Source organism: Mauremys reevesii, linkage group 1, assembly GCF_016161935.1.
Source record: "Mauremys reevesii isolate NIE-2019 linkage group 1, ASM1616193v1, whole genome shotgun sequence".
In the NCBI taxonomy this organism is placed as follows: domain Eukaryota; kingdom Metazoa; phylum Chordata; order Testudines; family Geoemydidae; genus Mauremys; species Mauremys reevesii.
Genome location: NC_052623.1, coordinates 143,506,666 through 143,578,754, shown reverse-complemented (window position 1 = coordinate 143,578,754; position 72,089 = coordinate 143,506,666). Strand labels below are relative to the sequence as shown.

At 44.8% G+C, this 72,089-nt stretch overlaps 2 long non-coding RNA genes across 3 annotated transcripts; one reads left to right on the top strand and one right to left on the bottom strand.

Annotated features, from left to right (window-relative positions):
- The first annotated feature begins 33,732 nt into the window (after positions 1-33,732).
- Positions 33,733-38,122, top strand: LOC120397565. The gene is made up of 3 exons (XR_005593865.1): positions 33,733-33,794; positions 36,900-36,991; positions 37,104-38,122. It is a non-coding gene; the product is annotated as an uncharacterized LOC120397565 (long non-coding RNA).
- A 109-nt stretch (positions 38,123-38,231) lies between these two features.
- LOC120397568 lies at positions 38,232-63,911 on the bottom strand. Of its 2 annotated transcripts, XR_005593868.1 has the most exons (5): positions 63,858-63,911; positions 59,827-59,936; positions 44,115-44,237; positions 39,399-39,638; positions 38,232-38,327 (listed from the first exon to the last, which is right to left on the bottom strand). It is a non-coding gene; the product is annotated as an uncharacterized LOC120397568 (long non-coding RNA). The 2 variants fall into 2 exon arrangements; XR_005593867.1 differs by lacking the exon at positions 38,232-38,327 and having other exon boundaries at positions 39,135-39,638.
- Positions 63,912-72,089: the final 8,178 nt, after the last annotated feature.

Sequence of the window (72,089 nt, the reverse complement as noted above, 5' to 3'; positions counted from 1 at the left end):
AACTCTTTCTGGTTTCCAGTTGTTATTATCTATACTCAGGTGGACTGGTTACTCAGCAGTCAATCTGACCAGTGTCTGTTGCAATAAAATGTGTTTCTTCTTCATGTATTGGCAAGTCTGGTACTTACTTAGGTTTGAATAACTGAGGTCACAGAGGAATGAAATTCTTGTTCACCTGTGAAATTAGTGCCTGACAAACAACACAGCTTGAGGAAGTCAGTCAAGTGGCTGGTATATTTCTAAGACCTGACAAGGCTAGAAACTGAATCTTATTGTCATGTTTAACTTAGTGAATTTTTCCATTTCCTGACCTGCTCTTTCTTCCTTCCCACTGGAAGTTCTTAGCAAATTCCTGGCATTCTGCCCTGAAACCTGTGGCCTGTAATCAGTAATTGGAACTTCTCAGCTGTGTTTTTTCTTCCATCCTGGTGCGCTCTCTCCCTGAGGACTCATCTGCACTAGCCAAACTACTGTGTTGGAAGACAGTGTTATAACAGTGATAGTCCCAAGACCATAACATGGCATTATTTGGTCTGCCTGGGCTCAGTCCTGCAAAGATCAGAACTGTAACACATTTTGGAAACATGGTTATAAAAATACTTTCTGGTCCCACCTATTCAAGCAAGCCAAAGTCATTTTATAGCACGGTCAGGTTATAGCACCTTCTCCCTGGCAAAGTGGATTGCTGGTATACGTGGGCTCCTTTGTGACTCATCCTCACTATGTCCAACTGATGATTTGATTATTGTTTCTTATCCTTTACTTCTCTTGCTTCTGCAGAGGGGAAAGATGGGCATATAGCAAATGCATTCAGCTGGGGTGCAGGCTGTATGGGTTCAGTTCCCACCTCTGGTATCAATTTGCTCTGTGATCTTGGCAAATCATTTAATCTCTCGATGCCTTAGTTCCCCATCTGTAAGTTAGGGATAATAATACTGCCTTTCTCCCATCTCTTTGGGGTAAGGACTTTGTCTTATTGAGTGAACGTGTAGTGCCCAATACAATAGAGCCTGATCTCAGTTGGAGCTTCGAGGTGGTACCATAACATAAATAACAGTTCCCTCTTATCACATTGGCTGCATTTCAGTAGATCCCTGGGAGGGTGAGTGAGCTGCCAGTCAAAAATCACTTCCCAATAAGCCCATCTTCAATTCACAAGCAGCAAGTGAACTTTGAACCTCAAGGTTTGCTTCCTTAGAGAAATGTTGTCTACACAAGACGAGTGGGTGCAAATCCCCACCAAAATGTATCTCCTTTATCCATATTTATATTCTTGAGTCAACAGTGGACTGCAACTGCAGAACCTTCTGCTGTATCCATGCTGTTGATTCTCCCACCAGAAAAGTTTTCAGGAGCATCAAGCTGTTGGTATGACTCAGAGTAAACACCAACGCAAAGGGGGGAGAGCAACCCAGTGTTCTTCTCTCATTTCACTCACACACAATTTCAAAATAGGAAGAAAGAGACAGAGAGAAACAACAAAGAATCAGTTCTCATAAGTCAATGGTGAGAAAAGAGAAGGCTGGAGAGCACTAGACAAGAGAAGAACAGAAATACCACAGCAATGTAACACATGGTGAGTAGGTGGAGTGGGATAACATCACAGAAACGAAAGCTTATGACTCCAGCATCATCACCCCCAAAATAATCAGCAAAGACAGATAATTAAAGTTTTTCTTGAGTACACGTATGGGTGCGTGCATATGTACCAAGGGACAGAATGAGATAGGCTGACAGCATTTTTTTTTCAAATTAAAGAGACAGAGACTCAATCCATGACCCCATATGCAAATATCAGACCAGGCTTTAAACATCAGGGTCCCAGCTCTTCTTTCACTTGCCTGGGTGTATCTCTGGTGACCTCAGTGGAGTTAATTACTCAGTAGAAGTGAAAAAAAGAATCAATCCCCATATCTCTATCATAGGTGGCACAGAATTCCCAGATCACAAACTCTTCAACTTCAAGATTTCAATCTGAATCCAAATATCCCATTTTGGGGACATTAGGAATATATGTTTTGATTCAGCCCACTGTAAAGATAAGTTAGAGCTGTGAACCTGGATCCAGGATTTTGGTTGGGGCCCATTCCAAAGCTAAATTGCTTGTAGTAGAATAATGATTTTACATCTCATAGTGATTTTCATTCTGAAACCTGTCCTCCAATTGACTCCAGTGAGACATGTGTGCACAGATCTGAAGGCTGAAAATCACTTCCCCTGTACCCAGCATGAATAACCCAGCTGGGTGCTGGTGAGTCCTGCAGGGGCATAATCCTCACCCTTTCCCTAGTTTATGGAACAGTAGCAAAGCCATTCACAGCTGCTACTCCAGCCTCCACCTTTGTTTTCTCTATCCTGGGGTCATGTGTCATATGGGAAACAGAGTCAGTGGGACCAGCAGGGACTCACTGCCTTTGAAAATCTAATCACTTTTATTTAGGCTGCTGAATCTGTATTTAGGAACCTAATGCTCATTACTTTAGGCTACTGTTTTAACCTGGGTTTTAAAATGTTGACCTTTACTTTTTATACTTTGATACAGCCAGGAAACAAGTGAAGATGAAAAATAGCTAATGAAATAAACAGGGCCGCCTGGGAGAAGGGGGGGGGCGCAAGTGGGGCAATTTGCCCCAGGCCCCGGGCCCCACAGGAGCCCCCACGAGCATATAGTGTTCTATAGTATTGCAACTTTTTTTTATGGAAGGAGCCCCTGAAATTGCTTTGCCCCAGGCTCCCTGAATCCTCTGGGCAGCCCTGGAAATAAACATGGAGCCCACCCCTAACAGTCACCCCTCCTCCCTCCATTTCATTTCCCTTTTATATTCAGTACACTGAATATTCTTCAAGCAGCCAGAGCTGGAGGCGGAGGAAGGGATGATAGGGATTTTCATTGGTGAAGACTGCAAGACGATAAATTTCCAAAAGGAGCAAACATGCCAGTGTCAAATTAAGGACACTGATTGTTATTTTCAAATATAATGACAAGGGGACATGGCTAACAGAAGTTTGGTGTTTTTAAGTTTTTCTTTCAAATATGATCCTTTCTATTGTTCAATGATGTAAAACTGCCAGAAAACTCATCATCATCATCATACTTGTCCTTAAGGAAATGAAACTTCAAGTTTGCTTTTAGAATGAAAGCGCTTTAAGAAATGGGAAGGAAATGTGGCCCATTTTTGTTTTTTAAATTAAACTTAATATGTAGTATTTATTTCATACAGAAGCACGCATCACGTCCTACTTTTTTTAATAAGGGTGTTCACTTGAGATTTTATTTAAATTCCTACTCAGATTAAAGCTGCTTCTTGTAGAGATTCTTCTTAAATCTTAGTGCTGACATGGTGACTCAGTTGTGTGTGGGCTACTACTGTGCACAGAGCCTGCAGTATTACCAACCGTACATCACTTCCAGGGGATGTTTTTCAGTCAGGTCACCCACCCCTTCTACAAAAGGAACGGAAACATCAGAAGGGATTTCATCTATGCAACAGAGAACTGCTGAGGTGATGAATAAAGAATTCATTTGCAAGAACAATCAGGCACTTTCTTACTGGTGGCACATTTTTACTCCACTTAGTTTTCCTATCACCCAAAGCCAGCATCCCACCACACGCATGCCACAACAGAAATTTTAATTTGGAAAAATTCTGTAACAGTATTTGGATATGCAATTTATTAGTTCAAAGAGCAAGATACTGTGGCGAACTCACATTCCCAAGCAGGCATACTTAAGTACCATGCTTAGAATATAAAGAATGCAATTAATATTTAATTATAAACACAATTAAAACCCATAATACTTTCTTTAAAGACAGTTTTACTGTCACCTTTTCCCCTTCTAGAAAGTGCCTATTTTGTTGTTTTTAAATCATGTATTCAATTGTACATGCTTTCAATGGTGACTGCACACTTTGTTTTGTTCTAGTATAGCTACAACCATTATTGACCTGTACACTGGTTAATTTTGTTTAAATCAATCACCTTCCCAGACTATGTTACGGGTCTGGCACATGGCCTTTACTGCAGATACATCAGCAGTGGCCCACAGCCAGTTGTGCATATCTGGCATATAGGCATTTGATTTTTTGTTATTGTTGTTCTTTGTTTTTAACCCTGCAGCCAGATTTTTTAACAGTGGGTGAAATCTCAATCTCTCTTTCTCCCCACATACAATTACAAGTGAAGAATGGGTTCACTTCATGTTCCAGTGAGTCAGCAGACATAGCACCCCTCAGAGGGCTCAGGAGAGCATGACTCCTGAAAATATTTAATTATTAACCTATGACCACATTCTGCCTTCACTTAACTCCCCTGCAACCCCACTGAAATTGGTGGCATTGCAAGGTAAAGAACAGCAGTAACGGCTCTTCATATGCGATTTTCTCTGTGCAACCTACAAAGCACATATTTAAATTTAGAATCAAACAATAAATCTAGGGAATCCAGTATATTTACTGATGTACCCAGTACCAAACCTGAAAGTTAGGTACTGAGCTCTAAAATAGCTTTTGATACGGTCTCCCACAGTATTCTTGCCAGCAAGTTAAAGAAGTATGGATTGGATGAATGGACTATAAAGTGGATAGAAAGCTGGCTAGATTATAGGCTCAATGGGTAGTGATCAATGACCCAATGTCTAGTTGGTGGCTGGTATCAAGCGGAGTGCTCCAGGGGTTGGTCCTGGGGCTGGTTTTGTTCAACATCTTTATTAATGATCTAGATGATGGGATGAATTTCACTCTCAGCAAGTTTGCAGATGACACTAAACTGGGAGGAGTGGTAGATACGCTGGAGGGTAAGGATAGGGTCCAGAGTGGCCTAGACAAATTGGAGGATTGGGCCAAAATAAATCTGATGAGGCTCAACAAGGACAAGTGCAGAGTCCTGCACTTAGGACAGAAGAATCCCATGCACTGCTACAGGCTGGGGACCAACTGGCTAAGCGGCAGTTCTGCAGCAAAGGACCTGGGGATTACAGTGGATGAGAAGCTGGATATGAGTCAACAGTGTGCCCTTGTTGCCAAGAAGGCCAACGGCATATTGGGCTGTATTAGTAGGAGCATTGCCAGCAGATCGAGGGAAGTGATTATTCCCCTCTATTCAGCACTGGTGAGGAGTATTGTGTCCAGTTTTGGTCACCCCACTACAGAAGGGATGTGGACAAATTGGAGAAAGTCCAGCAGAGGGCAATGAAAATGATTAGGGGGCTGGAGCACATGATTTATGAGGAGAGGCTAAGGGAATTGGGCTTATTTAGTCTGCAGAAGAGAAGAGTGAGGGAGGATTTGATAGCAGCCTTCAACTACCTGAAGGGGGGTTCCAAAGAGGATGGAGCTAGGCTGTTCTCAGTGGTGGCAGATGACAGAACAAGAAGCAAAGGTCTCAAGTTGCAGGGGAGGAATTTAATAAGCTGTGTTCAGCACTTTTTATAGACTTCAATTGGGCCTTTGATTCAGTGCATCAAACAGGTTTGTGGGATCTGACGAGGTGACATGGCATCCCTGGGAAGACAGAGCTCTTCTATCAGTGACACTACAATGTAACACAAAGTTGTGTTCAAATCAGTGGCATATACACAAAATGATTTCCTATCTCCATGGGAGTTCAGCAAGGCTGCATATGTTACCATTGTTGTTCAATATCCATTTTGATTGGTTGATAGATAATCTTGAGGAGGCAGCTGATTCCACCAATGCAACTGATCCTGCAGGCTCTGGCTGACACTGCCATCCCGATCCTTTACTGGACAAGTTGGTGCAAACCTCCCCTGCAGACATTATAAAAGTTGAATAGAGGGTGTGGAGATTGTGCCTGCTGCAGCCTGTTATTGACTAGCTGTCTGAGTCAATCACCAGATTCCTTGAAGCCTCATCTCCGTTAATTAAACAGCTAAAGAGATGTCGAGAGCAAAAATTGTTGTTGAAAGAATAACTGAGGAATCTGCAGAAGGTATTGTATACTGTACTGAGGAACTAAGAATTCTGCTCACCATATGCCATTTTAGTTCTGGACAAAAAAAAGCCCTCCTGTTATGGACAAAGGTAGAATAATGTAGTACACACTCAGGGCAGGAAGGTGCAGTAGATAATATAATGGCTCAGTCTAAGGCACCACGCCTGCTAAGGGAAACTAGAGCTAATGAACTTCTCTTTCTCTCACTGTACACCCATTTCCTCAAGCTATAGAATCATAGAATATTAGGGTTGGAAGAGACCTCAAGAGGTCATCTAGTCCAACCCCCTGCTCAAAGCAGAATCAATCTCCAGCTAAATCATCCCAGCCAGGGCTTTGTCAAACCGGACCTTAAAAACCTCCAAGGATGGAGATTCCACCACCTCCCTAGGTAACCCATTCCAGTGCTTCACCACCCTCCTAGTGAAATAGTGTGTCCTAATAGCCAATCTAGCCCCCCCAACACACTGCAACTTGAGACCATTGCTTCTTGTTCTGTCATCTGCCACCACTGAGAACAACCGAGCTCCACCCTCTTTGGAACCTTCCTTCAGGTAGTTGAAGGCTGCTATCAAATCCTCCCTCACTCTTCTCTTCTGCAGACTAAATAAGCCCAGTTCCCTTAGCCTCTCCTCGTAAGTCATGTGCTCCAGCCCCCTAATCATTTTCATTGCCCTCCGCTGGACTATCTCCAATTTGTCCACGTCCTTTCTGTAGTGGGGTGACCAAAACTGGACACAATACTCCTCACCAGTGCCGAATAGAGGGGAATAATCACTTCCCTCGATCTGCTGGCAATGCTCCTACTAATACAGCCCAATATGCCGTTGGTCTTCTTGGCAACAAGGGCACACTGCTGACTCATATCCAGCTTCTCGTCCACTGTAATCCCCAGGTCCCTTTCTGCAAAATTAAGATGGTTAGAAGCAGTATTTTTTCTTCTGTATAGTAAAGTTTCAAAGATGTATTAAGTCTATGTTCAGTTGTAAACTTTTGAAAGAACAACTATAACTTTTTGTTCAGGGTTATGGACAACCTCCATTCCTGAGGCGTTTGTAACTCTAAGGTTCTACTGTAATATTTCATGTTTAAGACTCACATTATAAATCATTTGTAAGTGTTCTTCGTGCTGCACTCCAGGGTCCTCTCCTTCACTTCTTCTTCCATCTCAATCTGTTGATGGCACTAATGTCCTTCCCTTTTGATTCTCAATCCATATACCTTTCTTTTCCTCTTGCTTCTCTGGTGCAGCTGAGTTTTGGCTACCAACCACACATGCATGCCCATTGTGTTCAGAACAAAACTGTGATAAAGTAATTTCATTCACATATTTTCTGAAGCTGCAGCAGCTTCTTTTGCTCCTGCTCTTTTATTTATTTTTATATATAAGTTAGTTTAGTTCTGAAAGATACCAAATTGATGTTTCCAGTGCTATCAAGTCTTTCTATTTTGTCTTCAACGGTGGCACAAACCTTAGGCCCTCCATATCTCAGTAAAGGAGCTTATATAAGGAGAAAATTATAAGAGATTTAGGTATATTGAATTTCTGCTGTGGTCTGCGAGTAGATAAATGTAGCCCATCACAAAGAAATGTTTCAACAATAAACCAATTCAGATTCCAAAATAATTTGAGCAGGATGGTGAGGTTGCTGTTGATTTCTGGCTGCTCTGTTTTTTTTCCAGGTTCATGATTATTTTCCCACAGACACTCACTCATTCAATGACTGTTTATAAATAAGAGGGTGTCAGTCACTTGTTCCTACCACAATACTCCATGTTTGTTCATGTGCTGCTTATGAAAGACTTTCAAGCAGAATTCACTGTGGTATGGCTTAATGTGCATACCATGGCTCCAGGAGGTGATGTAGACCAATGCACGAGCACTTATGTAATGTCCACAGATAGTAATTAGAGAGCCACCTGTCATTTATGCAGAGAAAATCCCCTTGAGCAGTTGTTCAGCCCCTCCCAATATCATTTGACCATGGTCATTTCTGGGCTAATGCACTATGCAGTAATTGTACGGGGCAATGTGGTATATCTGCAATGGCTGATGGATATGATTCTAGCATTCTCCCCAGTAGAAAAGACTGCAGGAAAGTGGCAGGGTAGGCTTTAAAATAAAAACAGCAAGTTAAAAATACTTGCTCAAAGCTTGAAATTGTCTCAGATCTTTTTGCAGTTGAGAACAGGGGGTGTTTTGATTTGCAAGACAAGAAAATAATCTGAGAGCAGCACTATTTTCTGTTTAAGAGTGCCCTCTACTGGAGAAGAGAAAGAACAAAAGCCAACCAGAGAGAAGACAAGTATACAAATCAAAAATATCAAAAAAGTTAACCAGTAGAAGAATGTATCAACAATGATTTTTCTGGCTAGCTGGATTTTTCAATTCTCTCATTACTGTCAAGTTACTTTGAGCACGGTTGTGTCCAGGATGTCCGGGTGGGTAAGGAGGAATATACTTGGTAGCTGCACCTGGAGTCATTGTGATGGAAAAGTGCCATGTGGGTCTAAGTCAGTGGTCCCCAATGCGGTGCCCGCGGCGCCCGCGTCCTGGCCCCCGGGAGAGTACCTACCGAAACGCCGCTGCGGGGACGCCTCTCGATGACGACACTTGTTGCCAACAAGTGATGTCATCGAGAGGCGTCGCCCCCGAATTTTGGCGGGGACGCCTCTCGCTGACGCTGCTTGCCATCGACAAGTGACGTCATCAAGAGGCGTCACCGCCGCAGCATTTCGGTGGGTGCTCCGCCGCCGCTGTGGTCCTTCGGCTGGTGCCCACCAGCCAAAAAGGTTGGGGACCACTTGTCTAAGTGATCCGTTTTATACACTTCTACAGGATAAAGCATGTGCTCCTCCTTCTTCTGACCCAGCTCTGCTGACTGACATGGTAGGGGTGGGCTGGGACAAGCATTTCCTAGTAGTCAATGCATGCCCTTTGTGAAGTCTAAAACCACCAGTTCGAGACTCACACTATTCATTAATGCAGTGCTTGTAATGGGCTCCCAGGGAGGTTAAGGCCTGAGATTGTGCCAGGACCCTATTCAGGAGAATGTTCCTTGCACCTTCCCCTAAGCCCCTTCCTCCCCCAACACCTGCCCTCACAGCAAGCTATGCCACACCTGCCCTTTGCAATTAGTATTATACATAGAGCAAACAATACTGGTTCATAAATCTAAAAGTATTGTGATGTTAGTGTTTAAGTAGCCTTATTAATGATTTTGTGCTCTTTTTACAACAAACTTCAACATAAAATAATTGAAAAATTTCCATAGCGGATTTGAGATGGAAGCTGTATGAGAGGGAATCTTAGAAATAAAAGCAAAGAGCTCATGATTTGGGTTGTTTTTTTTTTTTTTAATTGTTCACTTCTGGGATTGTGTTTAATTTATTTTGCTTTGCTGAAGCAGATAAAGAATTATACTGCTGTAAAACCCTGCAGTTGTTTTTCTTCTGCCTCAAATTATGGTGGGTTTTTTTACATTTATATTTTAAGTACTTAAAGCAGTATATACAACAAAAACATTGGGCACACAAAACTTTTTAGCTGTTCTATTTCCTGAACTGTTGTGTACAGCATAAAAGAAACAGTAAAAACTAGTAAATATATATAAGTACCTACTATATTTTAACCGGCTCTAAAAGACTGTCATCCATTACACTGTTGTTCCACTTTTATGCACTGTTATGTGCACAGGTAGCTATTCGAAACAATTTCCAAAAAAAAAAATTTAAAGGAAAGGGGAAATTTTCTATTTTTTATTATTATTATTACTATTATTAAACAGGTCAACGTTTTCTTATTTTTTTAATGTAAAAATTTCCAAGAAGAAGAATAAATAAAAATAATTGAAAATAAGTTAGTTTCCCCCTTTTCAACCAACCTGATCTCAGCCTGCTTATAAAGTGTCACTATTACGGTGGCACTCTATTCCTTTAGAAATGCATCCAAGCCAAATTTGTCATAGTCTTCTGTGGAGCCAGGATTTCATCCAAGGTCTTTAAATAGATGACAAATACAAAATATATAGTAAGTTCTATAATAGGGATGCACCAAGCACAGGGTAGAAGAATAATTTACCACACTGCAAAGGACGTTACAGTAGACTATATTCACAGAGTATAAAAATCAGTGGCTGATAGTCTTGCGGCAGCAGCAGGCAAGACCGAGGGCCGCTCCAGAGTCTCACCACAGTATAGGTCTCACTACAGGTCCTTGTAATGTAACTCAGGTCATATACACACACAATTTAGCTGCATATATTTTTCAAAAATAAGTCAGATTGCTATATGCCTCTTCATACTGGTATAACTGCATACTACAAGGGGTTGCACCAATTTAATTATATTGGTTTCTAAACAGATGTAGTTAAATCAGTACAAAAATGGTGTGCCGACCAGCTCAGAAGAACTAGTTTCAATTGCCCTGGCCTCAACAATACACAGCTGAGAATGAAAACAGAATTGGACTAATTAATGAAAGATAGCTACAGCTGATAGGAAATTAGTAGAGAGTTTGTTTTTAAAAAATCTCAAACATGCTGAAATACTTTTTATTTCACAAGGAATCATTTTTTATTTATTCAAAATTTTTACCAAAAATAAATAAATGGGTTTCCTTCCTTTCTCATTCTTTTTCCCTGTAGTGAAATGAAAAAAGAAATGAGAAGGAAGAAAAGGGAGAAAGGGTTGTTTCCAGGTGTTGTAAAAAAAACCCTCCATTTAAAAAAAAAAAAAGTATTTACCATCTCCAAAAATAGGAAGTACCCTCTCACATGAGAATGGCATGATAGGTCAGCTGCTGCTGGGTTTCTTGCTCCAAAGAGTGAAAAGGGGTTGTTTATTTCACCCTCCCACCCCTCAATACACAGTCTATAGGCTTTTTGTGACTAAAAGTGTAATTTTACCTATGCCCTTAGACAAGTGTGTCAGCAGCCTGAGTGTGAAAAGATGGACAATCATGGCTGCTCCCTGACTTATACAACTGGTTGTCTTAGCAACCAACACATAGTTGAGCTGACAGCACATGTGTGAAACAGCTAACATCATTCAGGAGAAGAAAGCATGATCACCACCTACTGTTCACAGAATAAATAGCAGAATAATTGGTTAAACCAGGGGTCGGCAACCTTTACTATCAAAAGAGCCATTTTGCCCCCTCTTCCACTAAAGAAAAATAGTCTGGAGCCGCAAAACATAACACTGCTTATAAACTTTTAAAAGTTTTAATCTTTTTTTAATTTTACCTGTTACAACAACAGAATTCAACAAACAGAAGTGCAGTGTGCATGTGTAGGCCTACTTTGAAATAAATTAAACACTGAACTATGCAGGCCTTTTTGAGTCCTTCCCATATTTGTGTAAAATTAAAATAAAACGTAACCCACTTTAATATAAAAAAACATATAGTTGCAGCTTAGCAGTTTTAAAAAAGTAAACATAAAATTAGGAACGTTTTTTGACAAGTCCATTTCAGTGTGCTCTCATCCTCTTCGGGTTTCTTTCTCGGCCAGCAATCAACTGAAGCACCTGAACATACAATAAAAAACTACATCAGCTCCGGGTCTGAAATAAATGTTTTTTTCTGAATAATAATAGCCTATTAAATGCTAGTGTTCTCACCTGTTTAATGTGACTTCTGTTTCTGAAGCTCGATGCTGATCTTCCCTATGTCGGGACTGTAATATGTGACTTTGATCTTCACACAGGACTGTAGGCTCTCATTTGTGAGGCGGGAGCGATATTTGGACTTTATGAAGTTCATGCTCGAGAAAACTTGCTCGCATAAGTATGTTGAGCCAAAGATGGACAGGACTCCAAATGCATACTTTTTCATGTTCATATACGTGTCGGGAATGGCACTCCATGTTTCAAAAACAAGTTTGTCGGGTTTGGGGAGGTTTTCAATATCATTCCATTTGTGCTCTTTAGCGAGAGTGGCCTTCTGACGGGCGACTTCTTCGAGATCCGCTGTCAGGCTTTTGAACTTGGACACCCATAAGTCTTTATCCGCTATGTCGGCCAGTTCAATTTCAAGATCAGGCTGACTTATCCCTGTGAATGCGGATATGTTCAGCAGGGATGGGTCGATGTCCAGTGGTGTGACAGGGAAGGACAGAGTGTTTTTTTCCTTTCTGAACTCGCTGAATCTTTCTCCAAATACAGCTTGCATTGCCATAATTGCACGGTGTAAATAATCACAATTTATGTGATTGTTCTCTTCTTTGAACTCTCTCAGGGAGGGGAAGTGAGAGAGCGTACCTCTCTGTACATCTCTGGCAAACACTGTCATCTTGCACTCAAACGCCAGAACATCCTCCAGCAACTGCAGGGCCGTGCTTCCCTTTCCCTGGAGATTTTTATTCAGCGTGTTTAAGTGACTTGTCTCATCCACCATGAAATAAAACTTTTCCAGCCAATCGAGGTCTCCCAGTTCGGGATAGCTGAGGCCTTTGCTTTCCAAGAAGGTTTTCACATGTTCCAGACAAGCAGCGAAGCGTTTCAGCACGTCTCCCCTTGACAGCCACCAAACTCTGTTGTGCAGCAGGAGATCCAAATATGCGCTCTTGACTTCATCTAACCATGAACAAAACTGTCGGTGGTTTAACCCGTTTGCAATTATTTTGTTCACTATCTTAATAACGAGGTTCATCACTTCCACACATTCAGGGGGGAATGTTTGAGCGCACAGTGCTTATTGGTGCAAGATGCAGTGAAACGTCATCAGCTCTCGATCCAGCGACTTTTGAAGTAAATTCACAAAGCCCTTCTGTGCTCCTCTCATACTGGGTGCACCATCAGTAGACACTGACACCAGGTGAGTGGTGTTTATTCCTTTGGCTTTTAGACAACTCAAAACAGCCTCACAAATGTCCTGTCCCCGCGTTTGGCCCTTTAGCGGTATGAGTTCAATCAGTTCTTCCTGCGGCCCATCAGAGTTCACATATCTGCATAACAGTGCTGTCTGCTCAATATCGTTTACATCACTTGACTCATCACAGGCAATTGAATATGCTTGAGCTGAATTGATGTCATCAATTTGCTTACTGGTGATGTTTGTTGCCATTGTAATGGTCCTGTCCTTGACGGTCTTTGCAGAGAGAGGCATTTCTTTAATTTTCTGAATAATTTCCTGTTTGTTTTTGAATTCGGAGAATAGATGCTCTGATATTTTTATGAACGATTCTTTCATGTATTCTCCATCTGTGAACGGCTTCCCCATCCTTACGATCTCATGAGCTGCCACAAAACTAGCAGTTGTAGTTGAGTTTGGAGAGTTGATCCACTTCTTGAAAGTATGTTTGCTCTGCTCAACTTTCCGTAGTAGTCCCGAAATCGCTCTCTTTCGCCCATCTTCAGTTGGGTACTTTTCAGAAAATGCTGAGTGCTTGTTTTGAAAATGTCTTTCAACGTTACATTTTTTGTTGTTTGCTAATTTCTCGCCACATATCAAGCACACAGGTAAGCCAGCGTCGTTGGCAGTGAAGGCAAAGGAATCTGTCCATGCAGAATTAAACTCTCTATTTTCTTCTGAGATTTTTCTTTTTTGGGATGTATTAATGGTTAGCTTACCGCGGGGGTCGCATACTCAAGAAGCCGCCTGCAGGTAAAGGCGAGGGCTATAGACGTGGATGTGATGCATATTTTAATTGACAAATTATAAAAACTTTTTAAAAATTTGATGTTAAAGTATCACCTCGAACTCCAAGATAACTGTGCAACAAAATAAACAAAAATAAAATATATAAATAAAAATTAAATTAATAAATAACCGTTATTCTTTTTTTTTCTTTTTTTTTTCTTTTGTCAAGGCCGAAGGGAGCCACAACAAGGAGGCTGAAGAGCTGCATGCGGCTCCGGAGCCGCGGGTTGCAGACCCCTGGGTTAAACTGATTAGACCAGGAAGGCAAAGAAAGAACAGTGTCTGATTTCCAGAAGGACACATTCATAAATGAATTAGTTCAACAACAATCAGTGCACCCAACTCTGTGCTCTGAAATTATTCAGAAATATTTTTAGATTAAATAGCAAACAAAAATTCAAATGTAATACTCACTGAATTTGTAGTGGAATAAAATATAAATTGTAATGTAGAATATAGTTGTTATAGCCTGGCCCAGTCTCCCTCTCTGGTCAGAAGTCAGTCTGTTTTGCATGTTCCCACTATACAGGAACCCACATGCTCTTCTGCCAACCAAGTCTGGGAAGAGCTGTGTCATCATTCCTAGATTGGGTCTATAAGGCACACTCTCAGGTGCAGATCTCGGTCTGTCTTTGAGGTATGGAGCTCCACAGTCTGACCATCCTAGACCCTGGAACCAGTACCTTAGCCCTCCCCAAGTTCCCAGTTGCTTATACACAGCATTTATTTCTTTATAGGTGCTCTGAACTTCTCAGGTAACCTCTTCAGGGACAACATGGCAGGGCAAACAAGGGATATAGACTTGACTTAAAGATATTTTTTAACCATTGTCACTTTTAAGAAAGCACTATAAAGTTACAGATCTTTGCAAAATAACCAAAGTCCTGAGATGCACCCTCCCCTAAACTGATCTCACCACTCCTGTGAGTCTGAGGTCTGGTCAGCATTTCAGACTAGGCAGATCCTCTCCCTCTCCTGCCCGGTCTTCTCACATGTGGTGATGGACAACGTCCTCTTTCTACTTCTCAAACCAGTCCCTTCCTTAAATCAGTCTCTGATACTGTTTTGCCATGTGACCAGACTGGGAAAATCCAACCTCCAGCCACACAAGTCCCACATGAAGACAACAATTGTTCCCTGAGGTGGGCCAGTCACTGAGAGACATTCAAAGTTGATGACCCTTGATGGCTCTTCTATTGATTGTCCTCTCTGAGGTGTCACACACCCCTCCCTGGCAGGGCAATGTCTCTGGTCAGGCTGGCTTTCAAACACAAAAAACAAAATGGCAGTTAGCACACAAAATGGAAGACAGGGTACACAAAGAGAAGTCACAAACCAAAATGGAGTTCATAATTTGATACAGACATATGCCACTCAGTCACATTAGGTGCCTATTGATTTCCTAATTATCAGAGGGGTACCGTGTTAGTCAGATCTGTAAAAGCAGCAAAGAGTCCTATAGCACCTTATAGACTAACAGACGTATTGGAGCATGAGCTTTCATGGATGAATACCCACTGCGTCGGATTTCCTAAGTTACTGAATAGCTAAAGTATACATTTATCCCACATTCTCTCAACTAGCCACACCTAAGACAATGTCAGCAGAGGCTGAATTTTTCTATAACTTAGTTTTTGATGTGTACTGAAGAATCACAAAGGACTCGTTTGAATTCCATTAATAATATTTAGCATATTAAAATAAAGAAAGTCACAGGGGCTGAGACAGTAACAGAAGTTCAACACCAGTTCAGCACAGAACTCCACTGACTAACTATATGTGTAGTGTATGCAGTGCTGTTGTAGCTGTGTTGGTCCCAGGATATTAGGGAGACAAGGTGGGTGAGTTCATATCTTTTATTGAACCAACTTCTGTTGGTGAGAGAGAAAAGCTCTGTGTAAGCTCAAAGTTGGTCCTATAAAAGATATTACCTCACCCATTTTGTCTCTCTCATGTGCAGTGTATGGCTTTCAGCATGTTCATGCACCCTTCAGTCAATCAGACAAACACTCAACAGCAAACAAGTTGTGCCAGGATAGATACCGTCCCCTGACCCCCCGAGCAACCCTAGACCCAATCCAGCAACTGCATCTGTATGGGCAGACCCCTTTGGCTCTACCCTCGTAGCTCTGCCCTATGAAATGCCTTTACTGGGGCCAGTTCTCCAACACTTTGTGCCTTTTTTGTACTTCTTCACACCTGCATAATGTGGGTGTAAAATACTTCAAAAAACCGAAAACACTGCCATTTTACGCCCACTTCACACTTGCGTAATTGGCTACATAAGTGCACAGCTGTGGAGATTCAGAACCGTAGATTCTAGGATCTGCTGTTACTTACATTTGAAACTCAGTTATGTAACAAAGGGTTTGTAGGGTTGAAATGCAAGCGATGTTAAGTGACAACAAGCTGGGAACAATGATTTCAAAGTGGCAGTTTGATTACACAGCGTGAAGAAAAATAAACAAACTAAGGCTGAAATTGAATCTGAAGCACTTATACTTCATCATATTTTAACAGAGAATTAGATAGCAGACATGTTTTTGAATTGCCAGGCCCTGCACCATTGTGTACCATTTAAATTGCAATCTGAAACCTATGTATGTACATACCAAATGTATTTTGGAGGCTGTAAGGCAGTTGCAGCAGAGGAACGGCATAAGAAGGGAACTCTCTTTAAAAGTCTCTTTACACAACTTTGGACAAACACATCTGTGATTGCGGCCATAGCAAGCCACCCAGGAACCAAGTGATTAAAATGGCTCCCCTTTCTTTCTCCTTGCTCTAATAGCTGGAGGTAGATGAAAAAATATCTGTGGAAAGGGAGAGCTCCTCACACAGACTGAGAGGACTGGATTGAACCTAGTCTAAAGAGGAGTTTATAATTTGTCTCTTCAAGCACATAGTGACTTGTTTTGGTGCATAAGCTCTAAAGATATAGGGTGACCAGATGGAATGAAGAAAATATCATGTCCCGCCGGCATAGCAAAAAAAAAAAGCGCAGAGTCCCAGACTCCCACGGGCAGAGAGAGAGAGGGGAAGAAAAAAAAAGAAAGAAAAAAACGGAGTCCCACCAGCAGATAGAGAAAGAGCAAAAAAAACCAAAAAAACCAAAAACGAAGTCCCGGAGTCCCGCCCCGGGAAAGGAAAAAAGAAAAAAGCGGAGTCCCGCCAGCGGAACAAAACAAAACAAAACAAAAAAAACAGGAGTGCAAAATATCGGGACAAATTGCATCCTGACCAAACATCGATCGGGACACGGGACAAACACCTAAAAAAAGGGACAGTTCCGATTTTATCGGGATGTCTGGTCACCCTATAAAGATATGTTCCTAATAAAAGAACTTGCAAGCCATTCAAGGATTTCAAAGTTCCTTACAAACCTGAATTAAACAAATTGCTAACCTCAACCATTCAAAAAATCACAAGATTGGCTAAAAATTGAGACTTTTAAAGAGACTATATTTGGGGTTCTTTTTATTTGTCTTCTTATTTTTGAGCCCTCAGGGTTCACATTTTGGGGTTTTCTCCCCAAACAGGAGGACTGAAAACTTTTTTTAAAAAATAAAGTTATGTTTTTCACATAATATACCTGCGTAAGCTAGCATTTCCAGAAAAGCTCCAAGTATCACAAGACTTGCAATAAAGTTTTGAGAGTTAGCAATACCAATGAAGCCTCAGGACCCCTGTTTAGTGTAATGGCCTGAGGACTGCCCCCCAAATACCCAGCAGTACTGTGAAACAACCAGGGAAGTGAGGAGACTGCCCACAAAGAAGCCATGATTTAGGTGAAGTCCATTAATCTAACACAGCTGCATTTGGTCTACACTTAAATATGCTACAAACTGTCCAGTCCTTGGAGTTTTCTATTTACACTAGTGTAATTGCCATCAGATTTAAAGGTGTACTAACACCAGTACGTGACCTGATTCTTCACTTCTTACACCTTGTATAGTAGTTTGTACTTGTACAAAACAAGTACAAACTGTGTGTAAAACACTACTGAGCCAGAATTCTCCATTCACTTGCACAGGTAAAAGTGTTTTGCACAGGGGCGGCTCTAGGCACCTGCAAAGCAAGCACATGCTTGGGGCAGCCCATTTGCAGGGGCAGCAGGGATCCAGCATGGGGGCTGAGAACCAACAGGGGGTCCTGGGAGCTGTAGTTCTTTGGTTAGCTCCATGCCTATAGAGCCAGCCCTGGAGCAGGGAAAGAACTACATTTCCCAGCATTCCCTTGGCCACTACCAATGGGAAAGGAAGGGGGAGGGAGTGAGGTAGCTGAGACCTCATGCTGCAGCTTGCTGTGAATGGACAACTGCACTGGGAAGGGCAGGGATACCATATTTTAACATTCAAAAAATAGGACACTCCACGGGGAGGGAGGGTAGCCCCACCCTGCCACCATCCACTCCCCCTGACTGCCCCCCACAGAAACCGCAACCCATCCAACCCCCCCTGCTCCCTGTCCCCTGATCAGCCCCTCCTGGGACCCCTGCCCCTAACTGCCCCCCAGGACCCCACCCCCTATCTAAGCATCACTGGTCCTTGTCCCCGATTGCCCCCTCCCAGGACCCCTACCCCTAGCTGCCCCTTGCGACCCCACCCCCTATCTAAACCTCCCTTCTCCTTGTCCCCAACTGCCCCCTCCTGAGACCCCCCCAACCTAGGACACCACCCCCTACCTGTCCCCTGACAAACCCCTGGGACTCCCATGCCTATCCAACCGCTGCCTGTCCCCTGACAGCCCCCGAACGCCTGACCCATCTAACCCCCTTCTCCCTGACTGGCCCCTGAACCTCTGCCCCATCCAACCCTCCCTGCTCCCTGTCCCTTGACTGCCCCCCCAGAACCCCTACCCCTTCTCCAACCCTCCAACCCCCTTACTGTGCCACTCAGACCAGCGTGTCTGGCTCCACGCAGCACCAGACACACTGCTGCATACATGCTGCCGTGCTCCCCCGCGGAGCTACAGCCCCACCCTCCCCACCCCCAGCACCTGCCTTCCAGATTTGAACACCTCAAAATTCAGGAGTGCTCAAGCTCAGTTTGGGCAGCTGTTACTTCATTTCTCCCAAATCAAATATACTGATCCACTGTAACTTGCTGTAGAAAAAGTAGGATAAAATTGAGCAAGAAATGCTTCCCAGTGGTTATTAGGACTGGAATTGCTATTTTCAACAGCCCTTGTCTTTTTGTTTGTTTGTTTGTTTGTTTGTTTGTTTGTTTGTTTGTTTAAAAGGAAGACAGTGATATTGCATTGGCAAATTCCCCATAAAAAGAAAGAGTGGAACAAAAGAATAATAAAGGCACCTCAACTTTTCCTCATTTATGTAGGACAGTCTTATAATATGCATCCAGATATCCTCCAATCACACAAGCTGAAAATTGTTCCACTTTACTGCAGTTCTGTAACCATATGGGAACTAATCCTGTCTGTGTTCTGTGCACATCTACAATTCCTGCTGAATGACCTGCCCTGGGAGCGAGTTACCAGTGACCCAGGGCTGCGGCAGAAGGAGGGTGCAGGTGTGTGGGGGGGAGAGCCCAGGGCTGGGGCAGCAGGAGGTGTGTGGAGGGGGGCAATGGTAGGGGGGAAGGGGAGACCCCAGAGCTGGGGTGGCAGGGGGTGTGGGTGGAGGGGGAGAGCCCAGGGTTGGGGCAGCAGGGGGGTGCGGTGAGGAGCCCAGGGCTGGGACGGGGAGCAGCCAAAAATTTTTTTGCTTGGGGCGGCAAAAAACCTAGAGCCGGCCCTGTTCCTAAGAATCAAGATTTTCAACCCAGGCCTTCAAGAACAAAAGGCTAGTGAAGTAATCCCCTGTGCCACCTAGCCTCTGCACTCCCCAGAGAAAAAGACGCAGCTAACAGCCAAGTAGAGGTAGTCAGACACAGGGGCGGCTCTAGACATTTCGCCGCCCAAAGCACGGCGGCATGACGCAGGGGGCGCTCTGCCGGTCGCCAGTCCCGTGGCTCCGGTGGACCTCCCGCAGGCGTGCCTGCGGAGGGTCCGCTGGTCCCACGGCTCCACTGAAGCCGCAGGACCAGCGGACCCTCTGCAGGCACACCTGTGGGAGATCCACCGGAGCCGCAGGACCAGCAGACCCTCCGCAGGCACGCCTGCGGGAGGTCCACCAAAGCCGCCTGCCGCCCTCCCGGCGACTGTCACAGCGCCCCCCGCGGCATGCCGCCCCAAGCACGCGCTCGGCGTGCTGGGGCCTGGAGCCTCCCTTGGTCAGACATAAAGTAAAATAGAATCTAACCCAAGTGCAGTAACTGGTAGTAGGTTCAGTTATGGATGTGGTCTGAGCTTTCTTTAGAATGACTGATTTTCACCCTTCCCCACTACATTTCTTCAGGCTGAAGTGGCTGTAAAATTCAGCAACATAGAAAGTTAATATCAGACAATTTGTAGTTTTTACCAGTTTCTTTTACAGCCTGATATACTGCCATCTAGTGGCTACTGTTAATGATTGTACTGAAAATGTGTGTGATATACATGTAGTGTTTTTTGTTTTGTTTTGTTTTAAACCAGAAACATTTAAGGGAAATGCAAGAGTCATCTATGTGGGGTGCTATTTTCTCGGTCCCTCTCCACACCCTCACTGTGAAATGGCACTATTTCAATCAACCCATCTTTTCCTCCACTCACGCAGACTGGTTTCCCTTAACCCTAACTTGTATATTAATTAAGAAACAAATGTCAGTTTTTCTCTAGAATATGTTCCTTGTTCTCTTTCACTTTTAGTTTCATTCCATTTTGTTTCTATTATCATCTGACGTGAACCACAGAAAATCATATAATAAATTTCTCCCACCTCTAAGGGTCACCCATCACCCCTCCTGTTCTCTCTATCCCATATCTCAATATCTGTAGCCAGTTTCTCCCACCCACCATCAAATTAGTTCCCCCGCACAGGACTGTAGGTTCCTTTTCACAAGCATGCAACAACTCCCTGCTGCTCAGCTGCCTTTCTTCCTAGCAAGACTGCCCAGGCTCCTTTCACAGCTGCCCCTTGAGCCCCTCCTGCTGCTCCATGAAGTGTGAAGAAGCTGCTCCTGTTTTCTGTTATCTGTATTGTGTGAGTAAAGGGCAGCAGAACTGTACTGAGCATGGCCTGACCTAGGGTGTCACCCTAAACTGAACCTTACTTGCTAAGCACTGCAAAATCCCAGAGAATATGAGTGGGGGTGGGGATAGATGTTTCCACCTGATGGTGTGGATTCTACTTCAAGAATCCTTGACACCATTTGACCTTCCCCTTCCCTCCCCAGTGTTTAAAGACAGTGGTGATCAGATTCAACTACGAGTTATTTCTGCTCAGTGGTTACTAGAGCTGAAATCACTGGCAAGCAGGTTTAGGGCTAAGCCTTAGGTGTAGTGTGAGGGCAATGTTGCAGTTAAAAACAATGAAGAGGGAGCAGCTGAGAGATTTTCCTCTACCCAGTGAAATCACTCAGAGCTAAAGTCACTAAGAGCCGGGCTAAGTGGTGGAGAGCAGATACGGTTGTACCTCAGTGCTTGGCTGTAGACAATGGATCTTGTGGTGTGCCCGGGATGGAAGCTGGAGGCATGAAGGTAGGCATAGCGGTCGGTAGGTTTTCGGTATAGGGTGGTGTTAATGTGACCACCACTTATTTGCACCGTGGTGTCTAGGAAGTGGACCTCCTGTGTAGATAGGTCCAGGCTGAGGTTGATATATGACAATATATATATGTGTATATATATATATATATATATATATATATATATAATCTCCAGATCAGTGGCACCGCTATGGGCACCCGCATGGCCCCACAATATGCCAATATTTTTATGGCCGACCTGGAACAACGCTTCCTCAACTCCCATCCACTCACGCCCCTTCTCTACCTACGCTACATTGATGACATCTTCATCATCTGGACCCATGGGAAGGAGACTCTGGAAAAATTCCACCATGATTTCAACAGCTTCCACCCCTCCACAAGATCCATTGTCTACAGCCAAGCACTGAGGTACAACCGTATCTGCTCTAACCCCGCAGACAGAGACCAACACCTAGAAAATCTCCACCAAGCATTCTCAAGACTACAGTACCCACACGAGGAAATAAGGAAACAGATCAACAGAGCCAGATGTGTACCCAGAAGCCTCTTACTTCAAGACAAACGCAAGAAAGAAACCAACAGGACTCCACTGGCCATCACATACAGTCCCCAGCTCAAACCCCTCCAACGCATCATCAGGGATCTACAACCCATCCTGGACAATGATCCCACACTTTCACAGGCCTTGGGTGGCAGGCCAGTCCTCGCCACAGACAACCTGCCAACCTGAAGCATATTCTCACCAGCAACTGCACACGCACCATAGTAACTCTAGCTCAGGAACCAACCCATGCAACAAACCTCGATGCCAACTCTGCCCACATATCTACACCAGCAACACCATCACAGGACCTAACCAGATCAGCCACACCATCACCGGTTCATTCACCTGCACGTCCACCAATGTAATATATGCCATCATATGCCAGCAATGCCCCTCTGCTATGTACATCGGCCAAACTGGACAGTCTCTAAGGGAAAGGATAAATGGACACAAATCAGACATTAGGAATGGCAATATACAAAAACCTGTAGGAGAACACTTCAACCTCCCTGGCCACACAATAGCAGATCTTAAGGTGGCCATCCTACAGCAAAAAAACTTTAGGACCAGACTTCAAAGAGAAACTGCTGAGCTCCAGTTCATCTGCAAATTTAACACCATCAGCTCAGGACTAAACAAAGACTGTGAATGGCTTGCCAATTACAGAACCAGTTTCTCCTCCCTTGGTTTTCACACCTCAGCTGCTGGAACAGGGCCTCATCCTCCCTGATTGATCTAACCTCGTTATCTCTAGCTTGCTTCTTGCTTGCTTATATATACACCTGCCCCTGGAAATTTCCACTGCTTGCATTCGAAGAAGTGGGTATTCACCCACGAAAGCTCATGCTGCAAAACGTCTGTTAGTCTATAAGGTGCCACAGGATTCTTTGCTGCTTCCACAGAACCAGACTAACACGGCTACCCCTCTGATTGTTTTACATGGCTCTCCCCTTTCACAGGTGAACACAGCTCGGAACTCTGGGTCCTCACTGACAAAAGGACAACCAGTTGTGGGTGGGGTGCAGCAAAGGGAAAGGGAAATGGCATGTTAAAGGGACATGCATTCATTCACACTGCAAGGTGGGAAACTGAGGCAAAGGACACTGCCCAGTGTATTGCTGGGTGGGTGTTTGCTAATAGTTACATGCTTTCAAATCAGGGTTCTAGTGTAGTCCCAAATTAATGCTGGGTTCCCTTCCCCTTGTATTAAAAGTTTTCTTTTGTTTTACAATGCCTCAGTGCTTGCAAGAGGGGAAGTGTTGCCTGTTAGAGGCACCGGGGTGGCTCTAGCTTTTTTGCCACCCCAAGCACTGCAGTCAGGCAGCCTTCGGTGGCACACCTGTGGGAGGTCCCCAGTCAGGCTGCCTTTGGCAGATTGCCTGTGGGAGGTCCCCGGTCCCGCGGATTCGGCGTACCCGCCGCTGAATTGCCACCGAAGCCACGGGACCGGCGGACCTCCCGCAGGCAAGCCACCAAAGGCAGCCTGACTGCTGCCCTCGCAGGAACCGGCAGGGCACCCCCCCGCAGCTTGCTGCCCCAGGCACGCGCTTGGAGCACTGGTGCCTGGAGCCTCCACTGAGAGGCACACAGGAGTGTTGTTCAGTTTTCCTGTATTATCAGGTGAGGGCTCAAACTGGTTCAGTTTTGTATTGTTAAGAGAAACCTCTACATATTGAACCGAGCCCTTGTTGTGACACCACCTGGCACAATGGTTACACTAGTATGTGGAGCTAAGTCTACTATAGATGGCCCCAATTCAGGGAAGCATTCCTATTCAGGAAAGCACTTGAATACACGTTTCCTGAACACCAATAGCCTTAAGAAAGCACTTACGTTCCTTCCTGGATTAGTGCCTATAACGGGAACTGCCTCAATAATAATAAATTTTTACTAAGGTGACATCAGGAAGAATAAATCACAGAGTGGCTTTTGGTGATTTCATAAGTACTTTAAGGGCCTGATTTTCTTCTCCCTCATACTGGTGTAAATTGGGAATAATTAAATAATAATTATATAATTATTATAATTAAATAATAAATAATTAAAGTAACTCAGTTGAAGTAAATGAAGTTACATTGGTGGGAAATAAATGACCATGGGAGAAGAATCAGACCCTAAGAATCCCATAATCTCCCCAGGGAAACATATTGCTTTGAAAACGTTTCTTTCTCCATTTTATATTGCCTTCAGTTTTTAATCTGAATGTTCAATGTTTAAAAAAATAATAATCTGAAGAGAGTAGTTGCACAGTGCTGGTAAACACAGTGCATCATGCAACATGGCATACTGAACTGGACTAGAAATAGAATACAAGATTGGAACTAACATTTTCACTATTAGGCTTTTCTAGGGCTATGAAAATAAATTAAGCAGTTTAGTTAGCTAAACCTTACTCCATTTACACCAATATCTGAATAAATGTTTATGGCTGAAATGTTGCATTTAATGTGATTTTTCCATTGTCCTGTGTTTTATTTAAAATCCATAATGGTTAGAGTGCATCCTAAAACACTCTACATTTATAATTCTTTGATGAACATAAGAACACAAGAATGGCTATACTAGGTCAGACCAAAGGTCCATCTAGCCCAGTATCCTGTCTTCCAACAGTGGCCAATGCCAGGTGCCCAGAGGGAATGAACAGAACAGGTAATCATCAAGTGATCCATCCCCTGAAGCTCATTCCCAGCTTCTGGCAAACAGAGGCTAGGGACACCATCCCTGCCCGTCCTGGCTAATAGCCATTGATGGACCTATCTTCCATGAATTTATCTAGTTCTTTTTTGAACCCTTTTATAGTCTTGGCCTTCACAGCATGCTCTGGCAAGGAGTTCCACAGGTTGACTGTGCGTTGTGTAAAAAAAAACCTTCCTTTTTTGTGTTTTAAACCTGCTGCCTATTAATTTCATTTGGTGGCCCCTAGTTATTGTGTTATGAGATGGAGTAAATAACAGGGGTGTTAAAGAGGTATAGCCTACCACAATGCTACCTACTCCCATCACAGGGAAGAGGTTCATAGTTCTGAAAGAAGGGTATGTCTACACAGCATTTGGAAGCGAGCCTCCCAGCCCAAGCTGAAGGACTTAGGCTAGCGGGTTCATGCTATTGCTGTAGAAATAGCTGTGTAAACAGTACTTTGAAATTGTGACTCAGATTGGAGCTCAGGCTCTGAAGCCCAGGGAGGTGAGTGTGCTTCAGAGGCAAAGGAAAAGAAGGGTGGGGTGTCCCAGAGTGTCTGTGGGGGCCTGAGGATCTACAGAAATATCAGGTCCCAATCCTGTGGATCCCAGGATATTTGTGCAGGTGAGGCCCTTCCATGCTGCTCGTTGGTTTCCCTCTTTCCCCCAGAAGAGCTAATTGCTTAGGAACTGTGCTGCCATAGGCCACTGCATAACTGCATCTGAAGCTCCCTCTCAGGACTGAAAGATGGACTATGCAGAGGGCTTTATGATGACAAACTATGGCACAGATTTCTACTCAGAAATCCACCAGTACTAGAAGGAAACATTTCCTACAGCAGTTTTTCCAGTGCTCTGCACCTGCAGCATACAGAGCTCAGATTGAGTAGAGTTCATCCAGAGGAGCTTCCCATCCTCCTTGGAAGGAAAAGCAAATTAGAGCTGCCGCTTCCACTTCACAATCCCCCCTCCATTTCCAAATGGGTTTGCTCCCCTCTGTTCGCATAAGATCAAGTGTGTATATGGGCATTAGGCTCCTAAGTCACTTAGGACTTTTGAAAATTTTACTCTAGATGTTCAAAAAGATCATGGTAGTATAGAGAATAACTTGAAGAGCTTGGAAGAGTAAGTTAGCTCAGTGATGGTGTAGTCCAGTGCCAGGCATAGCATCAGATGGCTAGCAATGTGCTGCAGTGTGCTCATTTTGTTAGAAAATGGCAAAAAAGTAGAATCTAATGAAGGTAAATAGATCAGAGTGGGGAACAGGGAAAGTTAGACATAAGGGTGTTCTTAGAAAGGAAAAAATGTTGTGGTGTGAGAATGTAAAAGATTTGGAAAGTGCAATTCAAAATCAGATTTTGAGAATTTTAAAATTCCTGGCTATTACAGAAGGGCAAATTCTGACATGAGTACTATACTTCTGTAGCAACTCCCCACTCACTACCTCCAATCCCACTGTGGATTGAATCTGGGATCTTCAGTGCTAACATCATGAGCCTAAGGGTATGTCTACACTACAAGAGTAGTTCGATTCAACTTAATTCGAATTTGTGGAATCGACCTTACGAAGTCGAATTTGTGTATCCACACTAAGGACACTAATTCGACTTTGTGAGTCCACACTAACAGGGCCAGCGTCGACTTTGGAAGCGGTGCACTGTGGGAAGCTATCCCACAGTTCCCGCAGTCCCCGCTGCCCATTGGAATGCTGGGTAGAGCCCCCAATGCCTGCTGGGGGAAAAAATGTGTCGAGGGTGGTTTTGGGTAACTGTCATCATTGAACCGTCAATGACGCCCTCCCTCCCTCCCCGAAAGCGCCTGCGGGCAATCTGTTCGTGCACTTTTCTGGTCAGTGACAGCGCGGACGCCACAGCACTGTGAGCATGGAGCCCGCTGCAGTTATGGCCGTTTTCACCTCCTCGCACCTTATCGTCCACCTCTTCCACAGTCAGCTGCTGAGAAATCGGGCTACTTTTCAATGGTGCTGCAAGCACTGGTGGACCATAGGGGACGTTTTACCAACATCAACGTCGGGTGGCCAGGCAAGATTCATGACACGCGTGTTTTCAGGAACTGTGGTCTGTTTAGACACCTGCAGGAAGGTAGTTTCTTCCCGGACCACAAAATAACTGTTGTGGATGTGCAGATGCCTATAGTGATCCTCGGGGACCCAGCCTACCCGCTAATGCCCTGGCTCATGAAGCCCTATACAGGCGCCTTGGACAGCAACAAGGAACTCTTCAAGTACCAGCGAGCAGCGTGACCTGTGACTGTTCAGTTTCTTTACAGAGAAGCTGAACCTGCCCCTGTTTCTTTACCCAGTTACTGTTGACTATCCTCTGCAGTTACATACCCCGTTCACCCCATTTTCCCCACTTCCAACACACGTGTAAAAATAAAATACATGTTCCATTGTTACTTAAGAAAGGTTTCTTTATTAATGACTTTGCGTTAAAGGGTTGAAACTGGGACGCAGATTGTGCTGCGTAGGGTGTGCAGTGATGTAAAGACCGCCTCTAAACTCGAGGAATGACAGGCTCCTGCTCCTAGAGCGGTCCGCAGTGCCAGACTGGTTGTTTCAATGGAGCCTGCCATCCCTCCTTTTTGGGATTCTGTGTGCGGGGGCTATGTGACCTTGTGGCGGAGGAAGACGGATACAGATTCCTCTGCTGTGTGACTCTGTGGTCCAGGACAAGGACCGCTGCATAAGATCTGTAACCGCCCTCCACCGCTACAAAGTCACGTCCCCCCCCACCCACACAGAACCTGGAACCCACCTCCCATACTGACCAGGGTGCCTACTGACTGCACTGTGTGTGTGACCTGCTGCTGATCCTGCCCCCGTGTCCGTACCCTGGTAAAGGTGACCGTCCTATGCAATTACCAACCCCCTTCCCCACCCCTTCAAACACAGTCTTCTGTAAAAAAACATGATGGAAACAGTAATTAACAGCAAAGTATTTTTAATAATTAATTAGACAGTTAGGGGATGAAACTGGGATTTGGGCTTGGGTGAGTCAGGAAGGGAAGGACTTCTCAAAATTTAGGGTATGAGAGCTTTTGGGTACTTGAGCACTCTGCTGGGGTGCAGTGACAGTTTTCACGGCCCCTGGCGCACCTCCTTCTGGTTATTTTGGGTGAGGGGGGCATGGGACTTTGTGGCGGGGGAGGGCGGTTGCAGATACACTGAAGGGGGGCTCTGTCCTCCGGCCTGCGGTCCTGCAGAACATCCACAAGGCGCTGGAGCGTGTCCGTTTGCTCCCTCATTAGTCCAAGCAGCGTTTGAGTCGCCTGCTGGTCCTCTTGACGCCACCTCTCCTCCCATTCGCTGTGTGAGCGCTGCTGCTGAGAGAGGGTCTCCCTCCTGGGGCATTTCCTGTGTGGCTGGTCAGAGCATCCAAGCTTGGACTGCTGTCCAGAGCGTCAACAGAGTGGTGCACTGTGGGATAGCTCCCAGAGCTACTAAGGTCGATTTCCGTCCACACCTAGCCTAATTCGACATGGCCATGTCGAATTTAGCGCTACTCCCCTCGTCGGGGAGGAGTACAGAAGTCGAACTAAAGAGCCCTCTATGTCGAATTAAATAGCTTCGTGGTGTGGACGGGTGCACGGTTAATTCGAATTAATGCTGCTAAATTCGAATTAAAGTCCTAGTGTGGACCAGGCCTTAGGGACTAACTCCATCATCTAGCAACAATATCAGACTCTTATTTTCTTATATGGACCAGCCACTAGAGGGGAAAATGTTAAACGCAATGAACCAGTAAGTTTCACTTTCAGTGTCTTTTTATCTAAAATATTGGGAGAGGGAGAACTAGTTGAGCCCTTTTGTCTCTGAGTGAAATACTAATTTGGATTCAGTAAGTCATCCTCTACTCCAGAATTACATTGTGACCACTGGTGTCAAGAAATCTGATTCATTGGAGTATTGGGATTGCAATTCTAATTTTCATTTTTAGAGCCAACAGAGAGGCCTGCTCTATGTGAAAAAATACATAATGTCAAAACTGAGGAGCTCAGCTTCTCTTAAGTTTTTCTGCAATTCAGCTGTCACATATTAACTAATTTTAAAACCAAATCAGACACTAAATCTGAACTGAGAGACTGAATCATTGGCTGCAGTTTTATACTCAGCTCAACTAAGAGTAGTGTTAGAAAACATTAAATACTTGGGTTTCCACTACAATATGACACTTCTTGGCATTTCCTGGAAGCTAATACTCACCAGTAATAGCAAAGGAACTGGACTAGGACAAAGCAGTAGTTTGGGCTGATGGACTTTAATAGGAGTTGATTGTATGTGATTGGAGGATATTTCTGCAGTCATTTTTTGTTCCTCTTCTGTTATGCTTCTGTTCCAGACATGGAATGCTACAGAGCTTCCTTCTGAGATAGATACACACAAAATGTGTTCAATATAAGATCCTTCAATGCTCTGCCCCAGGAGCGGCGCCACGGTTTTTGACGCCCTAGGTAAGATGACCAGACAGCAAGTGTGAAAAATCAGGACGGGGGTGAGGGGTAATAGGAGCCTATATAAGAAAAAAAACCCAAAAATCGGGACTGTCCCTATAAAATCGGGACATCTGGTCAGCCTAGCCCTAGGCGGCAGTGCTCCTTCTCTGAGCATTTGGCTGCGGGGGTCCTTCCACTCTGCGTCTTCGAGGCACTTCAGCGGCGGGTCCTGGAGCGAGTGAAGGACCCACTGCCAAATTTCCGCCAAAGACCCAGAGCGGAAGGACCCCCACCGCCGAATTTCCACCGAGGGCGGCAAAATGCCGCCCCCCCAAATCCTGCCGCCCTAGGCGACCGCCTAGGGTTGCATAGTGGAAGCGCCGTCCCTGTTCTGCCCATGTGACTGAAGTTAGTGCTGGAAAACCGGTAGCCACTATTACCGTTGATCTTTAGCTCAGAAGAGCAAGAAATGGATCTTCCTGCTATAGGATTTTCTTGGCTGTCTGTCCAGCTCTCAGCCCCTCCATTCACTTGCAGGTAGTGTGGGCTGCTAGTAATATGATCAAAATCATAATTCGTTTAAAATGACATAAATTCTGCTGCAGTGAATTGTGGTCCGTTGTCCATCACTGGTTGTTCCGGAATACCGAAGTGAGCAAAAGTGCACTTCAGTTTCTTGATGTCACTGAGGGCATGTCTACACATACAGTGCTGCAGTGCGGCTGCTGAAGACACTTTATGCTGATGGGAAAGAGCTCTCTCGTCGGCATAATAAAACCACCTCTGCAAGCAATGGTACCTATGTCAGTGGGAGAAGCTTTCCCACTGACATAGCACTGTCCATACCAGCACTGTAGTTTATGTCACTCAGGGGCAGGGCCGGCTCCAGACCCCAGCGCGGCAAGCACGCGCATGGGGCGGCCCTTTCCCTGGGGGGCGGCAGGCTGGACCGGTGGACCTGCCGCAGTTATGCCTGCGGGAGGTCCACCGGAGCCCCGGGAGGACCGGACCTGCCGCAGGCATGACTGCGGAGGGGGCGCTCGTCCCGCAGCTGCAGTGGACCTCCCGCAGGCATGACTGCGGCAGCTCAAGCGGAGCCACCGGACCAGCGAACCGTCCGCAGCTGCGGGAGGTCCAGCCGAGCCGCGCGACCAGCGGACCCTCCGCCGTCATGCCCGCGGGAGGTCCGCTACTCCTGTGGCTCCGGGGCGCCTCCCGCGCATGACTGCTTGGGGCGGCCAAAAAGGTAGAGCCGCCCCTGCTCAGGGGGATTGTTTATGCACACCCCTGAGCAACATAAATTATGCAGACATAGGCTGCAGTGTAGACATATCCTGAGACATGTTATGTCTTTCAGGAAAAATAGTCCACGACAACCAAGTAATGATGTCCTCTGAATTCACATAAATCCACAGCTAGTTTCCCCCGCTTCCAGACAGACCTTGGGGGTTGTTATTAAAGTGTTTTTGTGTTGTGTTGGTCTATTAGTTCTGCAATGTTCATGTGCAGGTATTTTATTCTTTATGCTCTTGCTGATGCCCTACCAGCACACTGACTGTTTGGACTATTTGTGGCCCTCAGTTAATCCTTGATGTCCTTCACAGATGAAAATTAGGATTTTTCCTCTCATTTTGTTTGGAATTACCAGGGCCAGCTCCAGCTTTTTTGCCACCCCAAGTGGCAAAGAAAAAGAAAAGTGTGAAGGACCCGCCGCCGAATTGCCGCCAAAGACTAAAGCGGAGCACTTGAGCTGCCATCAAAGTGCCGCCGAAGACCCGGATGTACCGCCCCAATAACAGATGGAGTGCTGCCCCTTTCTATTGTCCATCCCAGGCACCTGCTTCCTTCGCTGGTTCCTGGAGCCGGCCCTGCTAATTACAATGCAATTGCCTTTGATCATGAGTCCATCTGACTTGTTTAATTGTCTATGCACTGCAAAGTAGGCTCCTGTCACTGCCTTAGTGTCCTGAGATACTTGGGCCAGCCAGTTTACGGGTAATTGAGTGGGATGCTGGGCTCCATGACAAAGTGTCTGCAATTACCAGATTTTTCCCAGGAACATATTAGCAATTGGGTTAAATCGTGTTAACCTTATCAACAGACATTGGCATCTCAGCAGTGCTTGATCCAGGTCTTTTCTACTGAGGAGGGTTACAAGCAGTTTACAGTCTGCTGTCAGTATAAATTAATCCAATCCACACAGGTACTTGTAAAAGTTCTCACATGCCCATACACTAGCCAGGCACTCTTTTTCAATCTGTACATATTGTTTTTCTCACATTTGGTGAGTGTACAAGAGCAAAATGCAACTGGCTCCCATTCAGATGGTTGCTGTTTGCATCCACTCTGGCCACAGGATCTCTTGAGATCATTTCTGTCACCTTTTTAAAGGCAATATTTCAATTTGACCCCCACAGCTAAGGTGTGTTGGACTTTAATAGTTCATTCACTGGTTTTGTCACTGTAAAAATGTCTTGCAGGTATTGATCAAGGTAATTTACCATCCCCAGTATTCATCTCAGTTCTGGTACATTTGTTGGTGCATTCAATTTTTGAATCACTTTTATTTTCTCAGGGCTTTTACTGTCCAACTTTACGTATTGGCTGTTCCAAAAAACTCAATTTGAGGTTGGCAGGAAATGCTCTTTTTCTTGTTTAGAATCAGTCCGGACTGACTGGTTAGGCTTAGGACTTCATTGAGGGTTTTGTTGTGTTCTTCCATCAAAGATCCATATATCAAAATATCATCCATGAAAACTACAACTCCATTTGTAACGGTTAACAGTTCTGCCTTCTTTCTTTGGAACATTTTAGGTACACTTGTCATCTGAAAAAGTAATCTTTGATAGTAAAATCTCCCAAATAAATATAGTCAATTTAGCACTTTCTTTGGCTAAAGGAATTTGCCAGAATCCGCTTGAGGCATCCACCTTGGAGAATACTGTAGCTCTATTCACTTTTGGGGAAAGTCATCTAGTGTTGGGAAGGTATATTTTTCTCATAACTGCTTCATTAAGTCTTTTAAGATCCACAAAGATACGTATTCTCCCATTTTTCTTTATAACTGGTACAACTGAGGCACAACTGCTGGTTCAGAGATTTTCTCGATTATGCCAATCCATTCCATTCTCTTTAATTCAATTTCCACTTTATGAAGTAATGGGATAGGAATCCTGGGAGGTGTATGTGCACTATATGCATTTGTATTCTGTGTTGTAATTTAAATCAATATATTTGAAAATGTAGAAAAACTTCCAAAATATTTAATAAATTTCAATTGGTATTCTATTGTTTAACAGTGTGATTAATCACAATTAATTTTTGAGTTAACTGTGATTAATCAACAGCCCTAGTTTATTGTAACCTGTGTTGCTGAGTGATTTGTCCAACGTTACAGAGGAATTCAGTGACAGATGCAGGAATAAAACTCAGGTATCCTGACTTGTACTTTGGTGCCCAGTTCAACATGCAGTCTCCTTGATTTACAAAAAGGTGCTTATCCATACACTCCAGGCACACTTGATATAAATTTTAAAATGCAACATAATTAGAACTGAGGAAAAAACTGATTTTTTGGTTTGGTGGCCAAACCAAAAAAATCCAGCAAAAGAGTTGGTTTATTTCAGGGATTGGCAACCTATGGCATGTGTGCCAAAGACGACACATGAGCTGATTTTTAATGGCACGCTGCTGCCTGCCGGGGTCCCGCTCAGCCCACTGCTGAACCCTGGCAGCGGGCTGAGCCGGACCCCAGCAGGCAGCAGTGTGCCATTAAAAATGCTGCCAGACCCAGCCCGCTCTTCTCCGCCCCCCGCCTACCGCTCTCTCTGGCGGGGGCAGGAGGCAGAAGCAAGCTTGGTCCTGCCGGCTGCGGCTGTACGGCAGGCTCTGCCAGCAGCCAAGCTTCCCCCTCCCCCGCCTCTTCCCCCAACGTGCCGCGTCGAGCCCCGCCTCCTCTCCCTCCCTGCCGCCAATGGCCCTTGCGAGGGAGGGGAGAAGAGCAGCCCCAGCGCCCTTGCTGCTCAGACTGCTAAGGAGGCAGGGAAGGGAGGCAGGAGCGGAGCCTTGGGGAAGGGAGGCAGGAGCGGGGTGTATCCCTCCAGCCCCCTGCCGTGAGCCACTCAGGGCAGGGGGCAGGGAGCAACCCCTGATCCCAACCCGCCCACCCCCAAGCCCTCTGCTCTGACCCCTGCACCCCCTTGTACCCTAGCCCCCTGCATCCCCCCCCACAACCCCATCCCTGATTCCTGAACCCTCCACACATACCCAGCCCCTCACACCCCATGCCCTGTCTCCTGCACCCCCCTCACATGCCACCAGCCCTCTGCCCTGACCCCTGCACCCCTCTTGTACCCCAGCTCCCTGCAACCCCCACACGACCCCATCCCTGCACTCCACACATACCCAGCCCCCCCCACACCCCATGCCCTGACTCCTGCACCCCCTCACATGCCCCCAGCCCTCTGCCCTGACTCCTGCACCCTCCACACATACCCAGCCCCCCCACACCCTCTGCCCTGACTTCTGCACCCTCCACATTCACCCAGCCCCACCACACCCTCTGCCTGATTCCTGCACCCTCCACACATACCCAGCCCCCCCACACTCCCTGCCCTTACTCCTGCACTCCCCACACATACCCAGCACCCCCACACTCATGTCCTGACTCTTGCACCCCCCACCCAGAGCACCAAATGGGAGCTCCTCCACCCCCTCCCACATTCCCACCTGCACCCCTTGCACCAAATGGGAGCTGCCCAGGTAAGCGCTCCACATCCAAACCTCCTTCCCCAACCCTGAGCCCCCTCTCTCATTCTAGCTCCTGGCCAGACCCTGCACCCCAGCCTGCTCCTTCACCTCCAGCTCTGTGCTCAGTGCACCCCCACCCACAGCTCAGTGCAGCGAGAGGAAGAGAATGGGCCAGAACCAGGGAGAAGGTAGGTACCGACTCTATGTGGGCAGGGCCGGGACCCCAGACAGGCAGTAGGCTGAGCGGGGCTGGCGGCTGGGACCCTGGCTAGCAGGAGCCAGCAGACAGAACCCCAGACCGGCAGTGGGCTGAGCAGCTCGGCCCGCTGCTGGTCTGGAGTGCCAGCCCCGCTCAGCCCGCCACCGGTCTGAGGTTCTGGCTGCCGGTCCCTTGCCAGTTGGGGTCCCAGCCGCCGGCCCTGCTCAGCCTGTTGCCAACCTGGGGTTCCGGTCACAGGCCCCGCTCAGCCTGCTGCCGGCCTAGGTGAACAGAACCTCAGGCCGGGAGCAGGCTGAGTGGGCCAGCGGCTTAAGATCAGCATTTTAATTTAATTTTAAATGAAGTTTCTTAAACATTTTGAAAACTTTGTTTACTTTACCTACAACAGTAGTTTAGTTATATTATATATAGACATAGAGAGAAACCTAAAAAAATGTTAAAATTTATTACCGGCACACAAAACCTTAAATTAAAGTGAATAAATGAAGACTTGGCACACCACTGCTGAAAGGTTGCCGACTCCGGTTTATTTTGAACTTAAACTGATTTTTTGTTTTTTTCATGTCAAAATGAAAAGCTAAAGATCAAACAAAACATTTCAATCCAACTTTTGGTTTTTTTGAAAATGTCATTTTGAATTGACATTTTGTTTGGAATATGTGGATTTGAAAGAAAATGTCCAAATGAACTGTTTCAATGTTTTCCAAGAGAAAATTTCAAGGAGCGGGGGGAGAGAGTTGGCCAAAATTATCCACCAAATGTGACCTGAATTTCCTAGAAATAACCCGAAATAACTTCATCCCATCTTTATAAGTAATGCCCTAAATAAAGCAGTACCATTTTTATAACCCACCACCTCCAGTAATCCACACAATTTAAAAACTCAAATTTCCCTCCCCTTCCAAAATCCCGCCCTGCTTTTACAGGTCTCAACTCTCCTTCCCCATTTTCAAATGCCTGGGGGGAAAGATTAACTTTTCAGCTTTCTCCTTTATTTTGTTTCATGGACTTTTAGAGATTTTGGGGCTTTTCTTTTAATTTTGCCACAGTAAATAATAATAATTGTTAGCATTTATATACTGCTTTTTGTCCATAGATCACAACGTGTTTTACAAAGGTGAGTACATATTGCAATCTCAGTTGTACAGACAGGTAAATTAAGGCTGCTAAATTTATGTTCCTCAATTTTTTAGAGGTAAGCTTTAGACAAAAGGGTAAAATCCTGGCTCCATTGAAGTCAATGGCAAAACTCCCATTGCTTCATTGGGGCCAGTATTTCACTCCTAGGGCCTGATTTTTAGAGGTGCTGAGACTCTCAACTTCAAATGAAATCAATGGGAGCCTATGTGCTCAGCATATCTGAAAATCAGGATCCATCTGTAGGTGTCCCAAGTTGGGTGCCCAAAATCCGAGGCACCCAAATTTAGGTGTGAAATAAAAGCCAGAAGTTTCAGTCTCATCACTTTAACTGTGCACAGCTGCACAACTGTACTATTCAGTGCTGCATTGCTGGATACAGCTTTATCCTCCTCAGGCCACTGGAGGGAGAGAAGGAGATGTGACAGGGATCAATAAAGTTGTTTGGACAAGACGGGGAAGGCGGGAGTCTGTCTGCTCTGATAGCTCACTTTAGTTTACCAACAAATATAATGAGCTTTGACATTTTGCCAACTTTGCCATCTAGTCTGATTTGGCCGTTTATATTTATTTACTTAAATAGATAGGCTGGACACTGAGCAAACTTGGAAAGAATGAGGCAGAGGAGGCACTGCACTACCTTTCCACCTGTCCTTGCCCTGGGGACCACCAGAAGCTGTTCAGCTCCCAGTACAAATGAGAACATTCACAGAGCTACTCTAATTCATGCTGACTGGAATAGACCTGGAATGTCAGAGCGTGGTGTGCTCCACCCACAGCCCTCCTGTCCTTGACTGTTCACCTACACGTAAGGCAGGGGAAGTAGATGGCATGGAAATGGCTATGTCAGCTATGCCACAGGGTGATTCCTCTATGACAGGAAAATGCCATCGGCCCCTTTAGAGAAGCTTTAAATCCTATCTTTGCACCATCCTTAGCCTGGGATGTGGGACTGGCCCATAATGTTTAGCTTGCAGGATAAATCAGAATCCATTCAAACTTGAATCTAATTCAAGACCCAAAAGGCATTGCATGATTCTATGGCATCCCTCCATGTAACATCTCTTTTGAGGTAGTACTTCCTTAAATGGTCAGAGGTAGGTTATATAATAGTCAAAATATTCAATCTCATTGGAGCCTGCCAATACTAGCCTATAATCACAGGTCCCCAAAGACTAGAAATAAAGTGCAAAGTTTTAAGTGAGAGTAATTACCCACTGGAACAACTTACCTAGGGATGTGGTAGATTTTCCATCACTTTAAGTCTTTAAATCAAGACTGGATATCTTTCTAAACAATACGTTTTACTTCAAACAGAAATTAAGGGCTTGATGCACAGATTACTGGCTGAGGATCTATGGCCAGTGTTATGCAGGAGGTCAGAATAGATTATCATAATGGTCCTTTGGCCTTAACAAAATCTATTAATTGCATGGACAATCCTGGTCACTAAAGTCCTCTGTTTATCCACAGATGTGGCACAGTATGGGCAGCATGAGTGCAACATTCCTTGTACTGCCCCGTTAATGTTACTTACTCCTAATCTGAACTCCTTTTAGGAGTCAGATTGCATTTCAGCCACCCCACCATTTAATTCATGGTTCCTCAGAGGTATTTGTTAACTAGAAACAATACCACCAAATTCATTTCACACATGCTGCTGCACAGCCATTAGAGTCTATAAATTTTATTCATTACTGACACAAGCCAGATTTGAACTGGTGATCTAGAGGGGAAAGGCTCTGTGTGGCATGACCAGCCCTGTGGCATCCAGTAAACCTTGTTGTGTTCTTACGGTTATTTTAACTCTTACTTTTGATAGTATACTTCCCCAAATACACTTCCATTTCCCCCTCAGAGATAATCCTAAAGCTGTGCAACCTCTGCAGTGCCATATCCTGTCCCTTTTTAATAAGTCATGTGTTTCACTTAATAGATCACTGGCTGTTGACAGGCACTAGTGGGGATGAAAATGTCCATGCTTCTTCTTTCACTTGACATCAGCAGAAACAAGCGAGAAGCATCTCAGTAAGTGGAGACTGCAGGCAATGGTCACTCTCTATGCCTCATCTTTTATCTGATTTCCTGACTTTCCATCACCAGCATAAGTGGTTAAATGTTGCTGTGCTTGCTTTTGAAGGGAGAGACTCAGCAGCGAACTGAAGAAGGAAGACCACCCAGGGATGTCTTCTCTGGCCATGAAGCTTTTAGAGCAAAGGTTCCGCTGTCTAGTAACGCTGCATGCTTCATACATTGCTACCTTCCTGAGTGAACAGGAATCAAAAAGACACCATTTTTGAATGGGTTGCAATGAAAACACCATTTCATCCACAGAAGAAGGAACAAAGAAATAAAAGTGCTAGTAATGGATCAAGAATTCCCTCTCTTCCTTACACTGAACAAACTTCAGAGCCTGCCTTCTACAGAAGAGGTGGTGGTTGGGATAGCCAGAAGGATGAGCCTGGATGAGGTGGGGGCATGGATGATACAACCAGAGAGATGTTAAGAGACACAGATGATGTGTTTGAGGTACAAGAAGAAGAGAGTTTTGCATTGTGCCAGGTTAGTTTGACAACCACAGGATATACGGGAGGGAGATTGAAAAGTAGGAAGGAATGGACAGGACAGAATTCAGTAAGAAATCAGAAGGGAAGGAAAAGGCTAGATAAGGAGACAGGTTTACTCAAAAATGTAAATATGAGAGATTAGGAAGCAGCCTGGCTGTTGAGAAGATAGGGCATAGCAGCTAGATTCAGTGTCTTTACACACAAGAGAGAACTTCCCTTATGTGGTTAGAAATTCACATGTGTGTTTGTAGCTTCCTGGTTTTGATGGATCTGGGCCTTGTTTTCCTGTAATCTACCCCTCCAGCAGGGGTGGGAATTGATGATGGAGTAGGAGCCGCAACAGGAGAGAGGCCGCTGCTGCACTGGCATTCCCTCTCCTCTCTGTGTCCCAAGTGATTCTTGCATTTCCTCTGAACATTTGGAAGCCTGACTTTGTGTCTTCTACTGTGTTATACAAGGCGCGCATTTGGAAAATGTCCTGTCATCCAGACAAGGAAGCAATACCAGTTACTACTTTGCAATTTAAATACATTTGAAAAAAAAAAGTAAATCAGATACTTTGGCTGGGAAATATTGACTGGTTTGATATTTTTTACATATGCTTCCACCTCCATTTCTCTGAAGAGAGCTATTGAATATTTATACTCTCCTCTATTCTTACACCTTTACAATTACTTAAAATGCATTCCTCTTTTTACCTCTGTTTTTCATTGTGTTTCCTCTTTTGGTGCAAAAACAATTACTCTTCTGGATTCAAGATTTTTTCCCCTTAAGTGTCCTTTTTTAATAACGAGGTCCTGTTAGCAAATATGTATAAATAAATATTTACTATATTGATATGCACAACTAAATTGGATTATTGCAATGTACTTGGCACAACCCTTGGTGAGCACTTGGAAGTTATGGCTGCAGATTGCAGATGACTGCCAATTATATAGCATTAGCAGCAGGAAACATACTATGCCAGTTCCCTAGGATTTCAAAAGGCTTCTTTTGGCTTTGGGGTACATTTTAAGAAGTTACTGATCTACAGAGACCTCACTTAGGGCCTGGCTGCTTGGGACACCACTTCTGTATTTACTGTCGCTGCATATTAGGCCCAGTGAGGCACTCCAGCTAACAGAATTTATTTTGTGTGTTGACAGCTGATGTCAAAGCACTCTCAGTGGAAGCCTTCCCCCAACTCTGGAATTCAGTTCCCTGCTTGGTACAACAAAACACTGTTCAAAGTCTGATGACCTTCCAGCCACTGTGCATGGCCCATCTCTTTTCTCAAGTGTTTCTTTGAAAGTATGTGTAGGTGGGGTGAATCATTGTTTGTTTGTAGGGCAATGTCCCTTTTTTCTGCTCCTTGTAATAGCAGCAAAAATATACAATACTATATTTTAAATTCTGCTATACTCTGTGAGATAATTCTGATAGGGAGCATTTAAAGTACAACATATTTAGTCAGACTTTTAGATCAAGGACTTTTTTCCAGGGAACAAAGGAAAAAATCACATAACACAACACCTTATATCCCTGTATATTTAGCAAGACTCCTGTAATTTGAGAGCCAGAGCTAAATTTGTCCCTGCTGTAGCTCTGTGAACTTCAGTGGTGCATGCCAAAGGCGAATATGAGTGAGTAAGTACATGGAGAGTAGGTACTCACAAAAAAAACACATTCACCACAGGTGAGATTCTTGACTTGGATGTCTTTAGCCTAGCTAATGAGTCTCCCACCATTACAGTGTCTTTCTTCTATTGCCTGTACAGTGTTTGAGGTAGGTGTACATTTCTGCCTATATAAACTCAAATCAGCTTATTTATTTGAGCTCAGGCATGTTTGCTTGCCACTACCTTCCTTATTTACGACTACCCACTTACATTTTTTCTTCTTTTTCTGTAAAGCATATAATCTTACAGAGGCAGCTTGTCTGTTCTGACAGCCAGCGTTAGCTGAGAAACGTTGCAGTCCTGCTGAATTCTTCTGCATCTCCCCACTCCACACACACTCATTTATCATTTTGCTACCAGTTCTGCTGCAGCAGCAGCAGCAGCAAGGTGAAGCCGTGATCTCTGGTTTTGCATACTGGCTTACAGCTGCTTTCAGTGCAGTATAACAGCCTAGAAGAGAGAGGAGACAGTGCTCTTGTCAGTGCAGGAACAGTAACTTTGATTTGTTTCCCACTGCAAAGTGAGCTTTGATAAAATATGCTGTTTTGATGCTTTGATGATCCAGAACAACCTGTCTATTTTCTGTTCAACTGTTTCCTGAGTTTCAGCCAGGCACAGACATAGTACAATGGGACAGTTATTCAGAGCATTGTGAGATAATGAAACATGTAAATATTCAAAGAGTATTTGTAGCATTCATATAGGGCATTGATGTTTTTTAACAGAAGCAGGGTCTGTTTCTCATTAACACTAACTCCCTTTTTAAGTCACTCTAGCAGGGTAAGGGGTCATTAAAGTGTATGATTATTACTATGTATTCATAATACTGGTTCACCTAGGAGCCATGTAAAGGTAATTAAACTGACTTGTACAGCACGTCAAAAATTTCCAAACTTTCCACTTCCCTTTCTCCCATTATATTTTAAAACCAGCTAATGTAAGGTTAATTAGCAGTACTAATATCACGTCACTCCTTCAGCAGTAGCCGGTTTCAAGGAAAAACAGCAGATACCAAATTCAAAAGGTTAAAGCAAACCTACTGGGACTGAAAGTCTGCTTGCGAAGAGATAATGTAACAAAGACAACCATAACATAAATTTATATATGATGTGAGGAGTGGTTTTTTTAAGGGCCAGGATCTAAAAGGGTCTCAAGAAATATACTTGGACTGCACACACTTCTTTGGAGTGTATAAGCAAAACACAGTAAGGGCTACATTTTCCAAAGGGCATCCCAAATGTGTACCCAGAAAGGTTACAGGCACCCCCCTTTTTCAATGCATAAAACCCACGTGTGTTCTTGCAAATCAGGCAACTGCAACTATAATTATATATGCCCCTTTTGTATCAAAAAGAGCATTGTCCGTATATCCATTTGAGCATTATATAGGTGCTAATTATCGACAACTGAATTTTTATTTAAAGTAATCATTATATAATAGCAGTTCACATACAGTAGTAGTTTCAGACACCGCAACTACTCACTGCACTTATTTTGCACACTAGAAAATCCACAGAACAATGGAGGATAACAGTGTAAGTACAAAATATTTGATAATTTAATACTTTGCATATGCCATAGTCACAAAGTGTCCTACAAAGATGTGATATAGCGAGGTCTGTGTTGGAATTGTAAGCTATCGCTTTACAAGAGGGAGGTATTTCCTAGTCTTGCTTAGAGGCTAGGGGGCCTTGTAGCAAAGCATGTGAAGGGAAGCATACCAAAAAGAGCTAGGCTTGTGCAAGGAGGGGTGAGTTGTTCCTCACTGCTTTAGGGAGCAGCCTGTTTTCTCTTTGTCTGTTATTGAGGTCTTGTGTGAATTATCATTCTGAATTCTAAGAAATAAAATAGTTTTACATGGAAGCCTTGCAACAAAAGCATTTATGTTTTTAATCTAACTTCTCTGTGTGTATCCTGAGAATGTAACAAATGAGGGGCCAGATATTATCCTTATTTTACAGAGGAGAAACTGAAACAGAAGCTATGTCTACACGATAAGCTAGGGGAGTGAGTCTCCTGCTCATGTTCACATACTTGTTCTATCTCTCATCACACTAGCATGAGTATAAATAGGAGTGCAGCCATGGTAGCACTGGTAGCAGCAGCAGAGGCACAGCTGAACCATGTCCAGTACAAATCTGCCTGAAACCAGTGGGTACATACCGGTTAGAGCTAGTGCAAGTGTGTGTACACAAACAGGAGACTGATACCCCAGCTCATAGTGTAGACCAGGGATCGGCAACCTTTGGCATGCGGCTTGGCAGGGTAAGCCCCCTGGCGGGCCGGGCCAGTTTGTTTACCTGCCGCCTCCACAGGTTCATCCAATCACGGCTCTCACTGGCCACGGTTCGCCGTCCCAGGCCAATGGGGGCGGTGGGAAGCCGTGGCGAGTGCATCCCTCGGCCCACACTGCTTCCCGCCGCCCCCATTGGCCTGCGATGGTGAACCATGGCCAGTGGGGGCCGTGATCGGCCGTACCTGCAGAAGCGGCAGGTAAACAAACTGGCCTGGCCTGGCCTGGCCTGCCAGGGGGCTTACTCTGGCAAGCTGCATGCCAAAGGTTGCTGATCACTGGTGTAGACATAACCAGAGTTTAACTGATTTAACCAAGGGCACAGAGAGATGACTCAGAATTAGGCCTAAAATAGAGGGCTGGGTCCCATTCTGAATGTCCTAAACACTTCATCACGTTGGTACTTTATCTATGAAAGATCTGGATCAAAATTAAGACACAAAAAGGGAACATACACACTGAAGATAAGAGAGGTGAAATGTTTTAAGCTAGAAAACCTAATTTATGACTTTATTACAGTTGGGCAGATTGAGACTATAGCACCTAGTGCAGCTGACACAGAGAGATCCCCATCTTCAGTTCTTTGAGGTTTGCTTATTTATTTATTTTGCAATTCTGCTATGCTAAGCAATTTCAGAGATTACATCAACCATTCATAAGTGAATTTTTGGAATGCTGACCTCTCCCCTGATTTAATTCATTGCTTTTTGGAGATGGTAAAGAGTAGTACCCCAACAAAATAAAATGGTATGAGAAACTAGTCATGATCTCCTTGAGACACCTATTGCTAGCACTGAATGAGTGCACCTATTCTACCCTGATGATGCAGCCACTTCCACAGCTGCAGTTGGAGAGGTCTGAGCAACAGGATCAACTGAAAGCACCTTTCTATGCCTGTTGCTTGATGTGTTGAACTGCAATGGTGTCCGGGGATTGCTGTGACACACCTTTCAAGTCTGTGCATTTCAGCAGGAATGTTGTGGTCTCCCACATGCAATTTTGACACTAATTGAGTAAGGGGAGGCTTAGCTGAATGCCCTGGCAAGCTATTGGGAGAAGAGGGCTCATGTGCTGCAACTGCTCCTCTGAGATGTCAGTCTCACTGTTCTGATCAGAGCAGCTGCATGTTTACGGAGCAGCATTGATCTCAGCCACAAGCCAGTCAAAAAAAGCCTTTTGGTTTTGATAGGCAGCAGCATGATCCAGTGGATAAGGTCCTTGAACAAGAGTCAGGAGAATTCAGTTCTGTCCCAAACTACTGAGCTACCACCAAGCTACTGTCTGAGATTATGCATGTCACTTCATCTCTTCAGGTCGCAGTGTCCCCATCTGTAGAACAGGGATAATGGTATTTATTTTCTTTTGTAAAGTGCTTTGAAATGTATGGATTAATAGTGTACAAAGGTGAAATATTGCCAAGTGTTAGGAGTTTTTTAAATAAAAGAAGAGATGGATGAAGGTGATCACTGCCTTCCAAAGAGAGTCTGAATACTGGGGATGCATTAAATTAATCGTATTTATTGGACTTCTTCAGCCGTGGCACAAACTTGCCTTTTAATTAAGAATGTCGTCATGAGGAGGAGCATTTGAATTTCAGTGGCATTGTGACATCCAGTTTACATGTATTGAATCCATAATCTTACAACATGGCCTGTTAACAGAGCACTGGGACAACAAGAATATGTGAATGCATTTTGGGTAGAATATTTGAATCATGTGATGGACCCATAAAAAACTATATTGCTTGAATATATATGTTATCTGCTGCAACATACCCCCAGAAGATATTCTGCTTATGGCAGCAAAGAGAATCATTGCAGAGCTTCAAATGAGATTATCCCAATTTTTTAAAAAGTATATACTGGTATACATATATATATCCCTCTCATAGGTGCTGGAATTAGTGGTGCTGGGGGTGCTACCACACCCCCTGGCTTGAAGTGGTTTTCATCAAGTACAGGATTTACAGTTTGGTTCAGTAGCTTTTAATAACCCCACTATACAAATTGGTCCAGCACCCCTGCTCCCTCCTTTCAGCACATAAATCCTAAAGACCTACTTTTATTTAACCTTTTATGTTAAACATCAGAGACAAAGAGATGGAAAATGACTATGCGTGTGTTTTTGATTTAACGGTTGATGTTACTTAGTGGTAACGTACCACTTAACTCTACCCAAGCCTATTTTTCAATGATCTATATCTTCTTATAAGATAAATATACACCACAATATATTATTAAACAAAGTATATTGCCATGAAAACATTTCCCTGCCTCATAATGCAATTGCTGCAAGGGTCAGCTTTTGTAAATCATTATACGTTGACATGGATTTAACTGACAAGAAAACTTTCTGATCATTTTCTGGGCCGTGAACCACTGACTTCTATAATTTCACATATGTCCCATTAAAAAAAAAACTATAGTTCCTATTAATGATGTAATAGTGTAACTGTTTGTTTTTAACAGCTATTGAAAATCAGTCTATTAAATGTTGGAGGGTTGTTCACAAAGTTACCCCGATCCTCTTAAAAACTGTGAATTTGTCAGTGGCCTGTTCCATATAAAGTTTTTTCCTTCAAACCAAAGAGTATCAGGACATTGGGGCTAATGTAACAGGAGTCTTGTACTTACACTTCTGGCCTGTGCAGTCACTCAAACGCTGTCGTTGTTGAGCAACAATCATTAATTAGGTCTCTGTGGGAATAGCTCCAAGTCTATTGTGCACTGAAGGATCCCCAGGCACCACTGCCGTACCTACAAACACATTGCTTAACTTTTATTAACCATTAAAACAAAAATTCAAAAAGCCGAAGATAAAGTTCCGTTCTTACCTAATAAGAAGTCAGCTCCCTTCTTATTAAGAGTTCTGCAATTGCTTGTCTGACTCCAGAGATTGATTTTTCTTGAAGGTGCAGGGCAGAACATTAGTTGCAGTGCTAGATATACCTTTCTATTCCTAGAAACCCCAAAATATAGTAGAACCTCAGAGTTACGAACACCTTGGGAATGGAGGTTGTTCATAATTCTGAAATGTTTTTAGCTCTGAACAAAATGTTATGGCTGGTCTTTCCAAATTTTACAACTGAACATTGACTTAATACAGCTTTGAAACTTTACTTTGCAGAAGAAAAATGCTATTTTTCCATTCATTTTTTAGTAGTTTACATTTAACACAGTATTGTACTGTATTTGGTTTTTTTGTTTGTTTTTTGTCTCCTACTGCCCGATGGTGTACTTCCAGTTCCAAATGAGGTGTGTGGTTTACTGGTCAGTTCGTAACTCTGGTGTTCATAACTCAGAGGTTCTACTGTACACATGCGGGGAGCAACTGCCCTGTACTTGGTGTAGTCATTTATACCAGTGCAGAGTGAGCACAAAAATGGATGTAGAATGCTATCAAATCACAATGTGAACTAGGTCCTATGACTCCATCTTAGCCTATAAGCATACACTGATATGACATGTACCAGATAAACCTGGTATAAAAAGCATATCTAACTATATATCATATACTCCTGTTTATCCAAAACCCTATTATCCAAACCGCCGCATTATCTGAATCTCTTTCTTATCCCCCAGCATGAGATACATGAGATGCATGCTGCAGAGGGATTCAGATAATGCAAATGAATAATAAAGCAGAATCCCCCAGTCAGGACTGTGAAGAAGAGGAGGACCACAAGTCCCTAGCCACAGGGGAGGCCACCCTACTGCTGAATGGCTCCTCCCTCTTGCTTATCTGAATTCCTAATTATCCAAATAAAATCCATGTCCTCCATTCTATTCAAGTAATTGGGATTGTACTGTAGTAGTGAGAATTTATTGTAATTTAGACATGTTTTTTCCCCAAGATGGTTTAACAGTAAGGACATGAAATTCCAGAGTGAGAATTGCAAGAAATCTGACACAAAACAAAGTCAAGTATTTATGTTCAGTTCAATTGCCCAAGAGACCTGTAACCTCTATTCTTTTTTACTAAGGCCTTATCTACACTAAAGGGAAAAGTTGATCTAAACTCAAATCGATGTAGTTTAGATCTACTTACCACAGGGTCTACACTAAGCGACATCGACGAGGGACTCCCCTTACTTTTCTCGATCAAGTGAAATACAGGAGTTGATGAGAGAGCAATTGGCAGTTGATTTAGCAGGTCTTCACTAGACCCGCTAAATCAACCACTGATTCACTGATTGCTGCAGTGTCGTTCCTCCGGTAAGTGTAGACAAGTCCTAACAGCGGCTATAGACTTCTCTCCAGCAGCTTGTGATCATTATGACATTGCAGTCCTCAGGGCACCATCTGTCGCTTACTCATGTCAAAGTTCCTTTGTTCAAGAGTTCCTGCCTGAAGATCTGAGCTTGCAAGCAGAGCTCCTGAACTTAGTCAAACTTCTTTACACATTTCTCCAGAGTGGGGGGCCAAAGACAATCTCCCAATGTTGCTCAAATCCACTGAATTAGAAGCATTGCTGGACTCCTGGAGAGACCTCTAGCTGGAATTAACCCTTAAGGTTTCATACAGCCACCCACACCACAATACCCACCACATCCACATAAACATATATATAACATTCATAAAATTAATACATATACAGAGCTCTATCATATTCTTCATAGCTATTCATTATGTAGTGATAATATTATGTTGCATCGCAGGCGTATATGAACAAAGCTCTTCAGTCAGTTTGATTGGCAGCAAAAGTCATTTATTTCTCTCCAGCATACATCTTTATACTCTTGAAGCAGGCAAGCAAGCAGTTGCTAATTGGTTAACAAAATTAACACACCCGCAGCTGTAACTTCATAGAACTAGCCAAGGCCAACTTCTCAAAACAAAGCTCAAAGCCTAATTAACCCATCCTAAAAACCTAAACATCTTAGCTTCCCACACTACCAACTGCCAAGCTAGCAAAATATTCCCAACACCTCCCCCCTCTACCCAAAATCAAAAAGGAGGGAAAGAAAAAAGGAATAAAAACATAAGCAAAACATTTCCAACTTATTACAGCATAACACCACAATCTATCACAAGCCAAAATTAAAACTTTATAAAGCCAACCTATATAACCATGCAATTCTTAACATAACCCCAACAACACCAAACAAAAACAAAGCACAACAAATAAATGGTGTAAATTCTACAGGATTCCCCCCTTCTCTATAGCACACCAACTTGTGGCAAACTTCTATTACCAAATCATCCCTCAGATGTCAGGCGATCAAACTGACATTGGGGGGGGGGGGTCCTAGAAAAACACAACATAAACCACATAAAACGCAAAAAACAATTCTGGCCAGAAACACAAACAAATAAACACCACAAAACAAACATAAAACACATAACATAAATTTAACTCTGTAAACAAATGCATGGTATATCAAGTACTAAGCAGCTAACATCCATATTCCTCAATTATCTAAAATACAAAAACAAATATACCCCTACTGGGCAATCAATCATTACTTAAAATACACAAATACCCTTATTAATTTCAGACAAAACAGGGGAATCACTTCATCAAGTAAATCATTTACAGGAATACAATTGCATCTTGGCTTACTTCTAAATTCAAAGCTATTAACAGCTTAAAAAATTTTTTACTTTTAACTTCTACTTTTAAACACAAACAAAAAACATCACCACTTATATGCCCTTAAGCCTAATACAATTTCAATTACATAGCACTATATACATTCTTCAGCTAATACAACAAAATTATTTATAACCAAACAATTACAAACTAATAACTTTACCTAAATTTATTTACAAACATTTCAAAAACACCAAAACTTTACTCTTTAGCAACTTTGCAAAATTCAACTGCTGTTCCCTCTAGCAATCACAGAGTTAACTTTTACTCTGCCTAACATTACTCGCTTGTAGTTAATTACCTTCTCTATCAACTACACCCTCAAGGTTATCAACCAGTTTTCCAAGCTTCTTGTCTGTTGCCCGCCGCCTGGGCCCGATCCTTTTTTCCTCTTCAAGTTCTCTATCTATCGCGTGCCTGCCTGGGCCCGATCCAAAGCACTTTACATAAAGGTATTTTGGGTCACATAAATTCAAAGCCATTCTCCCAAATTACCTAAATTTATGCCTAAATAACACCATAAACTCCCCAAACCCTTTGAGAATACTCAACAAACCTTTTGGCTGAGTTTTCTCAAAGTTTAAAACAAAAACAATTAGGCTCTAAAAACAGGGGTAGTAATGGGGTAATACCATTTACAATCCAATTAGGAGGGCAATACATGCTAAAAAAATCCACAACACAGGGCGCAGCCTGTAAAATAAACCCCAAAATCCAATCAATACCACATTTTTTAGCAGGAGTCCCAAATTTTTTCCTGCCAGTGTGCAATTCTTTGCTTCTTTACCAGGGTCAGTTCTCAATGCCCTTTTAGTCAGGAATTTCTAGACATTGGCAATATCAATGATGTGAGTGTTTTTTCTTCTGTTCCACCACCATCGTGGTTCAAGTTCTACGGGGGAAATTATCAGGATATCATCCTATACATTCAGGCAAAGCAAAAATTATTTCAATCAATTAAATCAATCAGGGAGGATCAAACAAACGGGATCCTGGCACAGCTAACAAGCAGTTGTTCTCCAGGGGCTCAGGGTGTGGACATCTTGTTGCTTTCTCAGTCATTCCATCCACCATTGCAGCAGTCATCTCTAATACTGACACTGTTGCAGTTTCTTCAGTCCTACTGTTTGCAGCCTCAAATCCTGAATGAGCAGTGGTAATATCTTGGACTAGTTCAGGAAATAGTTTTCCAGGCACTGCTTCTAAAGGCTTTAAAGTTTCAGCTGAGGTTTCCATAGATGTTACAGTTTCTGCAATGATTTGTTCTTCAATTGCTGCAGCTGTAACAGGCACAAATGTTTTTTGAGCCCCAGAGCTTTCAATACTAAAAATGGGTGAGCCAGTATCTGCCAGCTGCACAGCTAAATTCTCTTGCTCCTCTTCGTCTCCCTTTCCACACACAGGCAGTTCTTGAGGACACATGGCGCTCTGTAGAGGGGCCCCATTTACAACTGCCCCTGGGCATTCTGATACTAGGTTAGATGGCGCATCTCCTACATCATTCTGCATGGGGGCCTCAGCTGCAACCACTTCAGTGGGCGCTGATTCCAAGGTAAACACAGTATCTTCTACCTCTGTCGTCACAGGTGCCTCAGTTACCCCACTCTGCATTGCATCCCCAATAAAAGCTCCCTGAGTGATCTGCCGCTCATCGGATCCCTGAAGCCGAGCAGTTCGGGTGGGCTTGCGCAAAGTGATGTCCATAGCAAAGGCAGTGTGGGGAGGGCCAGTGGATCCAAACCCTCGAGACCCGCGGTCAATCGGGGTCGATCGGGGCACACATCCCTTGAAAGGTATTAACTGAGCAAGACGTGTACCAGCAGTTATAGTCACAGGGGGACAAAGGGCACGTACCATTATCCCAATATTCCCCGTATAATCGGCATCAATAAGGCCAGGCAAAACAAAAATACCTTGTTTTGATGTTGACGAGCGGCCAATCAAAAGGGCACTCAGGCCAAATCCTAATGGACCATCGGTGTTGGAAGGAAGAACTTGAACCTCGTCAGTCTCTAAAACTACATCTGTCGCTGTGGCCAAATCCACTCCGGCACTGCCACGGGTTGCTCCGGTGAGGTGTTCCAGGCAGCCAGGTTGGCGGGTGGAGGCACTTGTGTCGTCGCGCTCCTCCGAGGGGCGCTCCGTGATCCGTTTCCCGGCAGCGGTGTTCCATCCTTCTTGTAACGCGCCCAACAGTCGGCGGCGCGATGTCCAAACTTATCACATCGTGTGCAAGCGCCAGTTGCAGCTTCAGGTAACACATCAGAGGCCCGCTGCTCATTTTGCATAGGGCAGTCCCGCCGGAAATGCCCGGGTTTTCCGCAACCAAAACAGGGGCCGGCTGGCCGGGTAGGTTTTCTAGCCCCCCGCTGTCGCCCGAGCAGGGGTTGTAATGCCACGGCCAGTGCAGAGGCCTGTGCCTTAGCATGAATTGCTGCCTTATCCGTCTCCTCAAGCATAGCGGCCCTACCACATGCCTCAATCATTTCCATCAGGGTCGCAGTCTTGGGCAAGGTGGCTAATATACGGCGGCAAGTGGGATTTGCATTCTGGGTTGCAAGATCAAGTCCAACTGCAGTTCTGGCCTCTGGCGTCAGATTAGGAGATCTATCAATAGCCTCAAGGCGATCCAAAAAGGTGGAATACGGTTCCGATGGGCCTTGTGTAATTTTAGCATAGGGAGGGGTCGGCTTCCCCATCTGGGGCACCGCTTTAAAGGCAGCCAAAGCCAGTTCCTGTGATTGCTGCAGGATCCGGGGATCGAGGCGGGCTTGCAAATGCGGGTCAACAAAGCGACCGGCTCCCAAAAACATATCAGCAGTGGCCACGCGCCGAGGATCATCATCCGGTAAATCCAAATTGCGGACAAGAGCCAAGTCAACTCTCTTAGCCCAATCATCTTTCCACAACAGTTTCTGTGTAGGTGTAAGAAGCATGTCAGCTAGCTTAATCGCATCGTACGGACACATTGCTTGGCCAGCAAATACCTGTTCAATGATAGACTGTACATACGGATTATCTAGTCCATAAGCCATGATCGATTTCTGTGCCTCACGGATCAACTTCCAGTCCAAAGGGGCCCACCGTCTATGATTAGGGTGTTGAGGGTCTGGCGTAATCACCGGAAAGGCCTCAGGTGTTAGACCTTCAAGGATGGCTTCTCTTAAAACCCCATGCCAGCGCTGTACCGGATCCGGAGGGTCCCCAGTTGGAGGGTCCCCGGGGCCAGGCGGGGCGGAAGGGCAAGTCGGATGAAAGCGCTCGTGAAGATGCGACCGCGATGATCCAGGTGGAGAACCGTGCAACTGGTCCAACTTGTCACACATATGCTGCAGCTGTCGACCCTGGCGCTCCATCTCCTTATAGAAGGCATCAGACTGAGTAAACTGAGTAAACGTAGTCAAATCGGGATATGGGTTCGATGGCACATGTTCCACCCGAGCCTCCTCTGTCCCCCCGCAATCGTGGCACCCCCAGGCCCCGTGGACACGGCATGGCTTTGGAGGGGGTGCATACGGCAAGGCTGTCTCCATAGGCTCGGGCGTATCGGGGGGTAACGGGACCGTAGCAGGATCAATCATGTCGGGGCCGATAGCCACATTGGAGGGTAGTGGAGCCGTAGCAGGGGCAACATCATCCATGGGGAAGGGGTGGGAAGCCAAAGGTATCACCGTGTCCTCACCACCGAAAAACTCTCTGGCTCCAACCGGCAACACAGAAGGCATTCCGGGCGTTGGGCGGCAGAGCTCAGAAAGGGCCGCCTGCACTCCTGCCTCGGCCGCGAGTTTCTACTATCTCCTTCGCCTTATTCCATACTGGACTCAGGGAGAAGGCCTCCTTATCGCCCTGAGCCACCGACTTCCAAAGCTCGGAGCCTAGCCGCTCCCAAACAGTTTTATCAAAAATTGTACTTGGTTGAACAGAAAGTCCCCTTCTCCGTCCCCACCGCAGCAGACGGGATAACGTATCAGAGGGGAGCTTCTCTCCCTGCCGCTCCGCGATGCGCATCAAATATTCATGCACCGTCCTTTCTTCCGCTGATGCAGCGGTTCCCATGTTAGCTGCTCACCTCTGGGCTGGGGTGTGCCTCCTTTTCAGACGCCCTGCGGCTTGCCGCCGACACTGAGCTCAGGTGCGCCTCTTTTCGGACGCCCTGCGGCTCCTAGCCGCTCAACACTGAACTCAGGTGCGCTTCTCTTCGGACGCCCTGCGGCCGCCGCCGACACTGAGCTCAGGTGCGCCTCTTTCGACGCCCTGCGGCTCCTAGCCGCCGACACTGAGACTCAGGTGCGCCTCCTTTTCTTCTTTTCAGTTCAGGCCACCAACACTGTCCTCATTCAATCACGTCGGGGTCACCATTTGTTGCATCGCAGGCGTATATGAACAAAGCTCTTCAGTCAGTTTGATTGGCAGCAAAAGTCATTTATTTCTCTCCAGCATACATCTTTATACTCTTGAAGCAGGCAAGCAAGCAGTTGCTAATTGGTTAACAAAATTAACACACCCGCAGCTGTAACTTCATAGAACTAGCCAAGGCCAACTTCTCAAAACAAAGCTCAAAGCCTAATTAACCCATCCTAAAAACCTAAACATCTTAGCTTCCCACACTACCAACTGCCAAGCTAGCAAAATATTCCCAACAATATTACACTGAAGCTATTATAATACAGTGTCAGTACATACGGTCATTTGAGGAGTAATAGACTGAACCACAAAATAATCATGGCAATCTCCTCTTCATGGCAGGTTGAGTATTACTGGTCTGTATTCTACAGTAGAACTATGTACAGTTCTATGTACAGTATGTACAGTAACTGCTAAAAATATGTGCCTGCTCTGTGACATACAGTACTAGATGCAGCTACAGCCTAAGCAAACTCATTAGTGAGGCCCCACCAAATTCATGGTCTATTTTGATCACTTTCATGATTGTAGGATTTTCTTAAATCATCAATTTCATATTTATATCTGAAATTTCAGGGTGTTATAACCATGGGGGCCCTGACCCAAAAGAGGGTTGTGGGGGGATCATAAGGTTATTGTAGAGGAGGAGTCATAGAATCATAGAATATCAGGGTTGGAAGGGACCTCAGAAGGTCATCTAGTCCAACCCCCTGCTCAAAGCAGGACCAATCCCCAGCTAAATCATCCCAGCCAGGATGTATCCTATCCCTACCCTCCAGCGTATCTACCACTCCTCCCAGTTTAGTAGTGTCGGATTGTTTTGCATAAGAGTGTGGGAAACTGACATGCAAGTCTCAAGGATGAGGCTCGTTCTTATCTGCTGGGAGGCAATAACAGAATAATAAATTAGAGGGTTGGCCAGGATGCTAAATAGCCAATGAAGTTATAGCTGTGCTTGTCTGTACCTTATTAACCAATTAGCAATTGCTTGATTGCCTGTATTAATTGTATAAATGAAATATGCTGGAGAGAAATAAAGGACTTAGCTGCCAATCATACTGACTGAAGAGCTTTGTTCATGCCCGCTTGAGAGGCACCGAGACGCAACAAATGGTGACCCCGACGTGATTCGTATTGAATCATGATAGTGTCGGGAGCCTGAGCCCAGAGGCGAACGGCCAGGAGCCTGAGCCCAGAGGCGGGGAGTGCCTATCCGACGTGATTCGTATCGAATGCTGAAAGTGTCGGTGGCCTAGTCTCGGTGGCCTGTTCCAGGCGGAAGAGCCGCGGCGGGGAGTGCTGGAGAAGGGCCGGCCCCCGGGCGTCCAAAGGAGAGGCGCATCTGAGCTCAGAGGTGAGCGGCTAATATGGGAACCGCTGCATCAGCGGAAGAAAAGATAACACAGAAGCCTTTATTGCACATTATGAAGCGGCAGGGAGAAAGGCTCCCCTCTGATATGTTATCCCGCCCGCTGCGGTGGGGACACAGAAGGGGACTTTTCGTTAAACCAAATACAGTCTTTGATAAAACTGTTTGGGAGCGGCTACGCTCCGAGCTTTGGGAGTCGGTGACTCAGGGCGATAAGGAAGCTTTCTTCCTGAGTCAAGTATGGAGTAAAACAAGGAAGAAAATACAGAAGCCTTTATTGCACATTATGAACCGACAGGGGGAAAGAATTTCCCCTGCTGCACTGATTTACTCATTAAGAAGAGAGGGGGAGTTGGGGAGGCTCCTCCTGACCGGCCTTCAGGCACAGGACGAGGAGGTGCTCCGCTGGAAGCGAGCCCTGGACGGGAAAACTTTGGAGTGCACGGCGCAGGCAGAGGCTCATGCCGTGGCCCCGGAGGTCGTTCGGACCTACAAGCAAGTAAGTTGTTTTGGCAGGAGCCCGGAGAAGGCGTCCCACGCTGGCTGGTCTGAGCCTGGGACAGTGCCGGGAAAACCGTTGTGCTTCTCCGGTATGAGCAGCAACAACTGGGTGTTCTGACACAGGATTTACAGTTTAAAAGAAGCCAAGCAGGGAAAGTAAAGAACATCATGAGTTAATCGAAGACAGCTCATTTTTTTTCTTCTCGCCCCAGTCAAGGACACTAAGACTTGGCAAACAGCCCAGACTAAAGAGAGCTTGACTGGGCCCAAAAAAGCTAATGAGAGCTGCAAAATCCTGCCAGGCACTAACGGACTGTGTTAGCTGTCTCCTTTCACAGGTATGGAAGAGCTGCCCAAAGATTCTAGCAGCCCTGCCATTTTTGCAACCAGGAGACTGACTGGACCCATGATTTTTATTGCAAAAGACCCCTTCACATCAGGAGAATTTTCCTACTGATGATTGGTCTAATTTTTTTTTTAGTTTCATTGTGCTTTTAAACAGCAGCAAAAAAGGACAAGGTAACGTGCTGGCTAATTTCTCCCTTGTCCGCTGCAGCCCCCACGTCCTGATTATTTCCCCCGTAGAAGCTGATCCACGACGGTGGTGGAAAAGAAGAAAAAACATTCACGTTGTTGATATTGCCAAAGTCCAGAAATTTTTGACTAAAAAGACATTGAGAACTGACCCTGGTGAAGAAGCAAAGAATTATACACTGGCAGGAAGAAATTTGGGACTTCTGCTGAGAAATGTGATGTTGTTAAAATGTTTATGTGGTTTATGTTGTGTTTTTCCTGCTAGGACCCACCCCCCCTCAGTGTCAGTTTGATCACCTGACACATGAGGGATGGATTGGTAATAGAAATTTGTCACGATTTGGTGTGCAATAGAGATTGGGGGAACCCTGCAGAATTTACACCATTTATGTGTTTGATTTTTGTGTATTTATGTTTGTTTTGTTTGATGATGTTGGTGTTGTATGTTATGAATTGCATGGTTATGGATAAGCCTTATAGATTGAGGAAGCATTATTTGGTTTTTAGTTTTGTTTTGCTTAATGGGTTATTGTTAATTTTTTTATGTGTTTTTGGAATAGAGGGGAGAATTTCCCTATGCTGCCTTGGTGGAAAATCACAGCTGCGTGGTTACGAGAATAGAGGGATGAGATAATATTGTTATGAGAAAGTAGGGAACTGCCAGAGCGAGGCAAAGGCCAGGTGGCCTAATTGGATCAGATACGGCGCATGGGAAATGGGAAGACAGTAAGCAAGGTGGATTCCGGCGAAGTGGGTCCGGCCTTGGCTGATTTTGGCGCAGAGTGCCATAAATACAATGGCCTTCTGCCTGCTGCCCCATGTTGCTGCAGTGAAAGCCCTTATTGGAAACCTGCTTTGTGGGTGTTTGCACATTGGCAGAACCCTCCTGGCCCCTTGGGCCACTTGCGTTACCTGGAGGAGGGATGTATAGGTAAAAATAGGGCATTGCGGAAGATATTGTTACGGTTTAGTTAGGCAGCTGGTGTTTAGATTTGCTTTTAGTTTTGCTGTGTAATAGATTGTAGTAATGTGATGCTATAAGTTGAAAATGTTTTGCTGTGCCTTCCTTTTTTTTTATTATGAGAAAAGGGGGGAAGTGTCGGATTGTTTTGCATAAGAGTGTGGGAAACTGACATGCAAGTCTCAAGGATGAGGCTCGTTCTTATCTGCTGGGAGGCAATAACAGAATAATAAATTAGAGGGTTGGCCAGGATGCTAAATAGCCAATGAAGTTATAGCTGTGCTTGTCTGTACCTTATTAACCAATTAGCAATTGCTTGATTGCCTGTATTAATTGTATAAATGAAATATGCTGGAGAGAAATAAAGGACTTAGCTGCCAATCATACTGACTGAAGAGCTTTGTTCATGCCCGCTTGAGAGGCACCGAGACGCAACATAGTGTCATCTGCAAACTTGCTGAGAGTACAGTCCACCCCGTCCTCCAGATCATTAATAAAGATATTGAACAAAACCGGCCCCAGGACCGACCCTTGGGGCACTCCGCTTGATATTGGCTGCCAATTAGACATGGAGCCATTGATCACTACCCATTGAGCCTGAGGATCTAGCCAGCTTTCTATCCACCTTATAGTCCATTCATCCAGCCCGAACTTCTTTAACTTGCCATGGTATTGACCCCCTTAATTCTGTGCTACTGATGACAGAGGTGCTGCCTTCAGAGCTGGGCAGCCAGAGAGCAGCGGGCAGTGCAGAAGTAAGGATTGCCTGGTGGGGGGGAGGTGTTCCTCACTTTTGTTGGGGGCAGGACTGGCCTTATGAGTGAGTGATAGCTCAGGACCCTGTGGTCAGGGGGGTGCTGTGGTTCCCCCCCCCCACACACACACACAGCCAGCCCAAGGCCCCTTTAACTCCCAAGTGCAGGGCCTGGAGCTGGGGAGGGGCAGGGCTGGGGGCAAGAGCACCAGAACCATTGTAGAAGTGGGGGCACCACCAGCACCAGAACCAGGGGGCACGAGCCATGCCCCCCACTTTTTAGCATAGACATAGTTTGAGAGATGGGGGCAGAATTGCCCCCCAAAATACAAGCTTCAGGCCAGCACAGCTGCTCCCTTTACAGTGACTCCTCCTCCTGCAGCTGGGTAGCGATGGGGAAAGGAAGCAAGGTGGGTGTTCAGAGCTTCCTGCAATCGGTGGAGGTTCCCAGAGGTGGGTCTGACCTGGTTCCAGGAGCAGACCCTGCAAGAGAAAAGGAAGTCTTGGCCCCCTCCAATGCCGCCAGGACTAGCAGCTGGAGCCCGGCACATGATAGGAGTCCCCAAGCAGGGGCACTCCCAGCCCTACTCCTCGCCAGCAGATTTCACAGGAGAGATCAGATTTCACGCTCTGTGATGCGTTTTTCATGGCGGTGAATTTGGTAGGGCCCTACTCATTAGTTATGGTAGCGCTCTGCTGTGATTTTTTCGCACAAAACTTGTGGAAAAGATTGGTAAGTAAGTGGGGGAAAGCCAAAAACAGAGAGTTTGTTTCTAGTTTCTAAATTATGCAAGTTTTCTTGAGAATCTTGATAAAATTTTGCTCACTAAGAATTTGGGGACTCTGAACTAGAGTTATCTTCAGACAGGGACAGATTACAGGGAGAGAATGACTGAAAATGTTTTCAGCAGAGTGAATGGCGATTTAGCAACTCAGCTCACTGTGGCATTTAGTTATGCACCAGAATGCCCAACCCCTCCTAGCTAACTTTATCAGATCTTGGCTAAAAAGGCTGGTCTCTTATTCCATTTTTTTCAGTTCTGATGTCAGTGTGAGGGAGGAATTACTCCTATGACTGTGGAAGGAAGGTCCCAATAACCAGTGGCTAGATAAATGGAAGGAGGCAGGAAGTAAATGGAAGGGGATTGTTGACCCCTTACTAAAAGCCAGTAGGGGTGTTTTGGTTGGCTAGCTCTCAGTACCAAAAGAAAGGCGAAGAGTCGATGGGAAATCAGGACCCCGAGACTGACAGTCCCCAGGAACAATGGGGAGAGGCCGATGCTCCAGGTCAGCCTGATTGACAGGGCAGGCAGACTAATCAGGGAGTCAGAAAGCTAGGGGGGTCCCATCTTCCATGTGATCTGGAATTGCCTGCGTCAGACAGAGTGGGGCAAGCTAAGGAGAAAGCAGGGGCCCAAGCTGAGCTGGGGAGCGGAGCCGTGCCAGATCCAGAGGGGCCAGAAAAGTATCCAGGAAGCAGGTCAGTGCTAGGAGCAGAGCCACAGAAGCAGCCCAGAGAGCAGACCTGTGCTGGGGGGAGAAATGTAGCAATCAGAGCCAGAGGGGCCAAAGAAGCAGCCCAAGGAGCTGGACGCAGAGCAGCAGCTGCGCTGAGGCAGGGTGGAGCTGGAGCTGGGGCTGGAGCAGTCTGGAGCTGAGTGCGGTGAGCAGCTGGGGAAAGTGAGGGGGACCCTGGGCAGCGGGCCCAGCGCAGGGAGATGTCCCTGGCCAAGATGCCATGCAGGCCAGACTTGGAGGGGGATTGTAACCCTGACAGGGCGGGGGCAATGCTGAGAAGAAGGGTCCTGCCCCCTAGAGCCTGAGGGCGTGTGGCCACCTCCAGAGCAAGTGTCCGACCTGCAGCATCCCTGCAGCCAGCCAGGGCCTGGGCAGGAGGCATGGGATGTGTGAGGGACAGACTGTGAACTTCCCTGACATTCCAGAAACACTGGTTGTGACGTCCCCGTGCCACAGAGCAGGGTGATGTGCTTTCCTTTAACTTTTCCCATTTTTTCCTTTTTTTTAATTGACTGCTGTTTAATAAGTTGTATTTGCTTTGAACTATATGTAATGATCAGTAAGTCGGGGAAGCATCCAGTGACTACCACAAGGTTGGGGGTTGAGCCTGTCAGGAATCCTGGGCTCAACCTTGTTGGGTTTACAAGGACTCTGCCACACAGGGGAGCCCTTGAGGTCAGGCAGGCCTCAGGGTAAAGGAAGTGGGAGTTGGGACTCAGATCCTTTCGCCAGCCCATTTCACCGCGGTAGTGTATAAGCCAGGAAAGTTCCCCACAATAGCAGGACCATTCCCCCACTAACATAAAGGTGCTAACAAAACAACATGAAAGTACTAAAGGATGTGTGGGCATTACTCATGGAGGTCTGAATAACACATTTTGATGTCTATGTCATTTCACATTAGCCCAAGACATTGCACGTATACACTCATGATTTTGAAGATAGAAACAGTGAGTCAAGGAAAAGCTTGAGTCAAAGTGAATGTGAACTAAGTAGAAAGAAATAATTACAGTCACGAATTCATGTCATGGAAGGTGGTAAGACAGGGCAGGGTGAGCAACAGAAGCAGACGAGGGACCTAAGGGGCAAGTGGGTAAAATTGTGAAGACCTGGTGACAAATAAAATGAAGGTTATTTGTATTATCTTTAGCAGCTACATCTAGTCTTCACAGAATCTCCCATGAGAGTTTATTTAAATCTGCTGAGCACTGTCTGTTGATATTATTCTGTAAGAACCTATGCATTATGTATGAGATTGCTGCCCCTTGACTTAAAAAGGTAAAATGCAAATGTTCCCCCATGACTGTGTATGAAACTGGTAGCACTGGTCTTATAGATCTTGTAAGTGGAAGTCAGACATAAAAGAGAGAGTTTGAATTAAAACACAGAAGTCACAATACTAGCAGGACAAACTCTCAATAGGGTTGCTAGATGTCTGGTTTTCGACTGGAACGCCCTGTTGAAAAGGGACCCTGGCGGCTCCGATCAGCACCGCTGACCAGGCCGTTAAAAGTCAGGTCGGCAGAGCAGCAGGGCTAAGGCAGGCTCCCTGCCTGCTGTGGCTCTATGCGCCACATTGCTCCTGTAAGCAGTGGTATCCCCTCTCCAGCTCCTATGTGAAGGGGCAGCCAGGGGACTCTGTGCGCTGCCTCCACCCCAAGGGCCAGCTCTGCAGCTTTCTTTGGCCAGGAACTGTGGCCAATGGGGGCTGTTGGGACAGCACCTGCAGATGGGGCAGTGCACAGAGCCACCTCGCCACAGCTCCACATAGAAGCCGAAGTGGGAACATGCCACTGCTTCCAGGAGCTGCTTGAGATAAGTGCCATTGGGAGCCTGCACCTCTGACCCACCCTCCCATGCCTCAACCCCCTGTCCAAGCCTGAAGCCCCCTCCTGCACCTCTCATTTTTAGCCCCACCCTACAATCCACACACCCTTAGCCAGATCCCATACCCCTCCCACACCCTAACCCCCTGCCTAAGCCCAGAGCCCCTTCCTACACCCTGAACCCCTTGGCTTCACCCCCAAGCCTGGAGCTCCCTCCTGCACCCCAAGCCCCTCATCCCTGGCCCTGACCCAGAGCCTGCACCCCCAACCGGAACTCTCACCCCCTCCTACTCTCCAACCCCCAGCCCCAGCCTAATGAAAAGAAGCGAGTGAGTGAGGATTGGGAGAGCAAGTGACAGAAGGAGGGGGGATGGCGTGAGCGGGGTGTGTGGCCTCAGAAGTGGGGTAGGGACAGGGCCTCGGAGGAGGGGAAGGCAGAGGGTGGGGCAGGGGTGTTTGATTTTGTGCAAGTAGAAAGTTTGAACCTCTTGTGAGTTAGGGTTGCTGAGAAGCATCCAGAAATTGGAACCTGCATTCCAATTTCCTGCATTCCTGGGCTAAAAAAACCTCAGAAGTTGCTTTCTTGAAAAATTTTCAGGTTCTTGTGGTGTTGGCTGAATCATAAATACCATGTGAATAGACTTTTATACAATATTTCAGTGTTTCCATTTCTGATCCTGACCCACAACAAGGTAATGCAGGAAATAAGGAAATGCTAAAAAGAAATTAACTTTTTCATCACTCACTTCAGTTTATGCTTTGAAGAAAAATTTGGGTCAGTACTTGTTTTATTGAGTTTATTTCTCAATCTTAGCCCAAGACACTGGTGCATAAATCAAATAGAGAAGAAAATCTAGGATCCTTAAAATTAAAGAAAGTCTGTTACCTGTATTTGTCTCTGAGCACTATTAGTTTTACATGGTGGAAAAATATCACCCAAGCATTTGTCCAAGTAGTGGAAGATCTTCTCACTTCAGAGTGGGATTTTCTGTTAGTCTGCTTTTAGAGAAGAAATGTTATAAGCCAACATGTATCATGATGTGTCAGTAAATTTGGAATACTATAAAGTTCAGAGATGCTTGAGTCATACATTTTGGTTCAGGCCCATCTCTAGTGAGAAAGGCAGTCTTTTTCTGGTACTTCTCTGGTTACCAAAAGCAGTAACACCAGAAATCTAGAGCCAAGAACCTGTCATCATGAAGTTCACCCAGTTTTACTTGTCCAAAAAAAGTCCATGATCCGAAGTGTTGATTGCTTCTCTGAACTGACCTCCTGACCCTTTTAAGGTTTGCCAATCACTACATAAATTTTTTATACCAGAGGCAGCCACTTCCCATGCATATCCTAATAGCCAGGGTGACTCTGCAGCATCCTGCCGCAGTTTCCCTCTTCAGGATTTCTTAAATAAACCCCAACAGTCCAGAGTACTTGACACATTCCCCTTCTGGACCTCATCTAGTTGTATAGAATTCAAAACAAACTCAGTTCTGAGGCTTCTGCCCTTTTCCCAGGAGAGGATCCAAGCCTTCCAGTTTCACTCTCTGGCTGGAGTCTTGTAGGCCTGAAGCCTCAAACTTATCTACAGCCTTCTGCTCTCTTTAGCATCACTCTGCTACAGCTTCTTCTTATTATTACCTGTCCCTCTCTGGCTCTTTTTAGAGACCAGAAACCCTCCATGGGTATATTTACACAGCCCAGGGCAGCAAGCCTCAGCCAACAGACTGAGGGACACTCTAAAAATAGCTCTATAGACAGCTCTTTGAAGTTGTGGCTCAGACCTGAATCCCCACCCTTCTTCCCAGGCTTCAGAGCCTGAGCCACAACATCTACACAACTATTTTTAGCACAGTACATAAACCCTGCTAGAACAAGTCACTCGACCCAGACGGGGAAGCTTACTGGGCTGTGTAGACATACGTTAACAGGACCCATCAAGAGGCTGTTAATGAAGTGCAGGTGGACTGGACCAATGCCTCTTAAAGGGCTAAGTGCACAAAGTGACACAGAGCACTATTACATGATAAGGCATTCAAGTCACTTTTAACTTAATTGGTCAAGTCAGTTCCACAATCCACCAATGAGCTGTTCCATAGCTATGCTAAGATATGAAATAAGGTCCCAGCCCTGCAAACACATGCTTGCTTAATTTTTAGCACATGAAAAGTCCCATTGACATCACTGACACTACTCACACCCTTCAGGATAAGCATGTAAGTGTTTGCAGGATTGCGGCCTTTGGACAAATCTAAATTGTTTCTCTTGCAATAACAAACCTCTAAAAAAGGGAATTAATTTTGTTTAAAAAGTATGCTGGAGGTTAAAAGGACCCTCTGTATGAATATAATGAAAAATTATCTTTCCACATCACCGAATCTGCTGGCAAAACTGGACACTAATTGGAACACTTGTTGACAACCTCAGCAGAGGCACCATGGATTGCATGAACATGAACCTGCCTCCTATTCTTAAAATGGATCCCTGCATGTTAGGGCTCCCATACGTAGGCTAGGTAGTATGAGGAATGTGCCCTGCTGCTGCCTATGCTGTGTGTGAAGTTTCTTTTCCCCTGAGAATGCAGAAATTAATTCACTTTTCAGCATTGACCTTTTGGAATTTTTTTACAAGTACAAGTTTCACTTTAAAGAACATTTGCTAGTGTTAATCCAGGGAGAAATCAAACACTCACAAATTAGGAATTAGCAATTTATGTCTGTGTGACCCCATCCCTTGTTTACAACACACCATTCAAACTCTGCCTGAATATGGAAATATCCGCTTCCTCATTTGTGTGGTGGTCATCACTCTCATATCTGAGTGCTTCACAGACATTAGTGAATGTATCTTCCCAACACCCCAGTGAGATATTGAGGTTTTTCCATATTCCAATTTAGCTTGGAAAAAGGGATTCATATTTAACATGCAAGCATGTTTCCTTTACCAAACTCTGCATTGATTTTCTTTGAGATCCATGAAGAATCTATTAAGGTTTTGGGCATTATACACAATTATCAAGCTGACTGCAAAGTCTAGAACAAAAATAAAAGATTACTTAGCTTTAGGATATTTCTTTGTCATAACTGTCCCTGGACTCACTACAAAACTATCAGCTAAATGCTGCATATGGTATGCTGTAAAAAAAGCATGATGACAGTTTTCTTCCAGTAGTAGGACCAGTGACTAATGCAGCTCTGCTGTATTTTGTCTCCCTTTGCTTTGATGAGTCACAAGGACTAGGTAATGGTGAACTCAGATCCTTTTCAATCAGAGATTGATTTGAGTACGTTTAAGGGCCATATACACTATAATCCGGATATTACATATTAAAGGAGGCGTACAAAATTACTGCTTTTAACAGTCTTTCCATCTGAAAAATAAATTTAGTGATAAGATGAAATCATTTCTTTTTTCAGAATAGGAGGAGCTTATATATATATATAAACTGCCCTCAATGACTTCAACAGGAATGTGGAGACTGAGTAATAGACAGAAAGGATTTATCATTCAGAGACAAAGCTGCTCAGTACCGAGTATCTGGGTTGATGATTCTGTGGAGGCAGAGGCAAGAACAGGTCATGCACTGGCAGCAGATCCGATTCTCAGGGCTTTATCTATATTACCTGCTGGATCGACGGGCAGCGATCTATCCAGCGGGGGTGAATTTATCATGTCTAGTCTAGACGTGATAAATGGACCGCCGATTGCTCTCCTGTTGACTCCTGTACTCCACCAGTGTGAGAGGCGCAGCGGAGTCGACAGGAGAGTGTCAGCCACCGACTTACCGCAGTGAAGACACCATGGTAAGTAGCTCTAAGTACGTTGACTTCGGCTATGTTATTTACATAGCTGAAGTTGCTTAACTTAGATCGATCCCCCACCCCAGTGTAGACCAGGCCTCAGCTGCTACTGTCTTCATAGCCAAAGTAGCCTCCACGATCTTTGCACCCCCACTCTTGATGATGAATCTGTATAGCAGTACGCCTAAACTAACCATGATCCCCACCCAACTCAAACACCTGACTTACATGATTGCATTGACTGCCTCTTTGAAACTAGGCTATTGAGCTGTCTTATCTATCCCGCTCCCCCATACTCTGGTTTACCACATAGTATCTCAAAGCTCACAAGCTTTAATGTATCTGTGCAACACACCCGTCAGAAGGTAAAGTGCTGTTATCCCCATTTTTCAGAAGGAGAACTGAGGCACAGAAAGACTAAATGGCTTGTCTAAGGTCACACAAGTCTGTAACAGAGCAGGGAACTGAACCCAGGTCCCCATCTAGCATCCTAACCACTGGATCATCCTTCTTTGCACCCCCCCTGAAATCCAGCACTCATAAGCATTGTGCCATGATTTTATAGTCTCTGGAGTAATCTGAGTTCATAAACCAATGAATGGGTTACACCCATCCATGAAGGTAGTTTCCCAGCTATATCTATCTTATCCTTAGTAAGTATTCCAAGTTTATTTCAATACAAGCTACTCCTAGAAATTTGAAATAGTCTCCTTTCTACATAACTGTTTCGGAAGATCACATGAGACAGACCCACTTGAATAGTAATTGTTTATATACAACAGGAGAGTTTTTCTAATGGGTTCAGTTGTCACAGTCTCTGGGTAGGCTGCCCTTTCTGAGTCCTTTTGCAGTCCCCGAGTGTACCCCCTTCAGGTGGCAGGCCCATGTCTCCAGTTTTTTGGGTTGGACAACGTGGTCCAGTTGCTCTCCATGTGTGTCTTGGGTTACAGCCCCCTGATTGTCAACCAGGTTATTTAGCAGGCCCAAAAGGCTTGATACCTTCCAGATGTTGAGATGAGTTCCTGTCTGCATCCTGTAAAACTTGCCCATACCGGTATTGCCCTGGCCTCTTCTTTTGTCATTCAGTGTTGAACGCATTCTAAAACAATATGCATTTCCTCACCTTTTGGGGGCAAAGCCAGACTTTAAGGCACCTGCTCCCCTACATGGTGTAAACTTTGCTTGTGCCAATCAGAAACGAACACAAACAGGTTTTGGGCCCCGTCCCCTATGACACTTCTATGATGTCATAGTTGGTACTTTAGGCCTGCCTGCCATGTGCAGGCAGAGAGAGGAGAAAGAAAAACGAATCCTGTGTATCCTGTAACTCACGTGTTTCAAACAGAGTTTCTACATTTGCCGGTCGTTATGCGTTGGTTTGTATTTGTAAGTATCGGTTATTACTAAATGCTGCATCTTTGTTTATAAATATTGTTAGTAGATATTTTAGTCATTGTGTGTTTTAAGTTTCATTAACTCTATTAGCTAATCATACGCTGCTCCCTTACCCCTGTAATTATCCCCAATAAAACTTTAAATTGATTAACTTTAGTTGTGTGTGTGTGTCTGCAGTTTGCATCGTGACCCATATTCTCCTTGCATCCCTTACCAATATAGTCTATTGCCACGTGCAGCCTGGTAAATAACAGGCCTGCATTTTCTTTCGCCCCTGTGTGTACGTGGCAATCCACACCAGACATTATCTTTGGAAGCCTGTGGACAGTTACAGCATGCAGTGACACAAAAGCAGCTTCTTTATTTTCCCAAAAGATACATAGCACTTAGAGAAGTGAATTTAAAACAACAGGGACCTTCACGTATGTTGTCTCACCCATGCTTGGCATTCCCCTCTGGCTCTTGGTTTGAGCTGACTTGGTCCCCAGGAAGAATGAGGAGCACCAGGGCTAAGTTACAGCCTGCTTGCTGTAAGCCTGCATCAGTCTGTAGCCACTGACAACTTCCTCCTCCCTGTGTAAAGGGCAGATCCTTTACAAAATCACTGTTTGTTCCCTGGATTCTTGGATTTGGCAAACAGGCCTGTCACCAATATTGGGGCTGAGGAGTCCCCCTTCACGGCTATAATCCTGGCTATTGTGTTTGAGGGGAAGGTCTTTATCTAAAGCATAGTTTTACCTTTCCTGCCAGGTTTCTTTAACAACCTCTTTTGAGCTAATGATGCATTCAGGCAAAATAATATCACACGGGTAACTATCAAAATGAATAAAAATGAATGAATTTTAAAAAATGAATATTTCCCAGTTCTCCACATTTCCTCTGAAAAGCCAGCTTACATCATCTTAGAAAATGCTTCTGAAGAGTCCATGAACATTAATTTCCCAAGGAAAGATGTATTAATATATTTTATAAGAGTCTGCACACGCATGCCTTTACTTTTTCTGGTAACCTGATGCCTTCCTAATTTAGAAAGTAAAATAATTGGGGCAGGGACTATGTCTTCTGAGCACACTGACTGTGTTTAGTAGGTAGTGCAGACAACGAGGTTAATTTGTAATAGTTTCATTAATGTGACCTATCAAGGTACTCCAGACATTGCCATATTGGGTTATTACAATGTGGAAATGGACTGGTGCTATTTCACTGGGAGCTGCTGAGAAACAAGCAGGAAATGAAACAATGACAGAGAGAAGATCTCAGAAGAAAAAGCAAGGTTCCTTAGAAGAACAATGGGTGGCCTATTAATTAGAAAGTGCCTACCTGAATCCAGGTTAACAGGCTTTGTTCCAGGTCTGATGCCTGAGATCAAAGGACACTAAACTGTTCAAAACCACTGCTGAAAGAGAGAGGGGAGGGATGAGTAGTCAGCAGTTGACCAGGATAAAGGTGACCAGGATAAAGGTGCTCAAGTTTCTTAATTTCATCAGTAAAAAAAAAAAAAAAAAAACATTGCTGGAGCGACACCAAAAGAGAGAGGAGAAACTGAAGCAGGGCCAGCTGTTTGTCTCAGTCCATAAATAGAGGTTCCTGGGCTGTCTGGAGCTTATCAAAAACTAACAAGGAAAGGATAAAGTTTAGGTAAGACCTAGACATGTAGGTCTTTTGTTGCTTTCACCCTTTTCTTTGCTTGTTATGTACCTCTGGGTGAATAAATGTACCCGTGTGGGTGCCTCAAAGTAAAGCTGTGACTGAAGTAGACTGCACAGTGGTACCTCTGCACTTACCATGAAGGAATATTCCAGTAGCACTAGGTAATCCAGCATGCAAGGAGCTCAAAAGTCTGCAGTGCAGGGGTATTATAGCACCAGTAGAAGCCAGTACAGCCTGGATAAGCAGCAGGGTGGTGGTAAAGAAGCCACCAGCCAAATTGCACATCTGCATAGCCCCAAAGCCACTGAACCAAGCACTGAAAAGAGGCCACTGCCAACAAACTGATAATATCTGGCCACAACTTTCCAAAGCCAGAATCTTTATAGTCCATAATGTGAGGAATAGCTTTTAACGCATAAGCCTAAATAAATTGTCCAGCATGCTGACAACCGTTGCAACACCATTTGGTTGCTACAGATGGCTGTGCATGCTGATGGGCATAAGCCCAGCACCAGAGGTGTTCCAGAGAAGACTCACCCAAGTGCTGGAAGGACTGCTTGGGGTGAAAATAATTGAAGATGATATCCTCATGTAGGTAAAGATACAGAAGCTTGACAAGTCCATGACAGAGAACTACAATTTTTTCTACAGCGATGCAAGGACAAGACCATGAAATTCAACCCAGGAAAAATGCAATTTAAACAGAGTGAGCTGACATACATTGGACATCTGCTCAGAGCAGAGGAATTAAAAAACAGATCCCAACAAGATCAAGGCAGAGACACATCAGATCCAGTGGATGTAAAAGGGTTACAGTGCTTTATATGAATGATAAATTTTCTGGCCAAATTCTGTCCACACCTGGTGCAGTAGCAGAACCCATACAAGGCAGGATATTGAGTGGGATTGGGCAGGTCCCCAACAGCAAGCACCTAACACAATGAAACTAATGATAACAGATGCCCCGTCCTGAAGTACTACCAGCCGAGAGAGCTACTAACACTCGAGTGTGATACACTAGAGAAAGAATTAGATGTATCTCTTTTGCAGGAGCAGCTGGTCACTTATGCCAGCAGGATCATGTCAGAGACTGAACAGGGGAATGTCCAAATAGAAAAAGAACTTCTGGTTCTGGTATTTAGAGTGGAGCAATTCCATCAGTACAACTATGGCCCCCCAATAATAGCACAATCAGACCACATACCCCTGGAGATAATCATAGCAAAGCCCCTTTTTAGTGTGCCAAAGAGATTGTAGCACACGTTGATGCACCTCCAGTGCTACCAGGTAGAGAGATCAGATTTTGTCCATGAGGATTACTGGCATTTGCTGACACCCTGAGCAGGGCATATATACCCAGAATCAACTAGTTTGGGGAAAGAGGATCAGGATAGCAAATCCATTAACATACTGCACTATCTCCATTTCAACAGCACAGCTAATGGATATCAAAGAGGCTACAGAAAAGGACAGGAATCAAGAGAGAGATACTAGGGTGGCCAGAAGATACAGGGTGGCCAGAAGACAAAAAAAAATGTCCAGTAGGAGCAGAACCATATTATCAAATTAAAGATGAACTGAGCATCTATGATGCAATCATATTTCAAGGAGAGAGAATTATTTTTCTCTTCCACATTACACAAGTATGTCATGAAAAAAAATGCATGCCTCACACCTGGGCATTGACCGCTGTTTTAGATGGGCTTCAGAGTGTGTTTACTGGACAGGAATGAATACACAACTCTGCTCCTTGACAGAAGGGTGACACACCTACCAATCATGTGATAATTGCCGTCAGAAAGACTTTTATCATACAAGCTGCCCACCCGATGATAGGAAAAGGTGGCAGCAGACTTATTTACCTCCAATTAAAAGTAGTACTTGATTACAGTGGACTACTATTCAAATTTCTGGGAAGTCAATGCCCTGCATAATACAAGAAGAAATTCAGTCATTGGCAAACTGATGGCCCACTTTGCAAGATATGACAGTCTGATATTCACTGACAACATACCCTAATTTATCTCAGAAGAATTATAGGAATTTGCATACAACTGGGAGTTTGACCACCACACCTCCTCCCCAGCATACCCACACAGTAATGATAAAATAGAATTAGCTGCAAAAACAGCTAAGTGACTGTTACGCAAGGAAGTTTCTTCTGGTTCAGACCCCTTTTTAGCAGGGGCGGCTCTAGTAATTGCGGCGCCCCAAGCAGGGCGGCACGCTGCGGGGAGCGCTCTGCCGGTCGCCAGTCCCGCGGCTCCGGTGGACCTCCTGCAGACGTGCCTGCGGAGGGTCCGCTGGTTCCGGGGCTCCAGTGGAGCATCCGCAGGCACGCCTGCGGGAGGTCCACCCGAGCCGTGGGACCAGCGGACCCTCCGCAGGCATGCCTGCGGCAGGTTCACCGGAGCCGCCGGACGACCGGACCCTCCGCAGGCATGCCTGCGGGAGGTCCACCGGAGCCGCCTGCCGCCCTCCCGGCGGCATGCCGCCCCAAGCGCGCGCTTGACGCGCTGGGGTCTAGAGCCAGCCCTGCTTTTTAGCATCTTTGGCACACAGGAATGTGTCATTACAGGCATGCCAAAACACTCCAGTTCAGGCACTGATGGGACAAAATTTCAAAATCCTGCTCCAATGAGAGTAGATCTGTGCAGCCAAAAGAATGGAGATGCCGCTGAAGGATGACCAACAATCAGAGAAAGCAGTTACTCGAGAACAACTCGTCAGCTAAGGACCTACCAGTCTTGGATACAGGCACTCGTGTGATGATCCAGCATTAGAGAGACACCATTATGCATGGACTAAAGGAATCGTGAGGAATGCAGTGGTAACCAAGTCATATGAGGTGATGCAAAAGGAAGAGAAGACACTTAGAAGCCAGCAGACACTACTCTAGAGAAAGCCTTTCTCCACAAAGAGAAAGTTTGCTAGAGTTAAAGATAGGTGATGGTGAAACAGATAGCTCTCTCCCAGGACGGGCATCTGTGAGGAGACTAAACTATCTCAGATTATGTAGCCTGCTGAGTCTGTAACAAAGATGAGACTCCACCTCAGCTAAGTGCTAACAACCTCTGGCTGAAGAGACACAGGGCATCACTTATTTGTTATAATGTAAATGTTAACGTGTTTTTAAAATAGGGGAGCTGTATCATGATAAGTGGAACTAGAGTCAGATGACCCATGTTCCCTGGAGGGACTGTTATTGAGAGGACACCAGGAAAACAAGTAATATGGGGAGTTATGCTGGAAGCAACTAGCCATAAAGACAGAGCAGTCCACTGGATTTAATAAAATTTTACTTGTTGTGAATAAAACATCCTACTCCCTACCCCCACCCCCAGGTTGTACAGGCTAAGCCGCCAGTCCATAATCTGGCCCTTAAGAAGCCTGTGGTTAATTGTTGACAAGGAACAGCTCTGTCTGAATAGGGCAGTCAGAGGAGGGTAGATTGCTGGCAATTCACATTTTTTTTTAGGGGAGGGTTGATTTTATAAAGTAAATGTGTATGTGCTTAGGATTTTTCCCTTAATTTGTATATTAAATGTTTACAAAAGCACCTTCACCCCATGAGGGTGGGAGAAGCATTATAGCCCTGCAGCAGAGCAGAGGAAAATAACTGCCCTTTTCCTCAGGGCAGTATGGCCCAGTGGCCAGAGTCAGTGGGTTTGCCCTTAGCCTTAGGGCAATATGGCCTAATCACCAGAGTCAATAAGAGTGTCCTTCACTGGGGTTCCAGCCGGAACATGCTGACTCGGTTCCCAGTTCCGCAACCAGATGAATGTTTGGTTCCCCCGGGGTACTTCCCACCCTGTCTTCCGTCTCTGTAGGCCGCAGGTCCTCTGGGTCTCCAGGGTAGTCGGCAGGTGAAGCTCCCAATGACTCCTTCTCCTCACAGGCTTCCACTGCCTGGGTTTCGCCTCTTTTGTCTGGATCTCAGTATGGCTGGCCTCCGTGGTCTGGGGCTCCGACAGCTCCTGGCTGGGCGCCTGCAATACATGTCCTCTGTCCTCTGCCGTCAGAACAGACTGAACTGGGCTGCTCACTGTTATACTGAAATTCCAGTTGGAGCATGCCCAGCAGGGGCAAGAGGGCGTGGCTTCTTCAGCTCACCGTATGGGGTTAAGCCCTTTCTGTCCAGTGCGGGGAAGGCATACCCCATCACACAGTGCAATAGATGAGTCTCAACAAATAGAAAACAGACCACACAGGCATCCTGATGGTGATATCTACAATGCATAGTTATAGTTTAAAAATACAACTTAGTGCTATCCGTTACTGGATCTGAATAACAAGGATCAAGAGAAGCCCTTGGCCAAAAACATTTTTCAAGTTTGTAAAGTGAACATTTTCATACCACAGGTAAAATGGTCTTCTGCTGAATGGTGAGAAGAATGAGCAAACTAAATGGCCTTTTTACCCTTGATCAAGACAAGAATTTTCATTCTGTTTCTATGTGACCCCTGAAGCTGTGAAAAAAATGCCTCATCAGCATCATTTAGGTTAATGTCAGGAGAAATTAATCATTAAAAAGCTGTGACTGCAATAACTATGCCATCTCTGTCGGGGAAAGAAATTAAAATATTCCCTCTGTCCAACGGTCACTCTCAGTGCACAAAGTGACTAGATGTATTTAGTGGAAATAGATCTTTCCTGATATGGTAAGGCTGGAGGAGATAAAGAAATTCAGAACTCTGTTTTCTCTCTCATATGTATTAAGAGGAAGAAATTAGATGCAGTTGCCTGCTAAAAGCTACTGCATACATTATAGTACTATATTAATACCTGTCTATTAAATGCAGCAATAAGTACTTGCAAGAATAACTGTTAGTTATTTTTAAAGGTTCATTTTTCCCCTTTGTGCTGACACTGCCACTAGCAGAGTAAGTGTAGGAGAACATCCCCTCAGGAAAGGAGTAGTTTTAAATTAACTCAAATGCACTATGGCTTCAATAGACATATTAAAGGAAAATTTATTTTCCACCTTCAGCTTCATGAATTGTTAACTCACTTCAGACTCTGATATCAAAATGCAACATATATAAATAGAAAGATGTGAAATAACCTTTTTGCACCTCAGTATTAGAAATCTCTTTCTTTATACTCCACTTGTTACCATTTTAAAGGAGTGTCTTAAAACATTAAAAAACAGAAGTGTATGACTTTGTGGCTTAACTTTCTCTCCCTCCCTCTCCCCAACAAACATGTGGACAAGGGGGATCCAGTGGACATAGTGTACTTGGATTTCCAGAAAGCCTTTGACAAGGTCCCTCACCAAAGGCTCTTATGTAAATTAAGTTGTCATGGGATAAAGGGGAAGGTCCTTTCATGGATTGAGAACTGGTTAAAAGACAGGGAACAAAGGGTAGGAATTAATGGTAAATTCTCAGAATGGAGAGGGGTAACTAGTGGTGTTCCCCAAGGGTCAGTCCTAGGACCAATCCTATTCAATTTATTCATAAATGATCTGGAGAAAGGGGTAAACAGTGAGGTGGCAAAGTTTGCAGATGATACTAAACTGCTCAAGATAGTTAAGACCAAAGCAGATTGTGAAGAACTTCAAAAAGATCTCACAAAACTAAGTGATTGGGCAACAAAATGGCAAATGAAATTTAATGTGGATAAATGTAAAGTAATGCACATTGGAAAAAATAACCCCAACTATACATACAATATGATGGGGGCTAATTTAGCTACAACAAATCAGGAAAAAGATCTTGGAGTCATTGTGGATAGTTCTCTGAAGATGTCCACGCAGTGTGCAGAGGCGGTCAAAAAAGCAAACAGGATGTTAGGAATAATTAAAAAGGGGATAGAGAACAAGACAGAGAATATAGTATTGCCCTTATATAAATCCATGGTACGCCCACATCTCGAATACTGTGTACAGATGTGGTCTCCTCACCTCAAAAAAGATATTTTAGCACTAGAAAAGGTTCAGAAAAGGGCAACTAAAATGATTAGGGGTTTGGAGAGGGTCCCATACGAGGAAAGATTAAAGAGGCTAGGACTTTTCAGCTTGGAAAAGAGGAGACTAAGGGGGGATATGATAGAGGTATATAAAATCATGAGTGATGTTGAGAAAGTGGATAAGGAAAAGTTATTTACTTATTCCCATAATACGAGAACTAGGGGTCACCAAATGAAATTAATAGGCAGCAGGTTTAAAACAAATAAAAGGAAGTTCTTCTTAACGCAGCACACAGTCAACTTGTGGAACTCCTTACCTGAGGAGGTTGTGAAGGCTAGGACTATAACAATGTTTAAAAGGGAACTGGATACATTCATGGTGGCTAAGTCCATAAATGGC